Below are 72089 nucleotides of genomic sequence, written 5' to 3' on the forward strand. Positions count from 1 at the left end.
AAAACAAATATAGGACAACATGTCCCTCTTGTGTTACGTATTAGACTGATTCCAACTATAGACCCGAATGACAAGCAACTATAAAGGCACGACACCGTCCTCAGCCTCAAGCTCCTACTCAGGTACCCAATTATTTATACTCTAGAGAAGCACAGACAGAACAACACTTAAAAGGGGTGAGAATACATTTGAATAATACATGGTGCATAAACATTCAAGATAGATTCACACATATACACAATCATCCATATAAACAGGAAACACACCAACTTCAGGTATTCATATCTCACCCACATCACAAGCATTCAATCACAATCATGCAATACAATTCACAATGACTCGACGCATGCTCGTCATTGTCCCCACTCTGAACCGGACTCACAGATCAACTTTATATGCATGTGGTACCGACTCAACAATTGGTTCTTCATACAAACCAGGTCCCAATCCCTGTGAACCTCGAGCCCCCTTCTGAGCTCCAAGCCCCCACTCAAGGCTCAGGATAAGTCATTAGTCCCCACTCTGAACTAGCAAATATGCCTTTTTCACAATAACAACACATATGATGTATGACACACAAACATGCAGTATAACCTAACTCTTACTATACATAATCACTCAACAACAACAGATGTAATACAAACCTACTCTAACTGTAAAGAAATCTATATTTACTGCATCAATAGTAATCCATATCTCAATTGTACATCTCAATAACTCATGAACAAGTATGCCTAAAAATCCAAACCACATCATACTTGTAATTTCATCACATATATATATATATATATATATATATATATATATATATATATATATATATATATTATTATCCAAACCCTAATTGGATGGTGAGTCCCCTTTGAAGACATATCAAGATTCATTTGGTCACCCAAGGACCCTAACCCTAGCTCTTGGCCTTCATTGGCTTATAAAAGTCATGGTTCACCATGGATCTCGACCATGTCATTGAGGACTCCTAAAATCCAGAGTTTGTTCATGCTCCAAACCTTTGAAACATCTAAATATGTCTCTTGCATCACCAAACCATAATTTGTCTGACCATGGTTCTTGATGAAGCTTGTGGTTCAAGAAACCCTAATTTGGGCATCCTTTGATCATTGACCTTGCTTCATTTTGATCAACCTATCATACCACCACTCATTCAATATCAATTCATGACAATTACAACCATAAGTCACCATTCAATCACTCTTTTAATTCATGTTACAAGTACTTGGTTTGATCTTGGTTTTTGAACTTTCAAGACATTTTATTCATCCATGAACTTGACATGACATCACTCTACAAAGCCCAAAGCCTCATTTTACATCATGATATGATCATATGAGCTTTAAATATCCATCATTGCACCATAAAAATCAAGGAATCTCAAAATCACATTTTTAGGTCATGTTCGTTGTCACATTTTTGCAAGAATGGCCTATGGCAAGTTCCAAAGACCATAACTTTCTCATCTTACAAGATTTTTAAGTTCCACTTTGAGCGAAATGTCCTAAATAAGTTCCTCTTCAACTTTGTTTCAAATTTCAAGACCTAATTCATTGAGAAATAACCTCAATTTTTGCATTAGCCAAGCTGGTCTGACATGCCTACCATGCCCTAAAACATGACCAAGACCACTACTTTACCATATTGTCATTCTTTTTGCATCTAATCAAGGACATTGCAAGGAACATTTGGCACAAGTTTCATGCAAAATGCACGAGCCAATTTCATTTGGTCTTGGTATAAAGATTGAAGATCATCCTGATGCACAAACCAGACCAAGTCAATCAGACTTTGCACATTTATTCACCAAGTCCTCAAATGATTTTGTTTTGATCCCATTTGTCCCCCAAACACATTGCAAAACACATCAGGACAAGAATGGAAGTCAACTTGGATGGAAAAACCTCTCACATTTGAAAACCCGATGCCATGTGAAAAGTGAAAAAAAATCCCAAAATGGTCAAAGTTCAAATGCACAGCAGGTCATTTCCTTGCCTTTGTTTGTTCCTATTCGATGCTAAGAACCAAAACCAACTGGTGTGGAGTGCAAGCAATGTCAGATTGTACCATTCCATGTCTCCCCAAGTTCAACCTTGATCATGCTTTGAGCCACCACCCTTTTCTGATTAAATCACTTCATTATCCCCCAAAAACAACTCCATTACCTTCCCTATAAACAGAGGAAGGTGTTCCATTCATTTGGCAAGCTTCATAATCCAAAAACACCCTGCTGCAAACCCGAGTTGAGCCATTCAAAATAAAGTTTTGATTTTTGAGATTCAAAGCATTTCAGTTCCAAATAACCACCCAAAATCCATCCCTGGACATCATTGAAGCTTTTCCAAACACCAACTCACCTTCCCAACACCTCATCTGAGCTACATCAAGTCATTGGAGAACCAATCTAAAACCGATTATGATTAGGTAGTTCCACTCACCCCTTCACTCAAACAAGTTACCATTCAACTCGAAATTTCTCACTGATCATTAACCTCATACTTTGAGTTTTTATTAACCATTAAACACCATTTAATTTTTAATATAGGTCAAAGTTATTCTTCTGGTTCTTGACAAAATACTCCACACTCAGAGTCAATCAATGGCTCATGAGTGTGCAGCTTGATTCGTTTTCATGATTCGGCAATGATTCCATGTTTAAATCCCATGAAAAACACTTATTTTTTAGTTTTGATTATGAGGTTCCAAGGTTGAAGATGAACGTTGGCCCGCATTTTTTAAATTTGAAAACAAATGTTGTCATATCCTGATTGGTACTTCTGCGTGTGTATCCCTTTTATTTTTTGTTTTTATTATTTATTCTAATGGAGCGTCTTTGTAATCACAAGTGAGCGCTTGGCATAGTGGGAAAGGGGGTTGATCCCCCATGACCCCAAGGTCAGGGGTTCAACCCCTAGCGCATGCAATTTGTCTTATTTTATTCCTTTTCATTTCCATTTTATTTATTTTCACCATATTTATTTCCATCTTCATTTTAATTTTTAACCCACTTTTTTTTATTATTATTATTATAATATTTTCAACATGGACCCTTGATATTTTTGTCTTTACTTTTTATTTATGCTTTGTTTCATGTCACTTGAACAAGTTTTCATTGACTTATGAGGTCTTGAACCTAATGGCTAATGAAGTCTATGTTTGTCATGATATTGGATTGTCTAGGGTTGCTTGAACCTTCCTTGTTTCAAACCTACTAATGAATTATCAAGGGTTCATTCATGGTACTTTGAAGCATGGATAGGTTTCCCCTACATCAACCAACTTGGGTCATTTGACATGTAGATGAAGCCTTGTTTACACATACTAACTTGTTGATTTAATACGATTCATGTTATTACTTTTGCTTATACTAACCCACTAACTTTTATGTTAACTTGTCTATATTGTACACTAACCCTTACTATTTTGTTCATGTTGTACATTGACCTTTATAACTTATCTAACCTAATCAATTAATCAAAACATTAACTTTTAACTCTTAGTTAGTATAGTCTTCCTTTTGTCAAGATATTGATAGATGGACTTGGAGTTTCCATAACTTTCATTGTTAGAAACCTATTGTAAGTTGATCATTGATCATCTTCAATACTTTGCATCAGTGATAAGTTATCCTCTGATGCGCCATATTTTGAATCTTTTTACCTAAGGATAGATAATTCTCAAGAGTTTAACTTGAACATATTCCTACTAACCACTAACTTTACTTCATTGGTTTTGTTCATCACTAACCATTATTGTGATCTTATTACTTTTGTCTTGTGGTTTATTTTATGACATCCATATTAACTAACCTTTATTTCTATGACTTCATCATTATTACCTTGTGATTTACTTTCATGTTATGATTTGCAATTTACTTTATAACACTCATCATCATACTCATTGTATAAACTTATCATGCATGTTTATTACTGTCATTTATCTTTATTTTCATCATACAATTAAAAACAACAAAAACATGATAAAATGATAAGACCAAAAATATTCATTCCACTTAATCAACGTGGACTTAGAAGATCTCATTTAGGACCTTTGCTTTGAGGCATTTTCCATATTTTTGTGATACTCTGTAAACTTTGGATTTCATCTGTAAATTACATACCGGTTATAAGAATGGAATCATGGCACCACCCTAGGGGGACATATTTGTAAGACCATTATCCTTTGTTTAGCTTATGTCACTTTTGCACACACAAAGTTTTCTCTTGGGCTACCTTAAAATGAGACTATTTACTTTCTTGTCGGCTACTCTGCATACCTGTTGCATTACCCAATTTCATAATCAAATAAACAAACCCTTTATCCAACGTCAAGCGGCATTTTCATAATCAAATTCAAAATACAATAAAACTACGATTAGTATTGTGTACCACGAGCCTTAAGTCGTGGAGAATGTGTAAGAATGGAGAATTCCTACCCTTACTCTGATTATTTTGGACACAACTCAACCAAACTCTGTCCAAAATTTCTATGTTATCTTTTCTCATATGCTCCGAAGCACATCGTGATGCCTTGGTCAAATTTCTTAAAGTCGCTCACGTGTCGCAGGAGATTTCTGTCTTCCAATTTGAAGGAGAGGTCAATAACATAACTATCAGTCTGAGTCTGGATTTTAGTGATGAAGAGCTCCCCGCCGAAGGAAGGAACCATAACAAGGCCTTGCACATTTCCATTGAATGTGTAGACACTGTGATGTCAATGGTCTTGGTGGATACCAGCTCATCTTTCAACGTGTTGCCTGAGATTTCTCTTTCAAAATTGACTATTGAGGGACTTTTGATGAAGCCAAGCGAGCTAGTGGTAAGGGCATAGGTCAAGGTGAACAATAATTGGTGAAGTAGATCTTCCCATAAAAATTGATCCTCATACTTTCTTCATCACTTTCTTCGTGATGGACATATATCCAGCCTATAATTGTTTGCTTAGATGACCCTGGATACATTCGGTCGGAGTGGTTACTTCAACACTCCGTCAAAGGCTGAAATTTTTGGTAAGCAACAAGCTAGTAGTTGTGGAGGGCGAAGAAGATATCATGGTTAGCCACCTGGCGTTATTTTGGTATGTGGAAGGAGAGGGATAAGTTAAGGAAATCCCATTTTAATCCTTTGAGATTATCAATGTTGAAATGGTTGGCCCTATAGGGGAAGTAAAAACTGCTGAATTTTCTATGGCCTCCCTAAAAGATGCTCAGTCTATCATCAGAAGTGGACACCCTGAAGGATGGGGAAGGATCCTGGAATTAATGGTCAATAAGGATCACTTTGGATTGGGATACAACTCCCAAGATTTGAAGAAGTCAACGCCGATTGTTGTAGAGGGGCAAATGCTCCCCTTATCAGATTTCTTCTGAAGCGTCGGGCACCTTTTGGATGGCCATATTTGTACCCTGGAAGAGGATGTTGAAGTTGCAGAGGAATGATTGATCTACAGGAAAACTGAAGGTAGAGGAGAAACTAACTGGATTGTGTTCGAGTTACCCTAAGTAACGGTGTTGAAGAAGTAATTTCCATATTTTTTGTTTTCCCTTAAAAAAATATAAGAACCCATGTCGTGCCCAAGGCATGGAGGAATCATTTGTAGGCCCCCCATCAAATTCCCCTTTTTTTATCAATTAATTAAATATCATCACATTTCGCATTCAAATTTGTGATCCTTGTCTTTCATTTTATCTTTTCACTTATTCAAAAAAATGGCAATGAATTCCTTTTTCTTTAAAGTTTTTCAAATCATTTTTATTCCTTTCATACAAATAAATACATGAACCATAAATCGTGCAGATTACCCTCGATTACTACCAATAATGACTCTGTTATAGTCCCATATGACTTTGACAATCCGATTAATCACGCTGATGAAGACGGTGATGAAGATTGCGAGCTCCATAAAGAGTTAGCACGACTACTCAAGCAATAGTCGAAGGTCATACAACTGTATGAGTAATTAATAGAAGTGATCAACCTTGGAATAGGAGAGGAAGCTAAAGAGGTCGGAGTAGGCTCATCTCTACAAGATGAAGTAAAGACAAAGTTGGTCAAGCTCTTACAAGACTACATGGATGTGTTTGCATGGTCTTACCAAGACATCCCAGGCCTCGATACTGATATCACCATCCATCATCTACCCCTCAAAGAGGATTTCCCTCACGTGAATCAAAAGCTCAGAAGGACTCATCCCGACAGGGCTATGAAGATCAAGGAGGAAGTGCAAAAACAGCTCGATGCAGGTTTTCTAGCAGTTTCAAATTACCCTTAGTGGATTGCCAATATTGTGCCATTACCCAAAAAGGACGGCAAAGTGCGTATGTATGTAGACTTCAGAATTTGAATAGAGCAAGTCCTAAATAGGACTTCCCACTACCCCACTTTGACGTGCTAGTGGACAACACCGCTCAATTCTCTGTTTTCTCCTTCATGGACGGCTTTTCCAGTTACAACCAAATCAGGATGGCTCCGGAGGACATGGAGAAGACTACTTTCATAAACCCATGGGGAACCTTCTTCTATAAGGTCATGCCCTTTGGATTAAAGAATGTTGGTGCAACTTACCAATGAGTCATGGTCACACTCTTTCATGATATGATTCATAGAGAGATCGAGGTCTACATTGACGATATGATCGCAAAATCTCAAGCCGAAGAGGAGCATGTTGTCAACCTAGAGAAGTTATTTGAAGGGCTAAGGAAATTCAAGTTGAGGCTTAATCCCAACAAATGCACGTTTGGATTAAGGTCTGGCAAACTGCTAGTTTTATCGTCAAGCAATATGGCATTGAGGTAGATCCTGAAAGGGTAAAGGCCATACAAGTTATGCCTGCACCTAAAACCGAGAAGGAAGTCAGAGGATTTCTAGGTAGATTGAACTACATATCTAGATTCATATCTCATCTTATGGCCACTTGTGAACCAATCTTCAAACTGCTTCGAAAGGATCAAGTCATCATTTGGAACAACGACTGCCAAAATGCTTTCGAGAAGATAAAGGAGTATTTGCAAGAACCTCCTATTCTTATGCCTTCAGTATCTGGCAGACCTTTAATCATGTACCTTACCATTCTTGAAGGATCTATGGGATGTGTACTCAGCCAACGAGATAAGACTGGTAGGAAAGAACACATCATATACTACTTAAGGAAGAAGTTTACCGATTGTGAGAGTATATATTCAATGCTTGAGAAAACATGTTGTGCACTTGCTTGGGATGCCAAATGCCTAAGACAATATATGCTCACCCATACAACAATGTTAATCTCCAAGATGGACCCAGTAAAGTACATCTTCGAGAAGCCTACTCTAACCGATAGAGTAGCCCATTGGAAAATGGCCTTAACCGAGTACGACATCTAACATGTCACTCAAAAGGATATCAAAGGGAGTGTATTATCCGACTATATTCTATGCAAACCTCTATAAGACTATCAGTCTATGCGTTTTGAGTTCCCGAATAAGGACATCATCCTGATAAGAGATTGTAATATACTCAATGATCGGAAAAATAGCAAGTGTACTATTTTTACCGATGTAGTAATAAGGAGTTTTATTTCCAAGTATCGATCTCAGGGATTGCGTAGGAAATACTTATTTTACTTATGATTCTATTTGAACAAAAAGACAAGGGTTTGGTTGGGTTTGTGAATTTAGAATGGTAAACACAAAAAGATAGTAGAAATAATTGATTAAGATAAAATATGCTAGGGTGAGTGGTTGATTTAACCAGTTATGAATTCAGTCAAGATTTCCTTAATACACATGAAACATTCAATTACCTAACCTTAGAATGTTCTTCCTTAAGTCCTTAAGGAAGAAACTATTAAACTACCAATTCTTACTCAAATGTCCATTCAATTAATCATTGGTTTTAATCATAAACAATATCAAGGTTTATGGTGATTTACAAAAGTTCCTAGTCCTAGGTGATACAATTATAAACCCAATTGTGTGAAAACCCTAACAATCACAATCCTGTTATTGATAGTCATAAATCTAATTCTATTTGTCTAACACAAAAGCATAAGCACATCACACAATTGAATTGAAATTTGTAACATAGTAATAAGGAAATCCTTAGATAGAATTCATAACATCAGATCAAATCAGGACCACCCCCCTAGCATTGGGGGTTTAGCCTCTCATAGTATTCAACGAAATCATAGTATGAAAATTAAACATTACAAAGAACTAGGAGATTTTGATCTTCAATGGTCGATGCCCTTGAATCTCGCCGTCTTCGAATCCTCCGTAGTAGCTATCTTTTTAGTGCAGTGTTTTCTTTCATACGTCAAAAAGTGTCCTCTCCTTTCTCTCCCAAGCCTTCTAATAGTTTCAGATGGATTTTCCCCAAGCAAAAAGTCCAAACTACCCTTAATGAGTAGAATAGATTCACATGATAAAAATTGAAGTTTCTAAGCCGCGCCCATCAACACGGGCCGTGTGGATTCACACGGGTGCCCGTGTGTGCTCTCCAATATGAGTATTTTCATATCAAGCTACAGAGGCATCAACACGGACCGTGTTCCTACACACGGGTGCCCGTGTTAACTCTCTGTTTTTCCTCTCCAAGCTTTCTTTGCCTGACAAACAACACGGGCCGTGTTGTTGCACACGGGTGCCCGTGTTGACCTGCTGTATCTTCAAATTTTTGCCTTTCTGCGCATCCACAACTCCACTATTAGTTCTTTTAAACCTGTGCAACGACCTGTAACAATAACACTACCAAATCGAAGCATAAAAGAGACCTTTTTGACATAAACATGTAATAAAATGAAATGCGATAACAAACTAACAAAACATGATAAATGACTATGAAACAACTATAAAAAAACACAAATCTTACCAAAGTGATGAAAATATGTCGGATTAACGGTGGGAATTCAATGGAAATGGTGACCGATCACTCAACCCCGAGGAAGGATTCGAACCTGGATCTCGGTGGACTCTTGTATTCGATGGAGCTTCTAACGCTCATGGAAATGGCATTGGGGCAGTCATCACCTCCCCAACTGGCTTTCATTTACCCTTCACTGCAAGATTGTATTTTGAATGTACCAACAATATGGCAGAATACGAGGCCTGTATCTTCGGTATTGAAGTTGCGATTGATCTTAGGATCAAAATTCTTGAAGTTTATGGAGATTCAGCCTTGGTCATCAGCCAAGTCAAAGAAGATTGGAAAGCTCGAGATCGCAAGCTCATCCCTTACAAGGAACATGTCCTGAAGCTAATCCCATACTTTAACGAGATTACATTCAACCATATCCCCAGAGAGGAAAATCAGTTGGCCGACGCCTTAGCCACTTTGTCATCCATGTTTAAGGTCAAATGGAAAAATGAAGCACCAATTTTTCATCTTGAATACTTGGACGAGCCAACCCACTATTTGGAAGCCGAAGACGAAGCCGACGGGCATCCTTGGTTCTACGACATCATGAAGTTCTTGGAAAACTAAGAGTACCCTGAGAATGCATCCATCACCGAGAAGAAGCATCTTTGGAAGCTATCATCCAAGTCCTTCTTATGCAGAGGGGTATTATACAAGATAAATTATAATCCGGTTTTGCTTAGATGTATGAACAAGCAAGAAGCAAACCAAATTATAATGCAAATCCATGAAGGATCCTTCGGGACACGTGCCAGTGGACACACTATAGTAAAGAAAATGTTGAGAGCCGGTTATTATTGGATGACCATGGAGGTTAACTGTTACTGCCACGTCCAAACATGCCACAAGTGCCAAATCTACGCCAATAAGATCCATGTACCACCAATTCCACTCAATATCCTAAAATCACCCTGGCCTTTTGCCATGTAGGCCATTGACGTGATCGGACGTATTGAGCCAACTGCCTCAAGCAGATATCGCTTTATCTTGGTAGCCATAGATTATTCCACCAAATGGATGGAAGTGGTATCCTACTCCGACGTCACTAGACAAGTAGTGTCTCAATTCATAACAAAGGAAATCAATTATCGTTATGGGGTCCCCAACAAGATCATTACTGATAATGGATCTAACCTGAATAACAAAATGATGAAAGAGTTATGCTGAAGCTTCAAAATCGAACACCACAACTCGTCGCCTTATAGGCCCAATATGAATGGAAATGTTGAGGCATCTAACAAGAATATCAAGAAGATCATGCAGAAAATGGTAGAAACCTATAAAGATTGGCACGAAATGCTCTCGTTCGCATTATATGGCTACCGTACCTCAATACACACCTTCATGGGGAAACTCCCTTCTCTCTAGTGTATGCCATGAATGCAGTCCTGCCTGATAAAGTAGAGATCCCTTCCTTAAGGATTTTAACTGATGTCAAGCTTGACAAAGTCGAGTGGGTACAAGCCCGATTTGACCAGCTGAACCTCATTGATGAGAAGCGCTTAGCATCCATCTTCCACAGCCAGCTATACCAAAAGCGCATCAAGAAGGAACATGACAAGAAAGTATTCCCCCACAGCCTCAAGGTCGGAGACCTCGTGTTGAAGAAGATTCTACCAATTCATACTGACCCAAGGGGCAAATGGACGCCGAACTATGAAGGATCATGTGTTGTAAAAAAGGTTTTCTCTGGAGGAGCCTTAATCCTTGCAACTATGGATGACGAAGATCTTCCATCTTCTATGAATGCAGATGTAGTCAAAAAATAATACGCTTAACAAAAAAAGAGCCCGATAAGTCGAAAACCCGAAAGGTCGACTTATGCAAAAATGGGTATCCCGATAGACTGAAAACCCGAAAGGACGGTCTAGGCAAAAACTAGGGATTCATAAAAGTGATAGGTTGTATCTTGCAAAAGAATCTTTCTTCACTCCCCAACGAGTCAATCCAGTCACTCTCCTTCTGAAAGCAAGATCTAAGGACAATCAGGGACATAAGGACTATAGCCGAATTGAAACTTGGTGGAAATATGAGTTATTTCATTGCCATTATAGTTTTTTTTTATTTCTTGTTGCAATCACCTCATTCAGGAGTTGCCTTCTTTGTGCAAATCCCCCACTTTTGGGATCATTTTATCAATAAAATTAAGTCCACCATATCTGCTAAGTGTTTTTACTTTTTCTTGCTTTGTTTGTGAAATATGATTTTTCTTAAATTGACATCACATTGAAAAAATTTCGGTAAACAACTTTTACTAAAAAACTTTTAAGGGAAAACATTGAATTACTTATATTTCAAAAGTATCTAAAGGTAACCAAAATCCAACATGCTTGGTATATCTCAGCGCCATAAAGTCTTTCAGACTTGGCCTAATCAAAGTTTCTCCTCAGCAGAAATCCTCAGCCATTGCACCTGTCGTAGCTCGGACATCAAAAATTCTAGGATTTCAATGTCAGGAAGTCAGCCCACTCCCCAAATAAATTCCAAGCTCAATCATCATTGGCACTCCTAACACGTTATCCCTCGTAGAGCCTACACATGCTTGGCAGAACCTACAAACCTTGCATTTGCATATCCCCAAAAGCCCTAACATGCATCGGCATCTTGCATACATAGCATTGCATCATAAGTATCTTTTGAAATTCACACATCATTTTATACTAAAAAATGATTCATTATACTTCGTAACTTCCCAACCATTGTTAAGTTTTTTCCTCAGTAAAGTCGACATTCATTCCCAAGATTCCTCCCTAAGTAGAGTCAGGTATTTCGACCGTTGTTAGGAATCATCATTGAACTGCTTTATTTCCTTTTAAAGTTATACACAAAAGAGTAAGGTATTCTAGCAATTGCTAAGAATCATCATTGAACTTCTTTTTTCCCATGCAGAGTCATATATTCCAGTCGTTGCTGAGAATCTTTATTACATTTTCATTTTCCCCCAACCAGGGTCAGATATTCCTAGTCTTCGCTAAGAATCATCGTTGAACTTCCTCTCTCCCCAGCCGAGTCAGATACTTCATAGTCGTAGCTAAGAATCATCTTTAAACTTCTTTCCCCGATATAAGTCAGGTATTCCAGTCTAAGTAAGGAATCTTCACTGATCTGCTCTCTTCTCCAGCTAGAGTCAGGTATTCCAACTGTTGCTAGGAATCGTCACTGATATTTTCAACTCCCCTCAAGTTGAGTCAAGTATTCCAACCTTTGCAAGGAATCGTCATTCAGCTGCTTGATCTCCCAACAAATGTCAGGTATTTCATTTGTTGCTAGGAATCGTCACTGAACTTCTATATTTCCTCAAAAGAGTCAGGTACTCTAGCCGTTGCTAAGAATCGTCGTTGTACCCTCTTGAAAAGTTTATCTCTAACAGAGTCAGGTATTTCTAGTCGTTTCTAGGAATCATCACTGAACTATTTGGGTTTATATCTCCAGTCGAGTAAGGTATTCAAGCCTTCGCTAGGAATCATCGTTGAACGAATTCTTTTCCCCACATAGTCGGGTATTCTAGTCATCACTAAGAATCGTCACTGTACCATGTCAATTTCTCCAATAGAATCAGTTATTCTAGTCGTTGCTAGGAATCATCACCATATCCATATATCATCCCCACTGAGTCAGGTATTCTAGTCGTTGCTAAGAATCTTTGTTGAATTCACCTAGTTGATCCCTAGTAAATGTAAGGTATTCCAGTCGTTGCTAGGAATCCTCGTTGAATCTATATTTTCCTATCAAAGTGCAGTGTTCCATCTGTTGCTAGGAATCATCGTTATTTGCCTCCCCAACCATTACTAGAGGCAATCACCTTTCTCTTTTATCGAGATTCTCCTTCCCCAGCAGAGTTTTTTTCCTACCCTTCTTCTTGGAGTTTTTAACATCAAACTTTCCTCTTTTAAGAGATACTTATGTTGCATACATCGCATTACATGCATAATTATCATAACCATATATAATCCCCAGTAAATTTTAACGCTCTCATCCCCAACAGGGAAAAATTTTGGTTACTCTTTTAGTATTTAATCCTCTCCAACCTTGAACGCATTGGAAGTCGTTGCTATCCATACATTCAGGTCCGAGAAGATTAAATAGGGGCAACTGTCATACCCTCAAATTTACCCTACCTCCACATAACCATCTTAAACCCTAATCCATGAACATACATGTCATACATATCATCTCATTTGCATTTGTACTTAATGATTCTCAATGATCCAAAAACCCAAGGCATGGGATTCATCTGTGAAGCCTCAAGATCATCTTACCATGTTGAGGTGTGCCCAAGCCACCTTAAACCTAATCTCCATCCTCAAGCATCCAACAAATCTTGGAGGATCATTCAATATATCTCACCCACTCTCTAAAACCCTAATTGGATGGTGAGTCCCCTTTGAAGACACATCAAGATTCATTTGGTCACCCAAGAACCCTAACCTAGCTCTTGACCTTCATTGGCTTGTACAAGTCATGGTTCACCATAGATCTTGACCATTTCATTGAGGACTCCTAAAATCCAAAGTTTGTTCATGCCCCAAACCTTTGAAACATCTCAATATGTCCCTTGCATCACCAAACCCTAATTTATCTGACCATGGTTCTTGATGAAGCTTATGGTTCAAGAAACCGTAATTTGGACATCCTTTGATCATTGACCTTGCTTTATTTTGATCAACCTATAATACCACCACTCATTCAACATCAATTCATGACAATTAAAACCATAATTCACCATTCAAACACTCTTTTAATTCATGTTACAAGTACTTGGTTTGATCATGGTTTTTGAACTTTTAAGGCATTTCATTTACCCATGAACTTGACCTAACATCACTCCACAAATCCCCAAGCCTAATTTTACATCATGATATGAATCATTTCAACATAAAAATCAAGGAATCTCAAAATCACATTTTTAGGTCATGTTGGTTGGTCACATTTTAGCAAGAATAGCCTATGGCAAGTTCCAAAGAACATAACTTTCTCATCTTACAACCTTTTTAAGTTCCACTTCGAGCCAAATGTCCTAAATAAGCTCCTCTTCAACTTTGTTTCAATGTCCAAGACCCAATTTATTAAGAAAGGACCTTAATTTTTGCATTGGCCAAGCTGGTCCAACATGCCTACCATGCCCTAAAACATGACCAAGACCACTACTTTACCACATTGCCATTTTTAAAACACAACTCCTTTTGACCTGATTCTTTTTGCATCTAATTAAGTACATGGCGAGGAACTTTTGGCACAAGTTTCATGCAAAATGCACGAGCCAATTTCATTTTCCCTTGGTTCAAAGATTGAAGATCATCCTGATGCACAAACCAGACCAAGTCAGACATATTTTGCAAATTGATTCACCAAGTCCTCAAATCACTTTGTTCTGATCCCATTTGCCCCCAAACACATCAAGACAAGAATGGAAGTCAACTTGGATGGAAAAACCTCTCACATTTGAAAACCCGATGCCACGTGAAAAGTGAAAAATTTCCTAATATGGCAAAAGTTCAAATGCATAACAGGTCATTTCCTTTCATTTGTCTATTCCCAATCGATGCTAAGAACCAAAACCAACTGGTCTGGAGTGCAAGCAATGTCATATTTTACAATTCCATGTCTCCCCAAGTTCAACCTTGAGCATGCTTTGAGCAACCACCCTTTTCTAATCAAATATCTTCATTCTCCCCCAAAACCACTTCATCATCTTCCCTATAAATAGGGAAGGTGTTTCATTCATTTGACGAGCTTCATAAGCCAAAAACACCCTGTTGCAAACCCGAGCTGAACCATCTAAAACAGAGTTTTGATTTTTGAGATTCAAAGCAATTCAGTTCCAAATAACCACCCAGAATCCATCCCGGAACATCATTGAAGCTTTTCCAACCACTAACTCACCTTCCCAACACGTCACTCGAGCTACACCAATTCATCGGAGCACCACTCTGAAACCGACTTCGATAAGGTAGTTCCACTCACCCCCGTCACTCAAACAAGTTAACATTCAACTCGAAATTCCTCACTAATCATTAACCTCGTACTTTGATTTTTGGTTAACCATTATACACCATTTAATTTTTAATCTATGTCAAAGTTGTTCTTTTGGTTCTTGACAAAATACTCCACACTCAGAGCCAAGCAATGACTCATGAGTGTGCAGGTTGATTCGTTTTCATGATTGGGCAATGATTCCATGTTTAAATCCTATGAAAAACACTTATTTTTGAGTTTCGATTCTGAGGTTCCAAAGTTGAAGATGAACGTTGGCCCGTGTTTTTTAAATTTGAAAACAAATTTGGTCGTATCCTGATTAGTCCTTCTACGCGCGCATCCCTTTTATTTTTTGTTTTTATTATTTAATCTAATGGAGTGTGTTTGTAATCACAAGCGAGCGCTTGGACCAATGGGAGAGGGGGTTGATCCCCCATGACCCGGTTCAGGGGTTCAAACCCCAGCGCATGCAATCTGTCTTATTTTATTCCTTTACGCTTCCATTTTATTTATTTTCACCATATTTATTTCAAACTTTATTTTAATTTTCCCCCCATTTTTTTTTATTATTCTGAAAATATTTCCAACATGGACCCTTGATATTTTTGTATTTACTTTTTATTTATGCTTTGTTTCATGTCATTTGAACAAGTTTTCATTGACTTATGAGGTCTTGAACCTAATGACTAATGAAGTCTATGTTTGTCATGAGATTGGATTGTCTAGGGTTGCTTGAACCTTCATTGTGTCAAACCTACTAATGAATGATCAAGGGTTCATTCATGATACTTTGAAGCATGGATATGTTTCCCCTACATCAACCAACTTGGATCATTTGACATGTAGATGAAGCCTTGTTTGCACATACTAACTTGTTGATTTCATCTGATTCATGTTATTACTTTTGCTTATACTAACCCACTCACTTTTATGTTAACCTGTCTATATTGTACACTAACCCTTACAATTTTGTTCATATTGTAAATTGAACCTTATAACTTGTCTAACCTAATCACCTAATCAAAACATTAACTTTTAACCCTTGAGTTGGTATAGTCTTTCTTTTGTCAAGATATTGATAGATGGACTTGGGGTTTACATAACGTTCATTATTATAAACCTATTGTAAGTTGATCATTGATCATCTTCAATACTTTGCTTCAGTGATAATTTATCCCCTGATGCGCCATATTTTGAATCTTTTAACCTAAGGATAGATAATCCTCAAGAGTTTAACTTGAACATATTCCTACTAACCACTAAATTTACTTCATTGGTTTTGTTCATCACTAACCATTATTGTGATCTTATTACTTTTGTCTTGTTGTTTATTTTATGCCATACATATTCACTAACCATTGTTATTATGACTTCATCATTATTACCTTGTAATTCACTTTCATGTTATTTCATTGTAATTTACTTTATAGCACTCATCATCATATTCATTGTATAAACTCATCATGCATGTTTATTACTGTCATTTATCTTTATTGTCATCATACAATTAAAAACAACAAAAACATGATAAGATGATAAGACCAAAAATATTCATTTCACTTAATCAACCTTGACTTAGAGGATCTCATTTAGGACCTTTGCTTGGAGGCATTTTCCATATCTTTATGATACTCTACAAACTTTTGATTTCATCTATAACTTACATAGTAGTTGTAAGAATGGAATCATAGCACCACCCTAGGGGGACATGTTTGTAAGACCAATATCCTTTGTTTAGCTTAGGTCACTTTTGCACACACAAGATTGTCTCTTGGGCTACCTTACAGTGAGACTCTTTACTTTCTTGTTGGTTGCTTTGCATACATGTTGCATTACCCAATTTCATAATCAAATAAACAAACCCTTGATTCAACGTCAAGCGGCATTTTCATAATCAAATTCAAAATACAATAAAACTACGATTGTATTGTGCGCCACAAGCCTTGAGTGGTGTAGAATGAGTAAGAATGGAGCATTCCTATCCTTACTCTGATTATTTTGGACGCAAGACGCTTGACTTGTTGTCTAGAATTTTCATCTTCGCTCATAGACTTTAGTACAATCTAATCATAAACTCTTTTTTTCTTCCATAAAACCCTTATTCAAGGTAAAATCAATTCAACCCATCAAACCTTACTCTTGTGCCTTAGGGCACCATCCCCAAAACCCTTTTCTCAAAGGTAAAAATCAACCAACACGCAACCATTTTCTACTCCGAACTACAGAGCTCTGATTCCTCATCACCTGATGAGTGATACGTAGGCACAAGGGCCACAATCCTTGGCGAGCACAATAAACAAAAACTCTAAGAGTCCTATCATTTTTTACACTCTTTAGATAATAAAAAAAAAGATAAATACCTGCATATGTAAACAACCCAAATGGCTCCAATTGAGTACCATGGGCGTGAGGGGTGTTAATACCTTCCCCCTGCATAACGATTTCCGAATCCAAATCTCGATTGCGGGACCGATTCTTTATCTTCGCACTACCCGTGTGCACCTTTTTCTTCTTCGAGGGTTTTATCGATACTTCCCCTTGCCTCTCCGATAGAGACAATCCAAATAAAATTCGATGGCGACTCCTCTGATTTTTTTCATTTCATTCTCTTTGAGGAGGCAATTCTTTAGTTCATAGTCTCAGTTCCACGCCTCCGTCAAAAAAATTGCGGTTGTGACACCCCCCCCCCCCCCCTCCCAAATCCCCCCAATTTATGGGGACGCAAAAAGATGTGATTTTGAGGGGTTTTGCTCCCCTCCCCTCATAAATTTTAAACTAAACACATTTAATTAGAAATATTAGCTCTCTTTTCCTCTATTTTCCCCGATCCAAACACACCGTAAAAAAATGAAAAAAATGCCCAATCAACACTCCACATAGCCATTTTTACTCAATTAGATTCCTAAAGGTTTAAAACGACAGAATCGTCAAATGATAAGGTTGACTTACAAAAAAAAATCCCAAAAGCTGAAATCCCCTATATGAAGGGGGCAAAAGTGATATTAACCCTAAAAAAATCAAATTCAATTTCGTTGCAAATCAAAATTCCTCTCCTGAAAAAAATTAGAATACAAAATGAAGGAAACATAACAAAATCAAAATTCCTTTCGTTGCAAATCAGAATTCCCTTCTTTTCTGGATTTCTCTCAATAACGTCAATGAAAGAAACATAATAAAAGGAAGGAGGGAGGATTAATGACCAAAACCAAGATGCAATATTTGTCGGTGTAGTTGTTTCGATTTCCGTTAACACCATAGTGATTTACAATGCAGTGATTTCTGTTTGGTACAATGATGGTCGTAAAAGAAGGGAAGAAGATCAACGATTTCCATTTGGTACAATGGTTTCCGGTACAACGATTGGCCTAGATCTGACAGAAGGAGAGTGTGAATATGGTTGTATTTTCTCAGTTTGGTACCATGGTGGCTGGAAAAGAAAGGAAGAAGATGAGCGAAGGCTAGGGTTTAAGAGATGAAAGTTGATTATATCTCTAGAATGCTTGTGTCTGTTAGTAAGATTTAAAATCATGTGAGCGACCTAGTTTGATACCTAGTATATAAATTAATGGGGAAATATTGAAAAGCACAAGAGAAATAGTAATGTCACAATTTATTTATATATTTTATGTTTGCAATTGTTTGTTCACTCTTTTCTAGATTTATTTCTATTTTGTGACAAATTTTTGAGTTTGAGTTTAAGATCTTTATCTTCTTCAACTTTTTTTAGTTTTTCTATTAAATAATTGTTATTTTTCTCTTTTTTATATAAATATCTTTAATTATGTGGCATACAAACTGACATCCACCTTGACAAAATAACATTACACATGTCATTTCAAATACCAATCAGTGACACATAGATTATCTCGTTGACTTTCACTAACATAGTAAACAGAAAAGATTAGTGTGCTACGTTTTCAAAAATTGAGGAACTCAAATGGCCTTTTTTTTAAGTTAAGGGGCCGAAATGGACACCGAAGTATAGATCCGGGACCAAAATGGATATTTAGCCAAAATCCTAACATCCAAGATATTATTTCTGGGGAATGAAATTTCTTTCAATTCAATTTCTACCAACGGAAATCCTTGCTTTATTTTTACCTAATTAAAAATCAAAAGTAATATTTAACCAAATATAAGTAAGTAATTTAACAAACATAAATATATAACCACCTAAATCTAATAATTTTGGTTTACGAAACCAATGCAATAAATGAAACTATAAGTGAATGTGAAATTGTCGTAGGAAAGAAAGTCGGACTAAATGCCCTAAATAAAGAAGGCCATTATAACAATTTGCTATCACATAACCCATAAAAAGTTTTTTTAAAATTATGTAAAAGGATATACGTATATTTAATTTTTATTACATATTTATAAAGGGATTTCCTTATATGTGAAACATATAAAAAAAATTTAAAAAATATGCATACCAATTATTATTTATATGTAAGTTATTTGATGAACAAATATGAATTTAACCAAAAAAAATATAATAAAATTAGTATAGATTATAATATTATGATATAAGTTGTTTGGTGAAAAAATCTTCTTACTGAAATACTTGAAAGTAAGTTATGTGGTGGATGTTGATAGTCTTATTGACTTAAGATTTAATTTATTCTTTATTTTAGTGTAGTTTCAAGCACGAATTTCTTTGAAATTTGACTCATGTTAATTTTTGTGCTTGTATTTATTTATCTATTTTTATTTTTATCTCTTAGACTTTTGGGTGCAATTTTTATTATTTTTTGTGTCATTTTTATGCATATGTAGTCTGCTCATTTCATCCCTCTTTTCTTATTTTTATTATATATAGTTATTGTTTGTCTTAAAAAAAATTAGTAATTGAAAAGTACGGACTTAATCTCTTTAAAAACCGAAACTCATTAAGAAAAGTAATCAGGTATAGTATTTTAGGAGTGCATATTCACTAATTTTTAAAAAGTTAAATAAAATAGAAAAAGAAAAAGAAAATGATAAATTATTTTATATGTAAAAAGGGGAAAATAAGAATATTTTAAAAATTATATGAATAAGGAGATAAATGTAATGTCGGGGCATGGGTAAATAATTAAGTGATATTAACCCTAACAAAAATCAACTTTTTTTTTTTTTGCAAATCAGAATTTCTTCCCCCCAAAAAAATTAGAATGCAAATTGAAGGAAGGTTTCTCTCAACAACTTTAATGAAAAAATATAACAAAGAAACATAATAAAATGAATGAGGGAAGATTAATGATCAAAAACAGGATGTAAGGTTTGTTGGCACAGTGATTTCTGTTTGGTATAGTGGTGGTCGTAAAAGAAGGAAAATAGATCAGTAATTTTTATTTGGTAGAGTGATTTTCGGTGCAACGATTGGTTTAGATCTGACGGAAGGAGAGTGTGAATATGGTTGTATTTTCTCAATTTGGTACCGTGGTGGCCGGAAAAGAAGGGAAGAAGATGAGCGAATGTTGAGGTTTAAGAGATGAGAGTTGATTGTATCTCTGGAATGCTTGTGTTAGTTAGTAAAATTTAAAACCATGTGAACGACCTAGATTGATATCCAGTACATAAATTATTGAAAAAATATTGAAAAGCACAAGAGAAATCGTAATGTCAAAAATTATATGTATCTTTTATGGTTGCAACCAGTTGTTCGTTTTTTTTGGATTTATTTCTATTTTGTGACAAATTTTTAAGTTTGAGTTTAAGATCTTCATCTTCTTCCACTTATTTTAGTTTTTCTGTTAAATAATTGTTATTTTTTCCTATTTTATATAAATATCTTTAATTATGTGGCATACAAAGTGGCATCCACCTTGACAAAATAACATTACACATGTCATTTCAGATTCTAAATCAGTGTCATATAAATTATTTTGTTGACTTTGACTAACAGAGTAAATAGAAAGAACTAGTATGCTATATTTTCAAAAATTGAGAGACTCAGATAATTTTTTTTAAGTTAAAGGTCTGAAATAGACATCGGGGTATAGATACGGGACAAAAAAAGATATTTAACCAAAATTCTAACATCCAAGGTATTGTTTCTGGAGAATGAAATTTCTTTCAATTCATTGTGATTTATGCCAACGAAAATCATTGATTCATTTTTATCAAATTAAAAAAAATATAGTCAAAATTAATATGCAATCAAATGTAAGTAAGTAATTTAACAAATATAAATATTAAATAACCACCTAAAAAAATAAAAATAAATATTGTTCACCGTATAAATACGGTTAACAATGCACGGTCTAAAAATATCATTTCTCATATTTCTTAGATTTTCTAGTGCAGCTTTTGTATCTTCTTGTGTCATTCTTGTACATATGTAATTTGTTTGATTTCATCCCTCTTTTTTTACTTTTATTATATATAGTTATTGTTTGTCTTTTAAAGAAAATAGTAATTGAAAAATACGGACCTAACCTCTGTAAGAACCAAAATTCTTTAAGAAAAGCAATTCGGTAGACTAGTTTAGGAGTGCATATTCACTAATTTTTAAAAAGTTAAATAAAATAGTAAAAATAAAATGATAAATTATTTTATATGTAAAAAGGAGAAAATAAGAATATTTTACAAATTATATGAATAAGGGGATAAATGTAATGTAGAGGTATGGGTAAATAGGTAAAGTTTTTCTATATTAGGCCCCCACAATTGTTCCAATGTACGGTGGGCCCAAACTAAACTACCCACACCTAGTACAGCCCGATGTCTGTCTAGATGCTTAAGAGTGGAAACATATCTCTTTAAAAACTTTCTCTCAGCTCAACTGACAAAACCATAATAAATGACAAACACTCTCATTATCTCATTCAAATAATTTTATAAAACATATTCTATAAATTTAAATGAATAGTGAATACACATGAATTTTTTGTTCTTGGTGTATAAATTTGTTTATTTAAATTTGAAAAAAAAAACACTATCTCATCCAATTTATTTTGACAGAACCAATTTTTAAGGTGGTCCCTCCATTATTACGATAAAAACATGAGAGAAAAAAAATCCCAACCGGAAACATTGTTCTGAAAGAAGTATAGAAGCCAACAAGATGGTGTTGGAGAAACCGGATAATGTGTGGCTCAAAACATGAAGCAAGAGACAATTATTATGATGCTAATACAGCTAGCTACCCAACCCCACTGTTAGTGATAATTTGCCGTAAATATGTCTCATTCATTACCAAAGAAATAAAACGTGCCTATCTACTAAAACCAAACAGGAATGACAGGTTGCCAACCTTTTTAAACTTTAAATTGAACTCAATGTTTTTTAAGTCTAGATCATGACTTCAATTACGTGATCGAATAGCTATTAATTAGCACACAGTCTCACACGCATAATTAATTAATGAAATTTAAAAATTAAGAGAGATTTATTGTTATCTTAATATTTAAAGAACTTTTACTTCCTAGTCCACCACTAACTCTAAGTTTTATCTTTCTTTGTCTCTATTATGTTAGCATCTATTGTTCCATTTACCACTACTATTCTGCTTATTTATATTTCAGATGTTATTTGTGTGTCTTATATTTTACTGGTTAATTTTCTTTCTCTTTTATTTATTTTTTATTTTTGAAAATTAATTTAAATATTATTTTGATTGTATTTATTTATATTTTATAATAAATTTAATTTTAAAATGGTAGTATTTATAATTGATGACGAACTGTCGTCATTTTAAATATGGATTATAAATTTATTTGTATTTGATAATAAATTATAAATATTTGAAAAGTATTTTAAACCAATTTTGATTTACTTTCATTTTTTTAAAATAATTAATCAAATCAATGTAGATTTTTTTTAGTTCCAATTTTTTTATAATGAAAACGATCCAAAATCAAACCTTTACACCCATGTCGGGAGAGTTAGGTCTTTTAAATCTTATAACTTATTTAAAAATAATGAATCAAATCAATGTAGATTTTTTTTAGTTCCAATTTTTTTTGAATGAAAACGATCCAAAACCAACCTTTACACCCATATTGGGAGAGTTAGGTCTTTTAAATCTTATAACTTATTTAAAAAAGAGAGTTAGGTCTTTTAAATCTTATAACTTATTTAAAAAAAATCAAAATTTAGAAAATACAAAACAAAATTTTAAACCAATACTCATTGGTTGCAAATTTATGTCAGATTTTCATCTATTCTTGGTGGTTTTATCCCCTAGATTGTTTTGATGACACGGCTACTTATTAAAGTTAATACTTGTATTGATTTACTTATTTTAATAAATTGGGCATTAGCCATAGAAAAATATATTAAAAAGAGAAGTAGATACAAAAATGAGGGGATATAAAGTCGAAATCTCAAACCGATATGATCCTAAAGATAGACAATCTTAATCGATTTCTGATAAGATCCAATTCAATATTCGGATGTACATCATTCCACCAAATAAAATTATAAATATTTAATCCTATGTTAAGTCAGTTTATCCGCACAGTCCTTCCCTATATAAGTGAGTAGTCAAAAAGTTAAAATTTCCTATAATATTCGTAGAGTTGTCTCATCTATTCCTGATTTGCCAAAGCACAACATATGGTTTACTAAATGTAATCACAACTAATTTAGAATTTGACTCTAACCAAAGATTTGACAAACCATGGGCGTAAGCATGCTCGATCGCCAAAATCGCACCCATAAACTCAGCAAAAATAGCATTCACTATGCCTAAATTACACGCAAAGCTCCTAACATGATTTCCCAAATGTTTCCTGAAAATCCCCCCACAACCCGCCTTAACCTGATCTCCACAGGAAGCTCCATCCACATTAACCTTTCTCCACCCACCAGAAGGAGGACTTGAAAACACTTATGTACATATCTTAGGTTTTGGTTGGTTGATGGAAATAGAGAACTTCTTTAAGAACTTGAAAATCACTCATATCCAAAGAAAATGATCCATTGAAAGAAATGTCGGCTAGCTATGAATATGCATATATGAAAGAGCATGTAGTTCTCCAAAGAATACTTTTGTTTTGAAATCTCGTTTGGTTCCGAGCACGCCAAATGCCATTAACCACAACAATAATTGAGGCACGACAAACCACCTTACACTGAGTAGAAACCGGCATGTCATTGCCAACAGACAGTCATCAAGGTCATCAATTCACGTATTCACGTTTAACATGTTGTTAATCCAAGTCTAGATCTGGCTAGAGTAAGAGCATCTGAAAACATATGGGATGTTGATTCCTCACATTAAAAGCAAAGGTTACAAACCGAAGGGTATGTCATCCCATAATTCTAAAGTACGTCGTCCGTTGGCACTCTATGTTTTGTTAATCTCCAAAACAAAATAGAATGTGAAGGCGGGATGTTCGGATGCCAATTGTAACTGCCCCTAAACACTACTGGACCACGGTTATTACAATGATTATACGCATCCTTAACACAAATTTCTCCATTGTCTTCCATCAACCAAACAAGTTTGTCCTCATTCAAGCTATTGACCTATATGTTGGAAACCATCTTAGGAAGCTCGGGACACAAACTGATCAATGCAGTAAGAAAAACGAAAGAGTTACCTTGCAGAATTGCACAAAGACTCGCCTTCAACATAAATTTCTTATCAGCGGGAATCTGAATGAGAGATGTAATAGTCAGCCCGCACCAATTATCACACCACAAATTGATTTTGTCTCCCTTTCCAATTGTCCACATAGAATGCTCCATAAGATCAACAAATGTCTCCTTACAACCCTTCCAAATAGAGGAGAAAACATGAGACTTTCGAATTTGACCCTTCCTTAAAACTCTAGCTTTAACAATAGTTGCCAAAGAGTCAATCTCATCCACGATATTCCAACATTGCACCAAACAATTAGCTTCATTTGTTGCCCTGAGTAAATAAATGCCCACCCCCCCATCCTTGATATCCTTACAGGATGACTTCCACGCCACTATTGCAAGCTTCCTTTATTGAATGTCTCCGCTCCATATAAAATTACGACACCAATTCTCGATTTGCATAATTAAACTAATAGGACAAGAGTAAATTCTTAGTGAATAAAGCAACATGTTGTGAATGACTGAATTAACCAATTGGACACGACCAACTATAGACAACAAACTAGCCTTCCAATCTGCCAACTTTATCCTAATTTTATCAGCAACCGACTGAAAATAAGAAGCCTTGGGTATGCCTTTGACTAAAGGGACCCCAAGATAAATAAAAGGTAGATACCCCATCTTAAAATCTATTGTGTTATCCAAGAAACCATGCCTCACGGAAGTCATCAAACCAGTAACTAAGATGGACTTGGCTGGATTACAAACCTGCCCAGAACAAATAGTGTATCTTTGAAATAAATCAGCAATGGCTTCCAAGGATGAAGAACAACCCTTCGCAAACAGCATGACGTCATTTGTGTACAACGTGTGAGATGGGAACATCATATTCCTACCGGCTTTTTATGCATTTAAACCTATTGTTTGAAACCAAAAAGGAGAGCCCTCTCCTAAGAACACCCTCTTCCAGGAAAAATAAGCGTAGATATCAAATCTCCTTGTCTAACCCCCCTCTTGCAACTAAAGGATCCCCTAAGGTCCCCATTAATAGAGATAGAAACCTTAGCCGATTCCAACACCAAATTAAACCAAGAGAAAAACTTCTCATTGAACCCGAATTGCTTAAGGACTTTTAAAAGAAATTTCCATTCTAGAGTATCAAGTGCATTGGATATGTCAACCTTGAGCATAACATTTCCACCTAAAGACTTTTTATGAATCAAAATGGCCACCTTTGAAGTGAGACATATGCAATCCTTGATGTTACGACCATGAATGAACCCCTTTTGCTCATTGGAGATTATATGAGGAAGAACTTTAGCCAACCTATCCGCTAGGACCTTCAAAATAATTTTAAATTTGAAGTTAGCAAGAGAGTTATGCCTGTATTGATCTATGTTGTCAGCTACTTTTACTTTTGGGATCAACACCAAGGTGTTGAAGTTGTAATTGGGAGTTAACCATGCATCCTTAAAAAACTAAAGATTAACCTTGATAACATCTTCTTTGATGATGTCCCAGTAGGTCTAATAAAATATGGGAACGAAACCATCTAGTCCAATAGCACTATCACGCTTAAGATTAAACACGACACTATAAATTTCTTCATCTGAGGGCAAAGAAGTTAACAGCGAGTTAGCTTGATCGAAAACCAATCTAGGAATAACTTCTTCCACAAACGAATTATCCTGTAAAATAACAAATTTTTCAAATAAGTTCTCAAAATGAGAAACCACATGATCAGAAATTTGATCATAATTGTTGACGAAGGATCCGTCTACTTTCATTGTGTGAATGTAATTTGAGGAGTTCCTGATTTTAGTTATCCTGTGGAAGTATTTTGTATTTTTGTCCCCATGTAAATTCCAATTCACTCTAGCCTTATCCTTCCAAAATAGTTCCTCAATAGCGAGAGTCTGCTCTAAACTAGCTTGAGCTAATTTCTCATGCTGAGCCAAAGAGTCAAGATGGCCTTCAATGTCAATTTTCTCCTGAATTTTAGCAAGCTCTTGCTCAACCAATTTCACCTTGTCATGAACATTTCCAAAGCAATTCTTATTCCACACTCTAAGGTTATCCTTCAGAACTTTCAAGTTGGAGGCCAAAACATACATAGTGTTGGTGTAAGCCCTAAAGGCCAATACTTTTGGTACTTGTATCGAATTATTTATTAATAATAAAAGGATTTTTCTTTATTATGTTTGTTTAATAAAGTCCCTAGAATATCTAGTTCGTTAATCATGAGATCTCGTTAAACATAAGGACATTATTCTTAAAGTATCCATAGTCAAGCTTTGTTGTGAAGTGGGATAACATTAAAGCATTAAGACTATTATGTATATAGACTGATGCTCACATCTCATGGATCATGTATAATGAGTTATCAAGTCTTAAACATAGGTATAAATATTAGGAGTAATATTTATACTGGATTGACCCGCTATGAGAATACTATATAGAATGTTATGCAAAGTGTCATAAGTTATTCTCTTGGTGATAATGGTGTATACATCCTTCGACCTGAAACCACTATGAACCCTAGATGTAGAGTCGAGTGCCTTATTGCTGATCAAACATTATTCGTAAATGGATGACCATAAAGACAGTTGATGGGTACTCCACGAAGCATGTTGAGGGACATGAGTGACCTAGATAGAATTTGCTCATCCTGCGTAACAGGATAAATGTCTACGGGTCCAATATTGAACTGGACAAGGATGACATTGTCTATGCCTTGTGTTCAATATAGATATAAATGTAAAAGGGTAATTGTAGACATAAGTATTATCACAAAAGGATTTGTCAGATCACATGACATTTTCGTGTCTTGGGTAGCAGTGATGTGTTTCTAGATACCGCTCACTGTTTATTATGTTAAATATGTGATTTAATATAATTGCCAATGCCGTAAAAACCTACAGGATCACACACAAAAAGGACAGATTGATGAGAGATAGAGTAAATAAGGAACACCATAAGGTACATTGCACTTAAGTGATTTGTAGAACATCGTAAGGTATGGCGCACTTAAGTAGAATACGAAATATGGTAAGGTACCACACGCTTAAGTGATTTTGGTATATCATAAGATATGAGCCACATACACTTAAGTGGGCTTTTTAGCTTACATTCCACACAAGTGGTTCTATAAATAGAACCCTTGTGCAGAAGCATTTGTTTAGATGAAAATTTTGTTTCTCTCTCTCTCTCTCTCTCTCTCTCACTCAAAGCCTTCATTCTTAGAAGCTAGCATTAAGACTGAAGGAATCCGTTCGTGTGGACTGAGTAGAGGCGTTGTCACCATTCAACATTCGTGATCACTCCTTCGATCTGCATCAAGGTTTTCAATCGCCACAAGAGGTAACGATTCTATCACTGATCATGCCCATTCGTAAGGATCACTAAAGGAGAAATTTTTAATTTCCACTGCATTTTGGATCGCTATTCTCCTTCACATAGGACAACCAATAAAATTGTTCTTCCACGAAGATTCCACGACCTTAATGCAGTCTTGATGTATGTTTCACACTTGCATAAACCTAAATTGCGACTTGAACTTGGAACCATTAAAGTCAAAGTGCAACAGAATGGGAAAATGGTCTGACTGTGACTTGATTAGAATGGAGTAAGAAGATTGAGCACACGAATTGATCCAATGCTGATTGCATATGACCCTGTCCAACCTTTTCGTAGTGTGGTGCAACCCACTACGACCATTCGACCAAGTGAACTTTGCCCCAGCAGTAGGCATATGAATAAGATGATTCTTATCAGAACAGTTTGCAAACTCATCCATTGGGCTCCTGGCTGGATTAAAAGAGCCATCATACTCGTGAACACCAAGGGTTGTGTTAAAATCACCCATGAAGCACCAAGAAAATTTATACATTTGAAGGATGTTTTGAAGAGAATTCCATAAATTTCTTCTAGTAATGTAACTTGTAGAAGCATAGACAGTCGAAATACCAATAAAAGAGACATTGACCAAAACATTAAAAGAGATTTGTTGTTCATCAATATGTAACACCTCAGGATTAAGATTTATATCACAGAGACACCAAAGATTTGGAGGCAATGTATCCATACTATTAACTGCAAAAAAATTGAGATTTACTCTACTGAGCCAGGACTGGGGGGAAAAATCCTTATCCATCCAGGGTTCAACTATGAAAACTAACATAGGTTTATAACTCATCACTAACCTTTTAAGAGCCAATTTTGTAGGAGAGTTGGCTACTTCTCTCGCATTCCAAAATAAATAATTCATGGGGAATTGTTTGTGCTGTCAGGCGTCGACCTTGTCTTGTAATTCCCTCTTACTCCATATTTTTCTAAACTTTTTGCTTGGACTTTGATTTTACTTTCATAAAGCCATCAGAGTCGACTCCCAAATATTTTTGCACTATATCACTAATTCCTTGTTTTTCTAACTCTCGATGCACCATATTGTCCCAAGATGCATTAAGGAACCTCAAATCATGTTGAAGCTCAAGATTAGTTTCAGGGACTTCTTCATCAGAGTTCCTTTGTGTGTTGTCTATGAAATCAGCATTTTCAATTCTATACACTACCTCGCTTACCAAAGCCAATGTTTTTTCTATGTCTTCTCTTACATTTTCTATTTTGTCCTCTACAATATCCACGTCCATGATAGCTGTAGGGACACACAAGTCCAAAGGATTTTTGTTACCATCTACAATACTTTTTCCTTTTTCAATGTCATTCACCATTGCAGAGGGTGTGTTTGATGGATGAGCCTCCAAATTTGTTAAGTGATTCATCTCTTTGTCTTTGAAAAGGTTATCAACTGGATTGACACCTTTATTGACTTGAACAAATATTTGTTTCTTTGCTTTTTTCTGCTTACCGATTTCTCCCTCCAAGACATCATCCTCTCCTCTCTTTTTCTGAATCCCAGTTTCAAAATCATCCCCTCTACGTTTGCATTTGTCCAAAGAGTGGCCAATAATATATCAATTGTTGCAGAACTCCGAGAGGTTTTTATACTCGAGATCAACAAAGAAAGCAAATCTTGTTCTTTCCACTAAAACCTTGTACCTGATATCAACATTCAAATCCAGATCCACTAAAACCCTAACAAAGTGGCCAAACGGTCTTTCAAAGTTGCACTTATTAGATGTTGAGTTTGTGCACAGAGGAATCCCCACATTACTTGCTATCGCAAAAACGATTTTAGGACGCCAATATTCTTGTGACAAACCATGGATACGAACTGACACTTGTGCAAATGATTGCTTCAACAGAGCTGAGTTGAAATCCTTAGTCCACGGAAAAAACTTAAGAAAATGTGGACTAAGATTCCAAGAGATTATGGATCTTACTCGCCTAACATCTTGGAGAGTAGAAAACAAAAATTCAAAGTACCCCTTACCAATATATGTGGTTTCCCATTTTCCTATTGATTTCCATAGACCCAAGAGTTTTGCTTTAAAGTTTTGAACTTTCAATGGCGAGGTACCCTTTGGCCAGATAATCCTACCGTGAAGGTTGTGCTTGCAAGCTTCCACACCCAACAGATACTCCTCCTCAGAGATAACAATGGACAAACGATCTCTTTTGACACATGCCTTTGGCATCTGACTAATCAGAATAACACACACATTATTCACGGCTTTAACAAATAATCTTGGTGGTTTAGTAGAGATAAAATGCGTATCCTCTTGAGCTTTCTTCTTCTAGCTTGCTTTTTCTACCGATAGATCAAAGAACTTCCACGAAATAATTGATTCATTCATCATAAAAACACGAAATTATGGTTTAGGTTAAAAGATGCGCATCGTTTTGAACTTCATGCTTTCTCTTTGATGTCTACTAATACTGGTAACAATATTAATGAACCTTAAAATTTAGGAAATAATTATATCGTTTAGTCTTTATTATTTTTATAATTAAAACAAAATTGAGTTTACAAAAATTTGAATTTAATTCGCGCAAATTAATTTAAAGATTAGATTAGTTTTCATTTAAAATTAAATTAAATCAAATTTTATTTAAATTTATAATTAATTCAGGAAAATAAAATTGTAACCGTAAATACGATGATAGGTAAAATTTTAAAGATTTAAAAACAAAATAGATATTACCTTATACTTTAAAGTGAATTGAGATGTTAGACTTCAAGGGTCTGTTTTTCTTTTTTTTTTGATAATTTTGTTAGTGTAATATTATTTTATGTAAAAATAATTTACAAAAAACTTTAAATAAAATTTAGTCTTTTATATATTTTATTATTTTATTGAAATTTATTTTAGACGTCAAGATTTAAAAAAAAATACTTAATTTTATAACTATTCTAAATAATTTTTTGTAAAAATTATTTAAAATTTTACAGTTTTAACTATATTTTAATTTTAATTTTAATAATATATTTTTATATTTTAGTCTTCAAATAATTATGTTTTATGATATCAAAATATTTATTTTTTAAAACAGAAACAAACGGCCTTTAAATTAAAGGAAGCTATTCCTAATTCAATCCGTCAAAAGAAGCGGACATAGCAGTACAGTCCGATTTAAACAGCAATGTTCGAATCCAACTTGATATTATCCCCCAAAATACCCACAAAACCAACCATTCATCTGTGTAGTCCACATCCAACGTTATCAGCAATGAACGAACATACACTACTTTGTTATTTTTGGTTACATCAACTACAAACATAAACGACCAAAATAAACAAGAATCTAAAGTCATGACATTTTAACATAAACAAAACAATAACATAATTACTACTGTACAAGGAACACAAGCATCAACTTTAGTCACCTAAGCTTGCTTTCTCTGAATCCATCGCCCTTTCTCTTCTCCCATCAAAAAGACAGGAGTTAGGAGACTATAGATTATAATATATCTGTAATCTTTGAATCCAAGATGCTCAAGATCTGATGGGGACTATAATCATCATTATAAGCCATTTTTTAAGCAACGCTTATGATGTTATCTCCATTGTTGAAACATGGCATTGCATGTAAAGGTGAGTGTGTTGATGATGATGTCTTCCTTTGATCAGATGAGAAGGACAACCCAAGTGAAAGTGTTGGAGGTTCAATGGATGAACTTGAACTAGAGGTGATATCAGACACAGTGGAAGCTTTAGGATCTGAAACAACAAAAGGAATTGGATGGAATAGATTGGTTGGGAAATTTTGTTTCGCATTTCCTTGTCCTAGAGTGAGTTCTTCCATTGGACTCTCATCAACACCCAAATGATATACTGACATAAAAGGAAATCCATTGCTTTTTCTAGTTTCAGGTGCTGCAGCGCACATGGGCTGTACTTGTGAAACACTGTCTTGAGTCTTGACATGTTCTTCCTCCATTGGAATTGCAGAGACCTGACACATACAAAAAATTGATCAGATCATGAAAATTTTATCACCTCATTCAAATGACTGGAACAAACATAAGCCTTAGATTCTGTTATGATATTAGGTGTTGTTTATAAACTATCTTAGCTTTGATTTCTAAAAATTTGAGACTTTTCTTAGATCATTTCATTCTAGTTTTATTAAATTTCCCTACAAAACAGAAATTTGATTTCCATTTTCAGTTTTCTTTTCTCTTTCAAACCTAAGACAGTAAAAATAATAGTGTTGAGTTTGACTATTGAATCAAACTTTGAAGACTACTAGTAATAAATAACAGAGAAAATTGAAAGTCATAATTATACTCTATTGATTATGAATATAACTAATTGAACAAAAGCTTCAATATAGAGATTGCCGAAAAATCAATCCAAAAGGAATTTTCTTGTTTTATTTCATTAGAGAAAAAGCTAATGAAGCAGTTTGAATGGAATAGGATGATGATGGAATTACCGAATCGGTGGTGATATCAAAGAGACTAGATCTACGGCGACGGCGATTGAGGTTACTTCGCCGGAGAAAATACTTCTGAGCATGGCTTGCAACCTGCGTAGGCGTTCGCGTTTTCACGTAGTTCCTAGAGATTCCTCTCCAATCACCTTTCCCTACTTTCTGCAATCCAACCAAGAACAGCTTGTGCTCTTCCTCCGTCCAAGGAATTCCTGATCCAATCCAAAATTCACACACAAATCAACACTTTATCTAAATGTAAAATCTATAACAATAAGCACGGTTTAATTTCAACCAATTTAATCAACATCTACAATTATTATTGGATTAAATAAAATTATAAGAGAAAATGGTTAACCGATCGGAGAGAAATGATCGAACCTCGTTTCCGCTCGCGGTCGCGGTTCCTGCCGGAGTTATTCGGAACGGCGTCATCAGCGGAGGCATAACCGGCGGCGAGAACTTCTTTGTTGTTATCATCCTTGATACTGTTTTTGTTATTGTCGTGAGGTTGTTCATACTGTGAGAGATTGTTCATGCTAACACTCTTCCTCATGGAATCAACCACAACTCTAACTCCGAACAGCATAAATTCGCCGGAAACAGCGGCGGAGGAGGCGGAAGACATAGTCGGAACTAGCGATGATTCTAGAAGAAATCGGACTCGGTGAGAATCGGTAGAAAAACGAGTGAGTGACTCGGGGAAAGGAACAGATAGAGAAAGAGTGAGAGAAAGAAGAGATAGATAGAGAGATGAGAATGAGTGCGTGGTGCTGAATATAAGAGTTTCAGACGGCAATGAGGTGGAGACCATGTGGGGTGACAAATTTTTACAATAAAATACTTTTTTTTTTTTTAAATTTTTTTTTGACAAAAAGAAATGTAGTAGTGGATTTTGTAAAATAAATGCTGGCGTGAAAGCTTACCCTTCGTACATCTGGTATAATTTTATCATGTGTTAAATCTTGTCCTTTTACTATTATATCCAAAAATATATCCCTTACCTTTTGTCAGGATTGGCGATTTCAAGACGGGAATTTTAATTTTTGTAGACAAAGTATATTATTATTCCATATTTCAAGCATCTATAATTGATTTTAGAGGGATAAAATTTGCTATTATAATTTTTTTATTATTATTAATTTCAAAATAAATATGACAAAAGACGTCCAACTATTTAATTCATTATTTTAGATTTTGTTTGATAAAAATAATTTGATTAATAAGTTAATTGATAGCTTATAAGTTTATGATATATAGTTAATAGTTTATAATTAGATTATTGATAATTAATATATTATAAGTTAATTAAAGTATTTGATAAAATAAATTTATAAATATAAAATGATCTAAACAATACTCCATCTGTTCCACAATAAATGAATAATCTATTTCAATTTTCAATATATCTTTTTCACTTTTATACTCTAATTAATATTACTTTCATTATTTTCAATACATAATAAAGGTAATTTAGTATGATTATCATTCTCTCTTTCATTTATTTATTTTCTTAATTTTTGTGAAATCCTCAACTAAATCATTCATTATGGGGTTGTGAGAGTATTTAATACATAATTACTATTTTTAAATTAAAATAAATTATAAAAGATAAAAATGGATTTTTATTAAAATAATAAGGCTAGGTGGAAGAAAAAATGATATGCTATAAGTTATAAGTTAAAACGCTATTTAAAATAACGTCTAAAAAATAAGCTATAAGTTAATAAAATAACCTATAAGCTATAACATTATTTAAAATAACGTGTAAAAAATTAAGCTATAAGTTAGTAAAAGAAACTATAAGCTCGTGATGAAAAGACCATTATCAAACAGATCTAAATTGTCATATGAATTTATAAGTTATAAACTCAAAAACGTGTTTTGCCAAATAGAGCCTTAGTTGGATTAAATTTAAATTTTCAACTCGATAATATTAATTGATTTATTTTGTTCGAGTTGCTTGAAATTGGGTCGGGGTGTGGCTGGCCGGCTAGTAAGATAATTAAAAATAATATTTTTTTAAAAAAAATTATTGTTTTAAGATTTATTTAACGTTATTGGATTTATTTTATGTTGTAAGGATTATTTGATTTTAAAACTTGTTTAATCTTATAAGTTTGAAAGTCCAATATTTCATCTCTTTCATCACTACCGTTTAAGGATCACCCATCGTCAGATTTGATCAGACACTTCCATACATCTCATGTCGGAGAAAAAGTGATGGTTCTAACTATCTTTGATTTATAAATTCCACCACATGTTGATCACAAGTATGATATCATTATTATTCGTTGTAGTGTTGTCGCTGCTGTGAAAAAGTCATCTAACTACGTCAAAAGATATAACACAGAGTCGCCGCCGAATTTTATTTGTTCCTAATTAGGAAAGGGAAAATAGTCGATATAACTCTTCTAAGAAGAATACAAAGAAATGTATATGGACGAGGATTGATCTCGCAACCAAATATGAGTTCAGAAGTCGATTATGCAAGGGGAATGTATTATCATCCCTTACATCCATGGTACTCCATGGGAACCATTTAAGTTGTCAGCGTGCGTGGGTATTTATCTTTTTAAAACTTTATCTTCATTATTATTAGAGAAATGGGGAAAGAATGAGGTTACGGTTTTTTATTATTGTGCTCGCCAAGGATTGTGACAGTTGTGCCTACGTATCATATCGGATGATGAAGAATCAGAATTTCATAGTTCATAGTAGAAAATAGTTGTGTGTTAGTTGATTTTACCTGAAAAATTACTTTTCGGTGTGAGGCCTTGAGGCGCAAAAAATAAGGTTTTGTTGAGTTGAAGTTGTTTTTATGATTTTTGGAAAGAAATATTTTTTATTAGAATTGCACTAAAGACCATGGGCGGGGGTTAATATTTCAAACAAACAAGTCAAGCATCTTATGTCCAAAATACTCAGAGTAAGGGTAGGAGAACTTCATCCTTACTCATTCCCCACCACTTAGGACTCGTGGTGCACAATTGTAATTGTATTATTATTATTTTTTTAGTTTAATTAAGAAAATGCCACTTGACATTGGATCAAGGATTTATTGCTTATTGATTTTGAAATGGTGATACAATGGATACATACAAGATAATAAAAAAGAAATAAAGGGTCTCATTGTAAGGTAGCCCAAGAGAAAGCCTTGTGTGTGCAAAGTGACATATGCTAGCAAGTGGATAATGGTCTTAAAGTCATGTCTTCCTAGGGTAGTGTCATGAATGTCATTCTTATGATAAAAGATTGTAAGTTATAGATGAAAATCCAAGTTATGGCATATGATTAAGAGTTAGGGTAAGGTTCACATGCAAGGGTCCTAATGAAATCCTTTAAGTCCATAATTGCCACAGATGAATGCATCTCTTTGGTCTTTTAATTTTATCATGTTTTTGTTGTTTTTAAGTATGGAATGATAATAAATAAATGACAATAAGATAAAGATGCATGAGAGTATATGTACAATGATAATATGTATGATGATGGATGCTTGAAAATAAATGACAATAATAATAAGTTAACAAGAAAATAAATCACAAGATAAACAAGTTATGTCAACAATAACAATGGTTAGCAATGAATAGTTAGTGGTTAGTAAACAAAATAAACAAGATAACTACCTAAGGATTATCTATCCATAAGTCAAAGGACTCAAAATATGGCGCATCAAGGGATAATTTATCATTGATGCAAAGTATTAAAGATGATACATGATCATCTATCAATAGATTTGAACCAAAGAAAGTTATACAACTCAAAATCCATCTATCAATGATTTGAGAAATGGAACATTATATCATCCAAATAATTACAAGTTTGTAAGAGTTAATTAATGTACAATTAGAAATTCAAACATAAGTGTCAAGATTAATGGTCAATGAATATAACATGTAGCGGTAAATTCATGACCATCAAACTATGGATAAGCTTAACGTCAATAAAACCAGAGTCGTCATCGCTCTTTTATTGTTTCCAAAGGAAAAGGGAAAAGTACGAACAAACCCCAATGATAAGAGGTTTTCAAATCAAAACTAATAAAATGTAAGAGATTATAGGTAATGGGGTTGGTTACACAGAGGGAAGGTGTTAGCACCCAAAGTGTCATAGGTACTCCTAGGGAGCCCTTTTTTATGTGTGTATGTGTTTTGGTATAAAAGATGTTTGAGGAAAATAAAGTGTGGGGATGAGAAAAGAATTTATTAGTTATATTTTTGTGTTTGACAAGACCTTCGGACTTGTGCCTACGTACCAACATAAAAATGAGGGATCAAAACCTTGTAGTTCGTAGTATCAATTTCAAAATGAATTGATTGCTTTTAATCAAAATTTAAGTTAAAAGAGGCACAAGAGGGCCCAAAAGTTTGAATGGGTGTTAATTCTTTTTATCTTTTGAAATTTTAAGTCAATATGATTAGATTTATTTACAAGTTTGATTTAAGAAAAATGTTTGAAAATTCATTGGCATAAGGCCAAAGTTTCTAATCATTTAAATAGAGTCTAAGTTTGAAATCACAAGCAAAGAAAATCTTTGAAAAAGGGGGAGAGATTTTGAAATTTAAGAAGTGGGAGGAGATGAAGAGACTAATCCTAAGTATAAAATTAAAAGTTAATTGTTTAAAAGATCTGATCAATGGGATTCAATCCAACAGACAAGAATGTCATATAGAAAACCCATTTCCCTTTGGACTTTGAATCAAGCAATTATCTACAAGAAATTAGCAATATCAAGCATCATGAAGATCAAGGCATCAAATAAAGATAGCCACGTCCAAGCAAGCAACTCCATAGCTAGCAGTCTTCTTTGTCTTCCCATGTATCATATGAAATACTCCTTGATTAACTCAGAATAATGCATCAGACATAAGATCAAAATAACAGTTGTATCAAGGCCATGTAGCAGATAAGTTCAAATAGATCCCAATACTTGCATCAAATGAAGGCTCAAATCACAATAGCTTGGTCTCAAAATGTTGGCATTAGCCAAGTCCTTTTGTACATGGAATGTTTCCTAATCCTTAATCCAAAAATTTAGATCAAGCTCAACAGTCCACCAAATATTTTTTAGGGTTTTTGTTGTTTATTAGGTACTTTAAGGTCCTAAGACCACAAACACAGACAAAATACACAAACAAATATATACAAATCACAATATATGGCTCAAATGAGCAAAGTGAAAATGACATAAATATAAACAAGTTAAATGATATGTAAATGGAAATGAATGGTAAATGAATAGAAATTAAATTGCATAAAGTAAATGGTTTGAAAGTAAAGCAATATGAATAAGAGTTAGTCAAGGTTAATTGAATGTTAGTAGTGTTTTGCTTTTCAATTGATTAAGTCATTCTTTGGAGAACACTCAGCCATCTATTCACAAGCATGAATCCTTGAACCAAGATATCTTCTATAGGAAGGAAAAAAGGCCAAGTTTCCACATAATACCATGAAAGATGGGAGACTTGCAATCTCACTTACTAGAATGCTATGCCTTTAGGGTCAAATTTAGCTCTATCTTAAGCAATCGTAATTGGACTTATGTAGAAGTCACAATTATCTGAGGTCGGTCAATAAAAATTTAGGTGCTAATGCATGTTAGAGTTTTGGTATAATGAACCAAACTCCTAAAACATACCACACACTAAAAGAAAAGATAAAAAAGGATTGACCTATCTCATCCATACTTGTATTGGTTCATCTGACACAAGGTCATTGATGAACCAATTAGACTTAGGATATTGAGATTTCATAAGTCAATGAAGAGGGTGGGAAAGAATGGGGATGAAGATGAAGAGGGAGGGGAGATGAGAGAAACACAAATTGATCATGGGAGAAATTTTATCAAATTAAAATCATTCATTCATTTTGGGAGATGAAATGTACATTTCATCAATCCCCTAAATCCAATGATTTTAATCAAATAAAAGTCAAATCAACCTTGACCAAGGCCCAAGCAAATAGTCAAACATCACAAGACCATAAAAATGGATCAACACAATTTTTACACAATTAATCAATTAAAAATCAAATTAAAAATGCATTAAAATACAATTTAATTTGGTCAAAACCTAAAACCTCTTCAAAACACCAAATAAGTGGCCAAGATATTTATCCTAGGTCAAACAAGGTCAAAGGACCTTAGACCAAAAATTTCATGATTTTTGAAAAGTCAGAAGTATTTTTAAACAATTAAAAATATGTACAAAAACAACATTTAATTCATGAAAAATATCAAAATTTATCCAAAGAATAATTTCAATTTAGAAAATGGAATAGAAAAATATTTAAATATTTTTGGTGAAAGTCCCATATTTTTTGTATTAAAAATGAAATTAATATGAATTAAACAAAATAAAGGGATTAAATGAAAAATCAGAAAATAAAAAGAAATTCAAAAATACAAGGGTCATCAGATCTCCCTCATTATTTGAGGTGGCAGATCCGATGGCCACGCGCTAGAGTGCACCAAACACATGAGTCAAACGCGTGGTAACATGAGTCAACCAAAACAAAGGTCAAGATTAAAACGTTGGACAAAGATCAGATGATTCAAGTCATGCCAACACACCACCGGAGCCCTAGCTTCGGTCATCTTCTCCGGTGAGGACCACAGGACTGGTCCAACCAAAACTTCATGAAAAATAAAAAACGAGCACACTAATTTAAAGAGAAAATGTTCAGGAGCACGAATCTGACCTCAATTTCTTCCAATTTCAAGTATATTTAAAGATATAGGGATTTGAAATTTGAGGTTCATGATCTGAGTTGCTTCGATTTGACCTCAAAGTAACTCAATCTTGTTGCCTACATTGGTAGGACTTCAGCTAACCAAAAATCACAAAGAATAATGAAGAATTGAGAGAGAATCGAAGAGATGAAGTTTCTGAATTTTCACCTTTGAGTTGCTTCAAATTTACTTGATCTTGATCTGGACTTGCTTGATTCCTCTTCCTCTTCCTTATAGTGATCAATTGAGATGGAAAGGGCAATGAATTCTTGGAGTTTGAATTTCAAAATAGAAGGTGAAATTCAAACTCAATTTCAAAGAAATCTTTAAGCAATTCTATGGAGTGAGGGGTTTGAGTTGTCTTGGAAAAGCTTGGGCAAGGTATTGATGAAGTTCTGAGCTCATAGCACTTGTATTTATAGCCAATTCAAATGTTTTCCACACACTTTCTTTGGAAAATCCAAAAATAGCAATTGCATCATGCAAGCTTGCATGGGCGTATCCAAAGGCCAAAGAATGATTGGAATAGGTCCAAAATCGTGCACATGTGATGCTGAAAGCAATTCATTAAGCCATGCAATGTGGAATGGAAATTGGTCATGAGAATATTCCAAATGGTACCATGCATTACACCCATACACAAGTCCTTCAATATTGATCCAAATGAGATTATCATGGACTTTTTGGAAAGCTGACATCAAGGGGAACAACTTTTATGTTGCACACTTTTCCATTTTAAGCTTGGATCATGATGAATTTTGAGGTGGAAGTTTGAAAAATCAAACATAAATAGAATTTTTCTAAGTACTAAGTCAAATGTTCACTTCTTCCACCTTGAATAACTTTTGTTATGGACTTCAAATAGAAACAGTTCCTTCATCAAAATTGTAGCTATCTCAAACCTCTTCAATTTAGTCACAAAGTTGACCCTATTTAGATTTGGCATGAAGGAGTTATGTATTTTAGAAGTTGAGGAAAATCACTTGTTCAATGGTAATGGCCCAAAATGACCTATAATATTTCCTATTGGAACATGCATTTGCAAGTTGAATTTGAACTTCCTCAAAACATCAAAGTTGAATATGACACCTTGCATTTGATCATGGAATTTTAATGGCTTTCATCTCATAAAAATTGAGTAAGTTATGGTCTTGGGAAGTTGACCTCCTAACTAGGGTTCAAACAAAATGACCTATAATCTTTCACCATAAAAAAATGACTTTCCAAGCAAAAATAGCCCTTGACTTCAACATGGAAGTTGTTTGGAATTTCATTGTGAGTAACGTTTCTCTTGGAATCATTTTCATATGACAAAAATTGTAGGAGATAGGGTCTAGGAAACCCCAGTTTTGACTAGTTGACTTTCTCTGGTCAACCACCATGAACCAACTTGCTAGCTTGACATTCTCTTGATTTTTGGGACTCATGGAGGATCATGTAAGGGCAAACTGTCATACAACATACGATCATAGGTTTCGATGATGACAAATGACCACCATGGATGAATCGACATTGTCGATTCCACCTCTACAAAACAAATGCAACATATCACCTATCATATCCTTTTCTATGCTCATCTAAACTGTTATATTTCATACAACATATGTGGATAAAATATGGTCATGACAAAATGCATGAAAACCACAAAATATGAATTTTTGCAGATTTGCAGGGTTTGAGTCGACCACAGGGTCGGCGCATAACATAGTGCATTTCCCACGGGTCAGCGCATAACATAGTGCATTTCCCACGGGTCAGCGCACAAAAAGCTTGAGTCAACCGCAAGGGTCAGCGCATGAACCACGGGTCAGCGCACGCCGACCTATGGTCGACGCATACTATTGTGCTTTTCAGTCTGTCCAAAACTGCAGACCATGAGTCGACGCATAGACCTGCTATGGTCGACCGTTCGTGCGCAAATTCAGTTTTTAAGTATTTCCCACTCTGTTTGAAAAGCTGTTAAGTGGGTTGGTTGGTTTGTTACTATAAATAGAAGTTTAGTTATTTGTATCAACTAACATTTTAACAATTTGATTCAAGTGTTCAAAGAACAAGAAAAAGTGAAATAGGTGTCCAAGATTCTTCATCTTCATCTTCAACATCTCACAACACATCAACTACACACAACCATTTTTGATGTGCTTTGTGATTGGTTAAAGGTGATAACGTTCGAAGCCGAGATTGGGGAATCCGGTTCGGGTTAAAGCTTGTGACAGGTTTTTTCTTGAATAAAACCGTTAGGGTTTTGTCCTCCAAGACTGGTTTGTGTTTGGGGGGTTTTTGGACGAATTCTTCATCAATTTTCAGCTGAGCGAAGGTGATTGAGAAGAGGAAGTCTTCATCAATCTAGTAGCGGATTCAGTGATATTGAAGGGAAGATTTCGGGTTCGATTTGTTGTAGTTGAGATCAGTCGGGCCGAGGGTTTGAAGAATTGAGGGTTATTCAACAAAGGGGCTGGAATCGGAGGTCTATCAACAACAATCGAAGGACTTGATTCACCTTGAATCAAGGAACAAGGAGTGGAAGCAACATTCAACGTCTTGAGAGTTCTGTTGTATATTTGCTTTGCAATCCTTGTATAAACGGTTAAACTCAACAGGTGATATCTATTAAAGCAATCTCAATTCTAGGTTTAGAATTAAGGGCAGACGTACCCCGAAGCGAGGACGACGGGGGAACTGCCTCATCAAATCTTTGTCTTCTCTATTTTTCAGCATATTTGTTTTGGCTTAAAAATAAGTGATTTTTGTATAAGCACTTTATCAAACCTTGATATTAATTGAGTAGGAAGTTAAAACTCTGTTTTTGAATCCAAAGTACAATAAGAAATTGTACTAGACTAATTGGAATCACTTACTCAACATAAATATCACTTGGAGTATTTTCGCACATCAAGTGTTTGATAATTTGTCTAAACCAAAATTATCTTAGTTGTGTATCTAGTTTGGTTTGCTCTTTGAAGCATTGGAACTAGGAATCCTAGTAAGTGAAACAAATTATTGATAGTGTGACTAGTGTAGTGATTCGTATTCTACATTATCTCTAATCCATAGGCTTGACGCATATCCGGTTTTCCAATAACAGTTCGTTTTAGACTATATTTTCCTCGGCCGCTTCCGCACTTAAAACAAATTTTCAAAACCAATTTTGAAATTGGTAGCGCCGACTCAATTTTTAATTGGGATCTATTCAACCCCCCCCCCCCCCCCCCTTCTAGATCCGTGCCATAGTCTATCAGATCATATATGTGTAAGATGATGTAATATGAAGTATGTAGCAGGAAATTCATGATCATCAAACTATTGACAAGCTAGAGATCAATTAACAAGAGTCGCCACCGCGCTTTTATTATTTCCAAGGGAAAAGGGAAAAAGTATGAACAAAACCCAAATAATAAGAAGTTTTCAAATAAAAAACTAATAAAAGTCAGAGATCACAAGTAAGGGGGTTGGTTACACAGAGGGAATGTGTTAGCACCCGAAGTGTCCTAGGTACTCCTAGGGAGCCCTTTTTGTGTGCATATGTATTTTGTACAAAGTGATGTTTACAAATAAATAGAATGGGGGGATGATAAAAAGAATTCATTAATTATATTTTTGTATTTGACAAGACCTTCGGTCTTGTGCCTACGTACCAACATAAGAATGAGGGATCAAAACCTCGTAGTTCGTGCTATAAATTTCAAAATGAGTGTGTTAGTTTTAACAAAATTTAAGTTTGAAAGGCACAAAGGCCAAAAAAATGGTTTGAATGAGTTAGTTCTTTTTGGCTTTTTGAAAGCTTAAGTCAAGTATAGTTAAGTTTATTTATAAGTTTGATTTAAGAAAAGAAGTTTGAAAATGCATTGGCGTAAGGCCAAAGTTTCTATCTTTTTTGTAAAAGTGGTCAAAGTTTAGAACAAAAGTAGTTCACACAAAGAAGATTTTGAAAAAATGGAGGGAGAGATTTTGGAATTAAAGAAATGGGGAGAAGATGAAGAGACTACCCTATGCACAAAAATTAAAAGTTTAAGGGTTGAAAAGATCTGACCAAATGGGTAGCAATCCAACAGACAAGTATGTCAATAGAAACCCAGGATTCCCTTGGAATTTTAGAATCAAACAACACATAAATGCACAATTATATCAATCTTAAAGAGCAAAGACATCAAATAAAGATAGCTTCATCCAAGCTTATCCATTTCATGATCTTCTTCAAAATAGCCCATGTAGCAGATGAGTTCCACAAGTCACAGGTTTAACATAACAACTTCACAATGATCAAATTGCAGATGAACTTAGGGAGATCTTGAATGATGTATCAAATGAATTCAAATTGCAAGCACTTGGTTCTTCAACAAGTTGGCATTGGCCAAGTCTATTAATAAAGGGGGTTGCCTAGATTCTAAGTCCATTTGGTCCAAAGATCAAGCCAACAGTCCACTCAAAAGTTTTTTAGGGTTTTTGTTATTATTATGTGCATTAATGGTCAAAGACCAAACAAACAAACAAAGTATATACAAACAAAATATATCACACAATATGGTCCAAATGGACAAAGTGAAAAATTACATTAACATAAACAATTAGAATGATATGTATAATGGCAAATGATATAAAGTGCTAAAAGTAAATTGTATTAAAGTAAAAGCTTGAAAGTAAAAGTTAATGGTTAGTAGGTTAGAAGTTAGTTTTGTTTTGCTTTTGATTTCAAGACAGTCTTTGGAGAACACTCAACCCACTTGCCACAAGCACGGATCCTTGAACCAAAACATCTTCCAAAGAAAGGAAAGAAGGCCAAGTTTCCACACAATACCATGGAAGAGGGGAGACTTACAATCTCACTAACTAGAATGCTTATGCCTTTTGTGTCACAAATTTAGCGCTATGTTAAGCAATCGTAATTGGACTTATGTAGAAGTCATAATTATTTGAGGTCGGGCAATAGACTTTTGGTGTTAATGCATGTTGGAGACATAGTATTATGAACTATTCTCATGAAACATACCACACACACAAAATATGCAAAAGGTGTGGCCTAATCGCATCCATACTCATGTCAATTTTTCAATCAACTAGCATTAGGACTTTGAGATGTCATTGACCAAATGAAAATGAATGAATGAAGAATAGGAATTAGATGAAGAGGGGAGGGGATGAATGAGATCACAAATTGGTCAAAGGAGGACTTTTACCAAATTAATATCATTCATTCATTTTGGGATATGGAATGTACATTCCATCAATCCCCTAAATCCAATGATATTAACTTGACAAAGTCAAATCAACCTTGACCAAGGCCCAACAACAAACAATCAAACTCAAATAAGTCAATACAAATGGTCAACAAAATTAAAATGACATTTATTCAATTAAAAATAATAAAATAATGCATTAAATTCAAATATGTTTTGTCAAATTCCTAAAATCTCATCAAAACACCAAAGAAATGGCCATGAGATTTATCATAGGTCAAACAAGGTCAAAGGACCTTGGAGAAAAAATTTCATAATTTTTGGACATTTAAAAATATTTTTTAACAATTAAAAACAAATGCAAAATCAATTAATTCATGATAAATATTAATGATGACCCAAAAAATAATTTTAATTCAGAATATGAAAGAGAAAAATATTTGAAATTTTTTGGATCAATATTGAATTTCATATGAATTATTGAAGAAAATGCAATTAAAATAAAATTTCAGAAATTCGAAAATAAGTGGACCATCAGATCTCCCTCATTAATTGAGGTGGCAGATCTGATGATCCAAAACGCGCGATCCACATGCACATGAGTCAACTGCGTGGTACAGATGGTAAGTCAAAGCAAGGCTCAGGATTAGAACATGAGACTTGTATCATATGGTTCAGAGGTGAGACACCTCATCGCCAGAGCCAGAGCTCTGGTCATCTTCCCCGGTGAGCTTCACCGGACTGGTCAAGATGAACCATCACCAAAATGAAAAACAGGGACATGATCTTGAAGAAAAACTGGCACTGAGCTCGAATTTGACCTCCATTCATTCCAATTCCAAATATATTGAGAGATATGTGGAATTGAAAATTGAGGCACATGATCTGAGTTGCTTCGATTTAACCTCAAAGCAACTCAATCTTCTTGCCTACATTGGTAGGATTTTAGACAACCAAAGAATCAATGGAATTGAGCAAGAATTTAAGAGAATCAAAGAGTTTAAAATTTCTGCAAATTACCTTCAATGGAGGTCTGAACTTGATGGATCTTGAGCTTACTTGCACTTGGACTCACTCTACTTGCTTGCAGGAAGAGAATGGAAAGGCTTAGAAGCAATGGATTCCTGGAGAATTGAATTCCAAAACAATGGAGATTCAAGCTCAAATTCAAATGAATTTATCAGGTTTATCCTATGAGAGTGAAGGGTTTTCAATGGGGATTCAAAGTTGGCGCAATGGTGTCTGCATTTCTGAGCAAATGAAGCTCTATATATAGCCAAATCATGTGATATTTGCACACTCACTTTCACTTTCCAAAATTGGCAAATGATGATGCAAAGCTTCATGGGCGCGCATAGGCCCATGAAATGATAACTGAAGGTCCAAAATGAATGATCAGATGTGTTGAAGCTAGCTTAGATTGCAAGGCAAATGTGTATTGTTGCTTGAAGTTGGATCCATGCCAAATGATATCATCCTGTTTAAGCCATGCGCAGCTTATGCATTTCTCATCTAAAATGAATGAACTTGAGCTCTTTAGAAAGGTGAGATCAAGAGGAACAAGTTTGATGTTGAACACTTTTTCATTTGGAGCTTGGAGCTTGGAGAATTTTGAGCTGGAAGTTTGGAAAAATTTGACATATCAAAAAATTTCTAAGTGTCAAGCCATATGTCTCAATATTCCACCTTGCTTAACTTTTTATAGGAGCTTAAAATTAGAAAAGTGTCTTTATCAAAATTGTAGATATCTCAAATAACTTCAAAATAGTCACCAATTTCATGTCATTTGGATTTTAAATGATAGAGTTGTGCATTTTTGAAGTTTGGAAAAATCACTTGATCAATGGTATAGGTCAAAAGTGACCTATAATGTAGCTTCATATCAAATGCTCAAAAAAGTTGAAGTAGCTCCCACTACAAACATAAAATTTTAATTAGACACATTGAATTTGATTGTGCAACTTGTAAATCTTTCATCTCATAAAAATTGAGCAAGTTATGGCCTTGGGAAGTTGACTTTCAAATTAGGGTTTAGACAAAATGACCTATAATGTTTCAACATAGAAAATGATTTTCCAAGAAAAAATAGCTCTAGGTCTCAAAATGAAAGTTGTTTGTAGTGTCATTTAGAGTAAGTATGCTCTTGGAATAATTTTCATATGGTGAAAATTGTAGGAGATAGGGTCTAGGAAGACCCAGTTTTGATCAGATGAATTCATCTGGCCAACCACCATCAACCAACTTGCTAACCTTCAATTATCTTGACTTTCTTGGCTCATGGTAGATCATATATGCATAAGATGATGAAATTTGAAGTGTCCCTTGAGAAATTTGATCAATTGAGGAGATAGCTTGTTGGAGAAGTTATTCAAGATACCCAGTCAAACTAGGGTTTCCAAGGCAAATCACCCTCAAACTCTTGAAGAAAACTTGATCAATATAATATGTAGAGATCATTCGGACTCATATATGATGCTAATAACCATTCTTGAATCAATTTTTGGTTGTACTCTTTGTTCATGAGGGTCTCAAACCCTAGATGTGATCTTGATGAATCAATGAGATCATGCCCTACCTACAAAAGAGTTAGACAAATACAAAGGCATATTTTTGGTATTTTGGTTAGTGAAATGATAAAATGCAAGTATGATATAATCACAAAGTACTTGGCGATCTCTCCCAAAACAAACCCAATGAAAAGGGGTAAGGAGGATGCCAAGATATGATCCCAATGCCTATGCTTATGATGAAATTGCATGAGGGATCTTAGGGTCAAAATTGGGGTCTTACAAAGTATACCTTGAAATATTTGATCAATTGATGAAGAAACTTGTTGAGGAAGTCACACAAGATACCCAGATGAATTAGGGTTTCCTAGGCACACAAGCTTTAAACTTTTGATAAATTCTTGATCAAAATGATATGTGAAGACCACGGGGATCCATATATGTTGTCTAGAGTCAATGTGAACTATCTCTTGATTAGTCTCCTTGCATTGAGGGTCTTAAACCCTAGGTATGAGCTTGATGAGGCATTGGTGGATGCTCACACTACCTACAAAAGTAACAAACTATATATTGGCATATTTTTGGTATTTTGGTTAGTAAATAATGAAAAACAAAGTATGATACAATCAAATGTTCTTGGTGATCTCTCCCAATTCAAACCCAATGAGTGAGGGGTAAGGAGGATGCCAAGGTATGATCCCAAAGCCAATGCATATGATGAGATAGCATGAGGGATCTTAGGGTCAAAATTGGGGTCTTACACAACACAGTCAAATAGAATCAACAAGTAAGGATCAACAAGTGAGGTCTCATCTATACATCAAATGGTTTATACATGGTTAAATAAGGGAAATCTATCAACACCTTAAAGTTCATGAATGATCCATTGATCATTCATTGTCATGTTTGTGTTAGAACAATATTTTGGTTCTACAATTTATCTCTCTATTTTGATGATAACAAAGAGTGAAACATTTTGGTACCCTAATAAAATTCTCTAAGTGTGCAGGACTCTAACAAATGAATCTGATGAAACAACATATGACGTCACACAAAGTCTAGAACAACTGACTCAGAGTTAAAGGTATTTGTTCTGACGCTGAAGACAACGATGTCTAACAGAATCACCCACAAAATATGTCATCTGAAGACTCTGGAAACTCTGCACCTAAAGACATCTAAAGGATCCCACATATGAAAACTCTGAAGATCCTTACATCAAAAGACTGTCTAATTAGAGATCAGTCAAGAACTTCTGAAGAAGACACAATAGACAACTATCTGAAGAATACAAGATCTGAGAAAAGAATCTGAATTCCACGCACTTTGAATCACGACCAACAGATCAGAATCAAGAACTTAACAAAGAAGTATTCCAAATATCATATAAATCTCTATATTGATAATATTGAATACTCTCCAAAACTGCTATGGAAAGGATAGTAAAACTAATGTCATTAAGTCCCATAATTGGAAAGATATTAGCATCAATGCTCCATCCAACGGTATCATCTCCAAGCATTATAAAAAGGCCTAACTATCACCATACCAAGACATGAAGCTATTACACAAGTATTCTGCACATCAAAATCAAGTCATACACTAAATTCTTGTTTTACGTTATCAAACGATTTATTGCTCTAAGTGTGATCATTGATCATTGTTCTTATTGTATTCATATTGCTTATCTAGAAGCACTAAACACTTTCTTGTAATTCTAAAATAGTTGTTGTAAATTTCCTCAAGTGACTTGTGAAGTATGTAGACTTGAGAGGGCTAAGAGATTAGTGTACTCTTAGACGTTTGTTGTAATCTTTCTAGATTATTGGATTAAGTCCTTATTGAAGGCGAAATCACCTTGGTCGGGTGGACGGGAGTAACTTTGGTTTTCAACCGAACCAGGATAAAATTCTATGTTGTTTGTTATTATCTTTGTGTGTATAGCGTTTCCAAAGGTTTTTATTGTCCATGAAAATAATTCAAATCCCCCCTTTCTTGTTTTCTCTACCTTCAATTGGTATCAGAGCTTCGAATCTGTTATTAATTTTTGAATCAAACACCTAGTAGTATAGAGAGATCCGGTGTGAGAAAAACATCATGGTTAACACAAACAAAAGATATAGTTACAACTCCAAACCTCCAGTCTTTGATGAAGAAAATTTTGACTATTGGAAAGACAGAATTGAAAGTTTTTTCTTAGGCTATGATGTTGACCTATTGGACATCGTTGGAAATGGTTATGAACCACCTGTATCTGATGCTGGTATTATTATTACCAGAAGTAAAATGACAAATGATCAGAAGCGTGATTTCAAGAATCACCATAAAGCCAAAACTATTCTGCTGAATGTTATATCCTACAATGAATACGAAAAAATCACCAACAGGGAAACAACGAAAGAGATCCTTGATTCCTTAAATATGACTCATGAGGCAATAATCAAGTTAAGGAGACTAAGGCTCTAGCCTTAATCCAAAAATACGAAGCCTTCAGAATGGAAAAGGATGAAGCAATTGAGGTAATGTTTTCTAGATTCCAAACACTAGTTGCAGGTCTCAAGGTTCTGGACAAAGGATACACAACTGCAGATCATGTCAAAAATATAATCAGAAGTCTTCTAAAGAAATGGAGACCTATGGTTACTGCCCTAAAACTATCCAAGGATCTGAACAACATAAGCCTTGAAGAACTCATCAGCTCCGTTAGGAGTCATGAGATAGAGCTAGAGGAAGACAAACCTCAAAAGAAAAGAAAATCAGTGGCTCTGAAGTCTAGATCAGAAAGAGGAAAGCCAGAAAGGAACAAAGCCTTTCAAGCTGAAGAAGAAGAAGAAGAGGACTCTGAAAAGGAAGATTTTAATGATGAAAAAGAGTTATCTCTCTTATCCAGAAGAGTCAAACAACTCTGGAGAAAAGGGAATAACAACTTCAGAAGACCCAGACAGAAAGGAGATTGTTCTGAGTCAACTTCCAGAAGCAGACCAAATAAAGAGGTAACTTGCTATGAATGTAAAGAACCAGGACACTACAAAAATGAATGTCCAAAGCTCAAGAAAGATAGTTCCAGAAAAGAAGGATTTAAGAAAAACTCTTTCAAAACTAAGAAGGGGCTCATGGAAACCTGGGATGACTCTGAATATGACGCTTCAGAATCAGACTCTGAAGAGGAACAGACAAATGTTGCATTCATGGCTACCACATCCGGAAGTTCATCCAAAAAAGAATCTGACTCTGAAGAGGTATTTTCTGATTTCTCTCACTCTAATCTAGAAGTACGTTTATCAGAATCTCTAAGTTCTTATCAGAAGCTTCAACAAAAATTCAAGATCCTAAAAAGGGTCCATGAAGAAACTGTTGAAGAGTGTGATAAGCTTGAGAAAGAAGTTTATGAACTTAAAGGAAATATTTTTTCCTTGAAAAAGAAAATGAATTTTCAACCAAAAAATGTTTAAAACTTGAAGAAAATCTTCCCAAAGTTCCACCAACTTCTGACACCATCATATATAAATATGAAAAAGCTTTTCAGTATTTTTTGAAAAATGGGCTTGAAAGAAGCAAAATGGTGTTAGTAACAATAAGAAAAGAGGAATTGGATATGAATCTGATGAAGATGAGCAAATGCCTTATGCAGAAGACAAACCTAAATCTCCTTTTTCTTATCATTACACACATGCACAAACACAAAGATTTAATAATGCCAGAAAACCCAAAGTTTCCAGAAACTCTAGGAGAACTAAGCATAAATGACCCAAAAGATTCTGGGTACCAAAAGATAAAATAGTATATGTTGCAGATATTTTATGCAGTAGAGTTGAAACACCAATGATGGTACCTGGACTCTGGATGCTCGTGACACATGACGGGAAGAAAGCATATGTTCCAAAGCCTAGAACTTAAAGACGTTGACTTCATAGACTTTTAAGGAAATCAGAAAGGAAGAATTAGAGGATCTGGAATAGTTGGTAATGGATCTCTTCCCTCTATTTCTGATGTTCTTTATGTTGAAGGATTAATGTATAACTTGTTATCCATAAGTCAATTAAGTGATAACGGTTATAATATAATCTTTAATCAAAAAACGTGCAAAGCTATTAATCAGAAAAATGGAACAGTCCTTTTCACTAGTAAGAGGAAGAACAATATTTACAAAATAAAACTTTCAGATTTAAAGAATAAAAGTTTAAAATGTTTAATGTCTGTAAATGAAGAGAAATGGATGCGGCATAGATGCTTGGGTCACATTAGCTTGAGGAGGATTTCTCAGATAAATAAACTTGAGTTAGTCAGAGGTCTACCTAAGCTGAAGTTTTCTTCATATGCTCTTTGTGAGGCATGTCAGAAAGGAAAATTCTCTAAAACAACTTTCAAAAATAAAAATGTTGTATCTACCTATAAGCCTCTGGATCTTCTGCACATTGACATGTTTGGACCTATTAAGACATCATCAATCAATGATAAGAAGTATGGACTTGTTATTGTGTATGATTATAGTCGTTGGACATGGGTAAAATTCCTAAGACACAAGAATGAGTCACATTCTGTGTTCACTAGTTTATGTTCAAAAGTGAAAAATGAATTTGACTCTAAAATCATCAGAGTCAGAAGTGATCATGATGGGGAATTTAAAAATAAACTTTTTGAAGAGTTTTTTTTACTCTAATGGAATATCTCATGATTTCTCTTGTCCTAGAACTCCACAACAAAATGGAGTTGTAGAAAGGAAGAATAGGACTCTCCAAGAAATGGCCAAAACCATGACCAATGAAACAAATGTGGCTAATGATAACGTGAAAATGTATCGTATATTTGACGTGACTTGCATTGCTTTTTACTTGTTTTCCATAGTATTACGCTGTACTTTATGTTTATTTCAGATATTTATCAAATAAGAAGTGTCTATGCAAGTAAAGCGGGAAAAGAGCAAAAAGGAAAGAAAAAGGAAAGAAAAAGGGAATAAAATGAAATAGGGTGGCGTCCACCACCACATAGCTAAAGGTGGCGCCCACCACAAGAGCAAGGTGGCGTCCACTACCAAATGAAATGTGTGGCACCCACCACATGAAACAAGGTGGCGCCCACCACTACAAGTAAGTGTGGCACCCTCCACCTTAAGTGTGGCGCCCACCACCTTAAGTGTGGCACTTGCCACCTTAAGTGTGGCACTTGCCACTCTCACGTGGCACCCGCCACGAAACCTATTCCTTCTTGTTTTTATCCACGTTTTTCTCCACGTCCCATTTAACTCGTTCAACCAACCTCCCCCACTAAGAGATCTTCAAGGCTAATTTCAAGGAAGGAGTGGGGAGTATATATTAGGGCTTCGGTCTCCAAAGACGGGTGTGCACTTTTAGCCAGATTTTTGTTGTTAGCATTTTAAGCAGATATTTACTTGTAAAGTGATAGATTCTCCACATCGGGGACTATTACGACTTTAGTTTTAACAACTAAATTTGATTGTAACAGTGTACCCGATTTGTCAAGCGTGCCGACATTATTTGAATTCAAGAACCAACATTAATTCCAAGTTTTCGGTCTATATTTCAAGTTCTATTTTAATTGATGTTTTAATTGCTTATACCTTATTTTAAGTATTAATTATTATAATATCATGTTTGCTCTCGAATCCATGTCCGGCTAAACCCATCGATATCGGTATGTAAAGACCGTCGAAACGACGGGATTCATATATAATTGGTGTTGACTTTTATAAAACTATTTTTTGGTTATAGTTTCTTGTTCCAAACTTAAAACTGTTTTCGTACGAGAGTACAAAGCGAACAAAGGTTATGGTCAATAAAAACGAGAGTTTGAGGTTTTAACTGGATAGTTGAAACTAGGCATTAATTCTAAACACAACGAGAGCGCTTTAGGATTAATTAGACTTTATTTGTTTCCAAAAATTACTTTTAATTCAAATGAGACAGTGAGAGCAAAGCCTTCTGATTTAAGAGTATAGTCAGAGTCAATAAACACGAGAGTGTGAGATGAAGTCTTTTAAATAAATAGTTTCTACTGAAGAGTATTTTGACGTTTAAGAATACACCAACTATTTACCGAATCCCCGAAGTTTGATGCGTTACGTACCGATATCCCGCAATTAAATATTTTTATTAAAATTATGTTTTCATTAGTAGTTATTTCTCTTCGTCCCTCAACTCCTAGAGAAATCCTCAGCCTTAGATTTATGTAGTAACATTAGATAATGGTAAGTTCGATTATTAGTCCTTTGGGTTCGATAATCTTTAAAACTACGCGATACGACTGTGCACTTGTAGTCACGAATCCTATAGACATACTAGTCACGTGATCAAGTTTTTGGCGCCATTGTCGAGGACTAATTTAGTCGATATCGTAACTCCAGTGTTGCGCAGTATAGACTAAGGCACTCTTTTCTCTATTACTATGTATCACCCAAATTTTCTCTACGATTATCACTCCCAGTATTTTGAGGAATCGCAAGATTCCTATAAATCCGACCTGGAAATATTAATGGAGGATTTCATTGCGACACATATTCACTCTAGGATTGAATCTATGATGTAATGCTTTGTGGCTACACAAACTCTTCAGAATAAAGAATTTAGAAAACAAAGTCTCTATACCAAGGAAACCCTTAGGCAACTGAACATTGTGGTCGAGTCCCTCGGCACTCACAACGAGGCATTGGAGACTCAAATCTACCTGCTTGCACAGACACCTCTAAGACCATTCCCTGAGAAACATGCGGATGTTGTAACAATCACCAGTGAAAGATCTACCGAAAATCCTAAGGAGAGTGATAATGAGGAAGGTTCAGGTGAGAAAAGAGTATAAATTGAGAAAGATCCACTGACACCACCCGAAAGGGAGGTTGTCAAAGAGGTAGAGAATGAAGCATTATGTGTTATTCCTCCTCCCTATAAATCACCAGTTCCTTTCCCACGAAGGTCTGTGGAAGCTAAGGTAGACCCCAAATCCGAAAGGTATGAGGAGCTATTGGAAAATATCCACACCAATGCACTTTTATTTGAGATCCTGAGTAAGATGAGAAAATTAGAAGACCGTGAAACTAGGGAACTCATTAGTATTAAAAGGGGAAAGTTCGACTTTGAGGTGGTGGATGAAAAAATTGAACCCAAACCTGAAAAGGCAGCTCTCAGGATAGAGCCAGAACCACCACCACAAGTTTAGAAGGATAAACTACCTCGCAGAAGAAAAAGATGAAAAAGTGATGGATATGAGAGATGGCTTGATAAGTGGCCATGGAAATCGAGAATAATTAAAAGTTTGACCAAGGATTCATCCTCGAAAGAACCACCATGAGTACTTACACTCCTGAGCCATCGCGTTATCGACGTAAAACATAGTGAATATTTCCTATTTTATTAATGTCATTTTTTATCTATCCATTTTATATGCAAGTTTTATTTTATCGGTTCGTCGCATTTTTGATTGATTAATTATTTTTGAGGCTATGTGTTCCATTAACCAGCAATATATCACTCATAAGCCTTTAAACATAATTTATAACCGCCAATTTGCCTTCTTCCTGGGCCATAAAACATATAACATGTTTTTGAAGCTTGTGGCGTTCGCTAGAGAGCTAAAACGATTTCTTTTAAATTTTAGGCTTGTGGCGTTCGCCATAAACCTCAGAAACACAAAAACGTGATTTTTAACACACATCCCCACATTTTCCCATTTTTTTCCAACTTCTAAAACCCATTAACTCACCTTAACCACTCCCCACTAACACCCTTCATATCCAACCTTTCAAACTCCCCCTCTAATTCACTTATTTAAACTCTCATCACCTAATCCAACCACCTTGCCAAACCTCAGTTGAACCCCATTCTAAAATTATTCTTCACACACACATCATGCATCCAAGAGTCCAAGCTAGAGCAAGAAGGCCAACGACACACTTGTCAAATCTCGCCTTCAGTGAAGGTGAAGTTGGAAAATTACAAAAGGAGAGGTACTTGAAGTTCAACGAACGCTCAGTAACTTCAACAAGGTATGCCGACGAATCTTGTCTACGTAAGTTAGGACCATTCGGTAGTGTATAACGGATACTAGATATACTAGATTTAACGCATTTATGTTCGTTAAATGACGCTACCTACGAGAGGTTGACTTTGGAATTTTTAATTTCTTTCACTTATTATACACCTATGGTAGATCAATACTCTTTCGGCACAGTGAGGTTTAGAATTTTTAATAGGGATTATGAATTGAGCCAAGATAATCTTAGGGACATGCTGCATTTTCCCCATGGGGACAATATAAGTTATGCCTGCCCCTTGGAAGAAGAATGGCAGTATGAAGCATTCCATTTTGTTAGGGACCAATTATCACTACTTTTCATATATATTTATTGGTCCCTTTTACCATTTTCTTATTGAATTACACAATTTTATTCTCACAATTTAGTAAATATGCAATTAAGTTTAATTTAATTATGTTTTGAGTAGATATTTCACTTATTTGTTAGTTTTGTAGAAATTATGAACAATAGAGCATTGGATTGCATGAGCATAATTTGAAAGGAGTTTGATGGCATGTTGGAAGCATTTGAAGAACAAAGCTTGGAAGAAATGGTTTAAAGGAAGCTTGCAAGGCAAGGAAGCTGAACTTCCTTCAGTTCGCGCCGCGACCCTTGTTGGCGCCGCGAACCTTGCGAAGACAGCAAGCTTGTTATTTGGTTTGGGCCACTTGTTATGTTTTGAACCCAACTTAAGTGTGATAGTTTTAGATCATTTTTAGAGCACTTTTCTGTTTTAGACCAAAATGAGACATTTAGGGAAAGGATGAACTCTTTAAACACACAATGGGATAAAAAAAAGATTATTATCACAAGAGTTGGAGAAGAAAAACAGAGGTTATTTTTGTATTCCATTTGCTGTCAAATATGATGATGAGGAGCTAAACCCCACTTTGTCAAGATTGGAGGTAGTAGTGATCCCTTATTGATTATGTATTCCTATTGACTCTTGTACGTGACAAAAGATTATTGATGTAATGATTGATATTTTTGCCCTATTTTGAATATTCATATTTGAGTTATTGTTGAGAAAGATTATTCAAGTCTTGACTTAAAATATGCTTTCAAGTAGTGAATAAGTTGTAGAAATAGATTTATACATTACTCTTCTTTTGTATCAAACATTAAAGATTGCTATATCAATAGTTAGGTGGAGAAATCGTCTAACGATTAATATAGTGATTATCACAATCTCATTTAGAAATAAATGTTATTGAGAGGATACTTGAATATCATCAATAATTTTAAGTCCATATAGTTGTCATTAAGGAAACATAAGAAATTTGGATAGTGAACTCCAATCTTGCCAAGCCTTTTATATTTGATTTTAAAACTAATTTCATTGTCTTAGTGTTATTTTACTCAAGAGATAACTATTCAATCAAAACAACTTGGTTACATTTCAAACTTATAACAATTGGAATTATAGAACGGCGGTAATATCAACCAATCTCTGTGGATACGATATAAAAATATTTGCCGGAAATATACTTTTCAACAAATTGGCGCTGTTGTCGGGGATTGGTGTTCGATATTGCAAGCATTGCAATAATTCATTGTTCTAAGTTTTTTATTCTTACTACTATCACTCTTGTGTTTCACTTGGTTTGTTATTTTTGTAGATTCTGGTGCATGCGAGGAAAGGCTACCGAGGAGCAATTTCAATTCGATCCCAAAATTGAAAGAACACTTTGAAAGCTCAATAGCAAAACACGAAGAAGAAGGAAACTAGCCGAAGAGAGGAACCGGAGAGAAGAAGCATCTACTTCTTCACTTGTTCAAATCAAAGAAGTGGGTGTAGAAACTTGTGAAGGAAGCATGGTGGATGAAACTCCTATTGAAATGTCCGCTAATAGTCCAAGGCGGAATGCCCAATTTGCTCGTGGTGGAAGGAACACGGAGACGAAAACCGGAATCCTCCAACTCCTTTATGCAAATCCATTCACCGGAATGGACCATGAAGATCCGTATACCCATCTCATCAAATTCTATGAGATTACGGGTTCTACGGGAATAGAGGAAGCGGGTGAAGAAGCATTATTCAAGAGAATGTTCCCACGTTCCTTAGTGGGGAAAGCAAAAGAGTGGTATCTTGATCAAGCACCAAGAGTGATGACGGATTGGAATTTATTAGAAGAAAAGTTTCTAGAAAGATATTTTCCTCAATTCCAATTCATGGAAGCCAAAAAGGCTATTGCGGTATTCACTCAAGGAAGCAACGAGTCTCTAAACGAGGCTTGGGAAAGATTTAAGTCAATGTTGAGAAAATGCAAAGGCCATGGTTTTGATGAACTCACTCAAATCCATATTTTTCTAAATGGGCTCCAATCGACTAACAAGACACTTTTGGATGCTACCGCAGGTGACTCTCTTATGTCAAACAATACGGAAGAGGCGAAAGTCATTATTGACCGGATGTCACTCAATGATCGTCAAAGTCAACATGATCGTAGTCCTTCACAAAGGAAATCGGAAGTTCTTGAATTAAATACCAATGATGCTATTCTTGCCCAAAACAAGTTACTTTCTCAACAAGTGGAGTTGCTCACTCAACAAATGTCCAAACTTCCACAACAAATGAAGGAAATTCAAGGATCTCAAGCTAGACGTCAAGTACCATGTTGTGAACTATGTCAAGGAGATCATCCAACCGGTTATTGTCCTCCATTGGAAGAAGTGAGTTATGTGAACAACCAAAATCAAGGTTATCAAAGGCAACCTCCACCCCACAACAACTCATATCAAAGGAACAACCAAGGCTATCAACCATCAAGACTCAACAACCAAAATTTTCAGCAACAAAATCCATATCAAAATCCAAATTCTCAAGTCCACCAATCGCAAGGCGGAAGTTCAAAGCTAGAAGATACCCTCACACAATTCATGCAAGCCTCTATGGCAAACCAGAAGAGTAATGAGGCAACTATCAAAAATTTGGAGAATCAAGTAGGCCAACTTGCGAAGCAATTGTCGGAACAACAAACGGGTTCTTCTTTCTCTGCCAACACTCAAACTAATCCAAAGGAGCATTGTAAAACAATTGTTACTAGAAGCAGTAAAGAGTTGACAAGTGGAAGAAGTGAGGAGATTGCAGTAGAGAATGATATGAATGTTGTACTTGAAAATGAGGACGTGGAGTGTGAAAAGAAAAAAGAGGCAGAAATTGTTTAGTTCGCGCCACGATCTCCTTTGGCGCCGCGAAAAGAGTAGGGACAAAATAGTTCAGCAGAACATGAGGGTGAAGCAGGTGAGAAGAAAGAAGCAGAGCCAAGAAGGAAGAAAAAATGAGATAAAGGAGTGAGTGTTATTTCAGCTCAACATCTACCTTACCCGTACGCACCATCAAAGAAGGAGAATGCTAGACACTATGCACGATTTATGGATATATTTAAGCAACATCAAATAAATATTCCATTTGCTGACGCATTAGAGCAAATGCCAAGGTATGCAAAGTTCATGAAGGATATTCTCACAAAGAAGAAGAGATATGTGGAAGACGAGACAATCTTGCTTGATGCACGTTGTAGCGCCATAATCCAAAAAACTCTCCCAAGGAAGGAATATGATCCCGGCCGAGTCGTTTTACCGGTAACCATTGGAGGCACTTACATTGGCAATGGTTTGATCGACTTGGGATCTAGCATCAATTTAATTCCCTTATCCATTGTTAAAAGATTGGGGAATGTTGAGATTAAATCTACAAGGATGACTTTAGAACTAGCTGATAAGTCTACCATTTCACCATATGGAGTTGCCCAAGATATGCTAGTGAAGGTGGACAAATTCTTGTTTTCGGTAGATTTTGTGATAGTGGACATGGATGAGGATCGTGATGTTCCTCTAATTCTTGGAAGACCATTTATGAAAACAACCCGAATGATGATCTACATTGATTATGGACTCATGAAAGTAAGAGTGCAAGATAAAGAGGTAACTTTCAATCTCTTTGAGGCCATGAAGCACCCTAATGACAAGTATGACTCTTTCCGAATCGATGCCACCGAGGAAGAAATCGTAGAGGTTGCAAATCAAGTTCATTTTTCTAATCCGTTAGAGATATCTCTTATAGGAGCTTACAATGTTTTAACCGAAAATGAAGAAATAGAAATTGAAGCAATTTTGCATGAATTGGAGTCTTGCGGAGAGATTGCTTATCATGAGGAGAAAAATGAGGACTTGGATGTGAAAAGAAAGTGGAAGAGCCAAAGTTAGAGTTGAAGATGCTACCTCCACACTTGAAATATGTGTTCCTTGGTGATGATTGCACTAAACCGGTGATCATTAGCAATGCCTTGTCCACAAAAGAGGAGCATAAATTGATACAAGTGCTGAAAAAGAATGAAGGTGCAATAGGGTGGGTATTATCCAATTTAAAGGGTATTAGTCCGGCTTATTGCATGCATAAGATCATGATGGAAGAAAATTTCAAACCCGTTGCACAACCTCAAAGGCACTTAAATCCATCAATGAAAGAAGTGGTGAGAAAAGAAGTTGTCAAACTATTGGAGGCCGAAATGATTTATCCTATCTTCGATAGTGAATGGGTGAGTCCGGTGCAAGTAGTTCCAAAGAAGGGTGGTATGCGGTTGTCAAAAATGATAAAAATAAGTTGATTCCAACTAGAACAGTAACCGGATGGAGGATGTGCATTGACTATAGGAGGTTAAATCAAGCTACAAGGAAAGATCACTTCCCGCTACCTTTCATGGATCAAATGTTGGAAAGGTTGGCCGACAAGAATTTCTATTGTTTCTTAGATGGTTATTCGGGTTACAACCAAATTTTGGTCAATCCGGAGGATCATGAGAAAACGGCTTTTACATGTCCTTTCGGCATTTTTGCTTACCGAAGAATGCCTTTTGGATTATGTAATGCACCGGCAACATTTCAACGGTGTATGCAAGCAATATTTTCGGATTTGATCGAAGAATGCATTGAGGTGTTTATGGATGACATTTCCGTTTATGGGTCGTCCTTTGACTTGTGCTTGAAAAATCTTGATGTGGTGTTGGAAAGATATGTGGAAACAAATCTAGTGCTCAATTAGGAGAAATGCAATTTTATGGTCATCGAAGGTGTTGTTCTTGGTCACAAAATCTCTTCCGAAGGGCTAGAAGTTGATAGAGCAAAGGTGAAAGTCATTGAAAAACTACCACCTCCAACAAACATCAAAGGAATAAGAAGATTTCTTGGACATGCCGGATTTTATCGAAGATTCATCAAGGACTTCTCAAAGATAGCAAAGCCCTTGAGTAATTTGCTCAACAAAGGTACGCAATTTCTTTTCGATGAGTCATGTCTAAAAGCATTCCATGAGTTAAAAGAAAAGTTAGTCACCGCACCTATAATCGTTGCACCTAATTTGACACTTGACTTTGAACTTATGTGTGATTCAAGCGATTATGCGGTTGGTGCGGTTTTGGGTCAAAGAAGAGCAAAAAAAATTCATGCCATGCACTATGCTAGTAAAGTTTTAAATGAGGTGCAAGTCAATTATGCGACAACCGAAAAGGAGCTACTAGCTATAATGTATGCATTGGAAAAGTTTAGAGCTTATTTGATTGGGTCCAAAGTTGTAGTTTACACCGACCATTCGGCAATCAAGTATTTGCTAACCAAGCCAGATTCCAAACAAAGACTAATTCGTTGGACTTTATTATTACAAGAATTTGATTTGGAAATCCGGGATAAAAAAGGTTTCGAAAACTTGGTAGCGGATCATTTGTCCCGTTTGGTTAATGTGGAAATTACAAATAAAGAAGAAGAAGTGAGGGAAGAATTTCTAGACGAAAAGATTTATGCGATTCAAGTGAGGCCTTGGTTTGCCGATTTTGCTAATTATAAGGAAACCGGTTTGACACCGGAAGACCTCACTAGTAATCAAAGAAAGAAATTCTTAGCGGATGCAAAGTATTATGTGTGGGATGACCCGTATTTGTTCAAAGCGGGTGTCAACAGTATTTTAAGAAGGTGTGTGACACTTGAAGAGTCAAAAGACATCCTTTGGCATTGTCATTACTCTCCGTATGGAGGTCATTATAGCGGTTTGTGAACAACCACTAAAGTCCTCCAAGCGGGATTTTATTGGCCGACCGTGTTTAAAGATACACATGAACACGCAAAGAGTTGTGACACATGCCAACGAAGCGGAGGGATAGGCAAAAGAGATGAAATACCCATAACCAACATGTTGGAAGTGGAAGTTTTTGATTGTTGGGGCATTGATTTTGTTGGCCCATTCCCCTCTTCCTTCTCTAATGAGTATATTCTTGTAGCCGTTGACTATGTGTCAAAGTGGGTGGAAGCAATTGCTTCACCTAAGGCCGACTCCAAAACCGTGATAAGATTTCTAAAGAAAAACATATTTTCACATTTTGGTGTGCCTATGGTGTTGGTAAGCGATGGGGGATCACATTTTTGCAATACACACTTGGAAAAAGTTTTAGAACATTATGGTGTAAAGCATAAAGTGACTACTCCTTACCATCCACAAGCAAATGGTCAAACGGAAGTGTCGAATAGAGAAGTAAAAAGGATACTTGAAAAAACGGTTTCGAGTTCAAGGAAAGATTGGGCTTCAAAATTGGATGAAGCTTTGTGGGCGTATCGTACCGCCTACAAATCTCCTATTGGACTAACCCCATTTCAGATGGTTTATGGGAAGACTTGTCATCTCCCGGTAGATATGGAACATAGAGCACTTTGGGCTCTTAATTTCTTGAACTTTGACTCCACTCTAGCCGGTGAAAAAAGAAAAGCACAACTCCATGAATTAGAAGAATCAAGGAACAATGCTTATCACTCAAACAAACTTTACAAGGAGAAGGTGAAAGCATGCCATGATGGAAAGGTCCGTCACAAAGAGCTCAAAGTTGGACAAATGGTGCTGCTTTTTAATTCAAGACTCAAGTTGTTTCCGGGAAAGTTAAAGTCCAAGTGGTCGGGACCGTTTGTAGTAAAAGAGGTGCGAGATTATGGAGCCATTGTGGTTGAGGACCCAAAGTCAAAAGAAAGCTGGATTGTGAATGGGTAAAGACTAAAAGTCTACCATGGTGGAGAAGTAAATCGAGAGGTCTATGTCATTTCGCTCGCCGGACCATGAAGTATCATCGAACCGTCGAGCTCAAACGACGTTAAACAAAGCGCTTGTTGGGAGGCAACCCAACTTCGTAAGCATGCATTTCAATTTTTGTTATTTCAGTTGTGCAATATATTTTGTTTGGGTTTTCTAGAGAAAAATGGAGGTCTGTCCAATTTCCAGCAATTTTTTTGAAAATTCCTTCAGTTCGCCCAGCGAACAGCTTTCGCCCCGTGAACTGAATGGAAAATTAAAGTTTGCGCCGCGAACTGAGCGCGGCAAACCCTTTTAAGTTATGTTTTGTGTTATTTCTATTTCCTTATCATATTTTGTAACTTAATATTTCTCTTCACCACTTTCACTATCTCACTTCCAATTCAAATTTAACCTTCTCCATCTCAATAATCCCAATTTTTTTAGCAAGAATCAATCCAATCTCCTTCTCTTAACAAAGGTATATGTAATCTTTTTCTCTTTTCCTTCTTTATCTCTCATCAAGGTGAACTAGGGTATTTATTAGAAGATGATTTATTTGCTGAAATTCACCTTGCATGTGTAGAGACGCTTCGAATTAGGATAGGTTAAGAGTTTGTGGTATCATTATTGAAAAAAAATTGAGCAGTAGGAACCCTAGGGGCTGCTGAGTTTTCTGGTTCGCAGGAATCGCGCCGCGAACTGGAAAATTTCAGCTTCATTTTTGTTGATTATGTATGCTGACTTCAATATTGGCTATTGTGTGGTTGCTTGTGGTTTCATTGCAGATGTCGAAACGAACAAAAACAGTGAGCTCTGGTCCTTTAAGATCCGTGCGAAGATTCATTAGTGATGAGCACGAGGAAAGATTTGAAAAACTGATTAGGAGGATCATTCAACCAGAAAGATTCATTCGTTTGTCACCAGGTGGCAATTATAGGAAGCTAGTGGCAAACTTTGAAAGGAGAAAGTGGAGCAAAATCTGTGAGCCGGAACCAGAGATCAACTACGACATTGTGCATGAATTTTATGCCAATGCTCTTCAGTTGGAGGAAGGAGTAACATATCATTACCAAACCAGGGTGAGTGGGAAGATTATCACCTTCAGTAGGGATGCAATCAACGCTTATTTGGGTCATCCTCTCACTTTGGCGGATAACAGGCGGTGTGAATAACGTGCCAAAGAAATAGCCAATGATTGGGATCTTCCTACCGTTAGTGCTCACTTGTGCCTTGAGGGAAGGACATTTGATTTGAATGATCAAGGATTTCCTAAGTCTTGGAAGAGGGAGAATCTGAATTTGGAGGCAAGGGCTTACTTGGTGCTTTTATTGAACAACATTCGGCCACGGAGCCATAACACCACCATTCCACTAGATGTCGGATGCCTCTTGTACTACATCATGATTGGGAGATCAGAAGATGTGGCATCTATCATCGCAGGGGAGATGCGTAAAGTGGCGACTAGTGGAACCAATTTCGATGGGAAAGTCGGTGTTCTAACATATCCGGGGCTGATTATGGGACTTTGCCGAAAGGCAAATGTGCCCATTCTGGATGAGGTGCACCTGTCCATTACCAATGTAATTAATGATGCATATTTGAACAGGTTCTGCCAAAGCCAAATGGATAGAGCTGAAGGAGCAGACACTTCTTCCTCTAGACCCCGCGCCCGCAATACATCAGCTTTTGATCAGATGGCATTCGCCACCTACTGCTGTGAGAGTTTTGAGGTTTCTAGGAGGTCTCAATCATTCCTTTTTTATGCTATGCAACAACAGTTTCAGAATACCTTCCTAGCGCCCGAAGCACACACTTTTTCGACCCATGCGAAGTATGCTTCTTATTCTAATTGGCCTGAGGGCAGGCCAACATTTATGGGGGATGCAGGAGGTAGTGGTGCGGCCCATGATGATGACATGGAAGATGTCCTTGGATCCGTAGGTGGTGGACATGATGAGGAGGATTGAAGAATTTGTTGAGTAGTATTAGATTTTTATTTTTAGCTTTTTATTAATATTGTTTTTATGTTTTAATTATGGTTGTACTTTTGGTGGCTCTCGTTTCACCGTAAACTTTGGTTTGTTAATTGCATGGATCTTTTTGTGAGATTTAATTGTGTGTTGCAATGAACTTTGGTATGCCCCATTTGTTTGTTAAAATTTTCTTATTCTTAAGTTAAGCTTGAAGGAACCAAGTAATGCTTGCAAGGAAGGAAGCGTAGGACACTTCGAGTGGTGATGATAAGAATTAGTTGTCGGCATTTCAAGGTACACTTTATCGCTTTCTAGATTTAACATGAATAGTTTGATGGTGTGTTGCAAATTTCATATCATAAATTCCTTGAGATACATGTCAATTTTGAATCAAAGTAGAACTTAACCAATTGTGAGGTAGCTTTCCATTGTGCACTAAATACGGGAGACCGAATATTACTTCAATTCATTCTTATCATGCTAAATCATGCATTAATCTATTTTCGTGAAAATTGTGAAAATGATAGAGGCATTGTTTGTTATTGAGAAAAACCACTTGGACAGTTTTTTTTGAATCAACTAACCTTATGAGGAGTGATCCTTAGTTTAACCCCTTTGAGCTTATTTTAGGATTCATTTGATTGATAAATGCAAATTCCATTGAAAATATTGCGAATAAATGAATCCTAATTTCTTTCGTTTCAATTGAACCTTCAACCAAATTTGGTTGCAATTGTTGTCCTTTGCCTATGTCTAAGTAGGGAGCATTATTGAATTAATTTTGTCTTGTAGTCTAAAGTTGGGGAGAATATCTTAGAGGAGTTGATAAAAAAAACTTGGAAAAGTGATGTTTTAGAAAAGGTGAAAGTGTGAAAAGAAACAAGAAAAATAAGTCACCTTTGAAATTATGGAGCAAAGAAAAAGAAAAGAAAGAAAAAACAAAAAGAGAGCTCATGGTTGTATGGATGTTGAAAAATAAGAAAAGAAGAAAAATTGGGATCAAAAATGGAATTTGTTGTTGAGTTTGAATTTATGGGAATGCTCCCTTGGGAAGACATTTTTGTTTGAATTCTCTTAATCATATCCTTTCTTTGTAACCCAAACCACATTACAACCTTTGAAAGATCTCTTGATTCTCATTTTTCACATGATTTAGTGTTTGCTTTGATGACCGCATGATTCGAGTTGATGTTGATTTAATTGTTTGGATGAGTGAAAGAAAACCCTCATGTTTATTCATCATTACTATGATGTGTGTGTAAGTTTGATTCAATTTTGACATGTATTGCTTTGAATTCCTTGGTATGTCATTTGCACCCAACCATTGTTCTTATTCATGTTTTGTCTAGCATTGAGGTAAGTGGATTGAGAAAGGGTCGTACACTTTTGAACCATTTGAATGTCTTTGGTTAATCCTTGTTTCAATCTATTGTTTCATTGCTTTGGTTGCTTTGGTGAAAACTTTTGTTTAGGGACAAACAAAATGATAAGTTGGGGAGAGTTGTTAGGGATCAATTATCACTATTTTTCATATATTTTTATTGGTCCCTTTTACCATTTTCTTATTGAATTACACACTTTTATTCTCACAATTTAGTAAATATGCAATTAAGTTTAATTTAATTATGTTTTGAGTAGATATTTCACTTATTTGTTAGTTTTGTAGAAATTATGAACAAGAGAGTATTGGATTGCACGAGCATAATTTGAAAGGATTTTGATGGCATGTTGGAAGCATTTGAAGAACAAAGCTTGGAAGAAATGGTTTAAAGGAAGCTTGCAAGGCAAAGAAGCTGAACTTCCTTCAGTTCGCGCCACGACCCTTGTTGGCGCCGCGAACCTTGCGAAGACAGCAAGCTTGTTATTTGGTTTAGGCCACTTGTTATGTTTTGAACCCAACTTAAGTGTGATAGTTTTAGATCATTTTTAGAGCACTTTTCTGTTTTAGACCAAAATGAGACATTTAGGGAAAGGATGAACTCTTTAAACACACAATGGGAGAAAAAAAAAGATTATTATCACAAGAGTTGGAGAAGAAAAACAGAGGTTATTTTTGTATTCCATTTGCTGTCAAATATGATGATGAGGAGCTAAACCCCACTTTGTCAAGATTGGAGGTAGTAGTTATCCCTTATTGATTATGTATTCCTATTGACTCTTGTATGTGACAAAAGATTATTGATATAATGATTGATATTTTTGCCCTATTTTGAATATTCATATTTGAGTTATTGTTGAGAAAGATTATTCAAGTCTTGACTTAAAATATGCTTTCAAGTAGTGAATAAGTTGTAGAAATAGATTTATACAATACTCTTCTTTTGTATCAAACATTAAAGATTGCTATATCAATAGTTAGGTGGAGAAATCGTCTAACGATTAATATAGTGATTATCACAATCTCATTTAGAAATAAATGTTATTGAGAGGATACTTGAATATCATCAATAATTTTAAGTCCATATAGTTGTCATTACGGAAACATAAGAAATTTGGATAGTGAACTCCAATCTTGCCAAGCTTTTTATATTTGATTTTAAAACTAATTTCATTGTCTTAGTGTTATTTTACTCAAGAGATAACTATTCAATCAAAACAACTTGGTTACATTTCAAACTTATAACAATTGGAATTATAGAACGGAGGTAATATCAACCAATCTCTGTGGATACGATATAAAAATATTTGCCGAAAATATACTTTTCAACACATTTTTGGGAACAATTGACTGGTGAGAGGACTTCCGATTAGGAAGGGCTAAAATCCTCACATACCCATAACCCATCCATACACTATGTGCATCGCATATTAGCCAACACGATTTTTGGCCGAATAAACAACGGTATGGTGAATTCCAAAGAGCTTTTCTTTTTGCACATTGCATTTGCACCGACAAGAGTCAATGCACCGCCCTGCCTGGATATTGATTCCTGCCAAGCCCAACGCTTAATTAAGGTCAGGCAGGACGACATATACTCTCTCATGGTTGGAAACCGCGAGATTAGGAGTATCATCCTACCCTGCCACACATACACAAATGTGCATAACATGAACAATTGGCTTTATGATCTGACTGCCCCTATACCTGGTCATCCTACCCCTAATGACATACCTATGCAGGATAACCAAAGCAGTCAAACAGATAATGAATAAGATGAGATGGAGCAAGATGCTCCCACTTCTACTGACACACACCCACACACACCACACACATTTCTTCTGAAAATATTGCAGGTACATCATCCAGGCATAGTCCTAGAAGAAGAAATGTGGCACTTGTCACTCTTGATGACATCTATGCTGAACTGCTGCGACGTAGCGAATTACACGCTCATCACGACCAACAAATTAAACACATGGAAGCTCAACACACCGAAATGATGCAAATCCTTCGCCAGATGCAACATGACCAACATGATTATGCTTTCAGGAATGAACATAACATGTCAGGTTAGAATGATGAAATGGCAGCATTGACAGTGCAAGTGGAAGATCTATAAGACTATACCTCTTATATGGGTACACCACCTCACCAGCCTCGAAATGGTAGACATGGACGAACACGTGGCAGAGGCCACCAGTAGCAGATTTTCCAGGTTTTACCTTCCTTTCCTATCTTATATCGTTGCATTGGAGACAATGCTCGATTTAAGTATGGGGGAGGAAGCTTTACCGCTTTTATTTGTCGCTTTCTAGGTAGATTTAATTATTGTTATTTCCTTTGTTAAATTGTTAAGTGTTAGTTGAGTTAAATATCAATGCACTGTCGAGTCTTTATGCGTGGTTTCCGTTATTTACTGATTCTCCCATTTTCTTAAGCCATACCAAACTTTTACGAAAACCTTGACTTAGAAATACAGTACATCTTTTGAAAATTCTAAACTATAAATAAAACTTAGGTTGGAATTGTAGAGATTTGGAAAAACTTTACAAGATCGGTATCGTTTTAACACCTTAAATCTCCCAAGTATAAGATCGATTTGAGTAATTGTCATGCCGTAACCTTAAATTCTATTCTTTAATATTCCTTAAGTAGTTTATCTAGTAGTCAGCACCATCCTAAGCACACACTATGCAAAAAGTCGATGCAAATACGTGTATGATCTCAGGCTGAAAAGAGAAAAAGATTTACAACATTTATGAAAAATGTTGTTCCTTCTAAGTTAGGTGACCCTCACCCGATCATTTAACCCAACAGTACAACCATCTTTAGCTGTTATTTGAGTCAAAGTGCGAGAAAAAGAAAAAAAATGAGATCATAGTCACTAACAGATTATCTTGCTATAAATATGAAAGGATAACGGGCTTAATGTGATTGCACTAGAATGAAAAAAACGATAAAAAAGAAGGATTAGTAAGACAGGCTTAGGCATGATGCCCTGATTCGGATGAGTTTGTATAAGAGGGAGACTTATGACTGCATGATTGCGACTATGTGTTCCAACGATACCCTTAGTGTGGAAGTTAGTACCTGTTGATGCAATTTTTGATCGAAGTAGAGTTTGTAGGCTAGAAAGAGTATCCGAATGCAACTGCTATTTTCACGAGTCTTGACACAATAAGCTGCAAAATTTTACAAAACTCTTTTATTCATGTGTGCAGCATTTGCTTGAGGACAAACAAAGGTTTAAGTATGGGGGAGTTTGATAACGCGAAAATGTATCGTATATTTGACTTAACTTGCATTGCTTTTTACTTTTTTCCATAGTATTACGCTGTACTTTGTGTTTATTTTAGGCATTTATCGAATAAGAAGTGTCTATGCAAGCAAAGCAGGAAAAGAGAAAAAAGGAAAGAAAAAGGAAAGAAAAAGGGAAGAAAATGAAAGAGGGTGGTGTAACACCCCGATAAAATAAGATAATTATTTAATTTAAGTTAATAATATATTTATTAATTTAATTAAATAATTGGAATATTATTATTGGAATTATTATTATTGGAATAATAAGTTGGTATATATATAAAGAGTTCCATTTGGTAAAGAAAGTTTTTTTTCACGTGAAAAGGGAAAAGAGACAGAAAAGTGGAGAAAGAGCCAGAGAACAAGGGTTGAAGAGAGGAAAAGCTTGAAGCCGAAGGATTTGCCGGATTAACTCAGGTAAGGGGGGTTTATCGTCGTTTGATGGGTATTATGGGTTAACATGTAATGGGTAGTGATAAACCATTGATTTGACCCTGATTAGAATGATGAATGTTGAAATTTATGAACTTATGGATGAATGTGATTTGAGTTATAATTGAAGAAAATTCGTAAGAATTAGATGGAATAATGTTAGAATTTGTGAGAGTGAATGGGTATGATCTGTGTTAGATGAGGTAAACGATAACTGTGTAAGAATTGGACTGTAGGAGGTTGGAATTGAGAAATCCCGTAGCAAAGAAAACCCATAGCAGATCTGGAAATTTTGGTTCTGGTCATACGCGTATGGTACTAGGCAATACGCGTATGAGATGGCTTGGAAGGGAGAGGATTGACGCTGATACGCGCCATACGCGTGTAATTACGCGTAGCTGTGAGTGGTACGCGTATGGGTTGAGGCCATACGCGTATGGATGAGGAAGATGATGTTTTGAACGTGGTTTTGTCTCTGTTGGTACGCGTATGGGGAAGTGGTACGCGTAGCATACGCGTATGAGACAGGTGATACGCGTATGGGTTTGGCTGAGAAATGGGCCATACGCGTATGGGCAGAATTGTGATTTTTCTGAGCTGTTGTTGTGCAGTTTTTGGTTGTTCAAGCTGAGTAATGTAAATTAGCTGATGTATGATAGAGTAGGGATCATTTCCCGTTGTTTTGAGCAGTATAGGTATTAGTAGAGTGTGTTAATACTGTGATTGATTATGTGGCATGACATGATATGATTATGTGATAAATATGTTGATGATGTATGAGGGTATGCATAATGGTGTGAATGTATCTATTATGTATGCAATTGTGAATGGACTGTTTATGGCTTAGAGTGTGAGCATATGTCCATTGTGGATTGTTGATGATGTTTGCATGCTAGGTGATTAGCGTGCATATCATAGCCCTTGGGGTGGTAGCTAATTCCCATGGTGAGGAATTAGTGAGTGAGTCACTAGGTCTCAAATGAGTGGGACTAGTGAGCTTGGTAGCCGTATCTGGATTTGATCGGTGAGGTTGAACTCTATGTTCACGAATAGTCGGTACCGCATGCATGGAGTCTCATTGCATAATGTATGTATGGCGTATAATATGAATGGATGTATTCCAATATTATACGTGTGTTTTGTGTTTGTGTTGAATATGATTTGAGTTGACGTTGCCATTGCTGTATGTATGATCTGATTAGGGTGATGAATGTGTTAAATTACTTAGCATTACATGATATTTTATAATGCTTATTATATCGATTGAGGAACTCACCCTTACAACTATGTTTCAGGTAACGAGCAGTGATTGAGTAGAAGCTAGTGCTTGGAGTCTAGTATAGTTCCTTAGTGGGTCATGCTCTGGTAGATGTAACATCGGGACGGGATGTTTTACTATGTTCTCATTTTGGTTGTTGAACAACTTTACATGTAATGTGTTACATGTTTTGCATGTTGTCAGATTTTATCCGCTGCGAATTATGCAATGTTTTATTTTGATTAAATAAATGAGCATGACCAGATATTTTGGTGAATGGTGTGAAGTGTCAAGTGTGACACCCTTAATTGCATATCTACTCTGACTATATTTTACTATTTTAATTAAATATTTGGGGTATTTTAGAAGGGTGTTACATAAGTGGTATCAGAGCATAGTCGGTCGAGTCGAGTCGTAATTATTCTGTTTCCCTGTATGTGATAGGTGTTGTGTAACCCTATCCGTACTTATTGTTTTAGCTTGTTGGGTTCTCAGAATAGAGATGGCTGGAAGAGGTAGAGACGATGCTGCGATTGCTGAGGCTCTGGGTATGCTAGCTGGAGTACTTGGAGGGAATCTGAATGTTGTGGGATTGGGAGCTGCTCGTCAACTGAGTGAGTTCCAGAAGAACAATCCTCCAATGTTCAAGGGAGCATACGATCCAGATGGTGCTCAGAAGTGGTTGAAGGAGATCGAGAGGATCTTCCGAGTGACTGAGTGTGCCGATAACCAGAAGGTCAGGTTCGGTACGCATATGCTGTCTGAGGAAGCAGATGATTGGTGGGTTGCTACCCGCACTGAGTTAGAAGCTGCTGGGAGTGCTGAGATCACTTGGGCGGTGTTCAGAGAGAGATTCCTGAGGAAGTACTTTCCAGAGGATGTCAGAGGAAAGAAAGAGATAGAGTTCTTAGAATTGAAGCAGGGCAACCGGTCTGTTACTGAGTATGCTGCTAAGTTCACAGAGCTGTCGAAGTATTACACTCCCTATGATGAGGCCACTGGGGAATTTTCGAAATGTGTGAAGTTTGAGAACGGGTTACGTCCCGAGATCAAGCAGGCTATTGGGTATCAGCGGATTAGAGTGTTTTCCGATTTGGTTGACTGTTGCAGGATTTTTGAACAGGATACCAAGGCTAGAGCAGAGAGCTATCAGCAAAGGGTTGATAGGAAAGGCAAGAATTAGAATGATCGTGGGAAACCGTATGCAGTTGGCAAAGGTTTCCAGAGACAGAGTGGGATGAAGAGGCCTAGTGGGGGAGACTCCAGTGCCCCTGCTAAGTGTTACAGATGTGGTCAGGCTGGACATCGTATCCATGAGTGTACCAGTAATGAGAAGAAGTGTTTCAAGTGTGGAAAAGGTGGTCACTTGGCTGCAGAGTGCCGGTTGAGGACTGTAACTTGTTTCAACTGTGGAGAAATGGGTCATATTAGCCCACAGTGTCCTAAGCCGAAGAAAGAGAACCAGTCGGGAGGCAAGGTCTTTGCTTTATCGGGTTCTGAGACTTCTGCAGATAATCGTTTGATCCGAGGTACGTGTTATATTAATGGCTTTCCTCTTGTAGCTATTATTGACACAGGTGCGACTCATTCCTTTATATCTTTGGATTGTGCTGTGAAACTTAAATTAGAGATATCTGAGATGCATGGAAGTATGGTGATTGATACTCTTGCGAAGGGTTCAGTGACTACTACTTCCGTTTGTTTAAATTGTCCTTTGAGTATTTTTGGTAGAGACTTTGGGATGGACCTCGTGTGTCTTCCACTAGTGCAGATTGATGTTATCCTGGGTATGAACTGGTTGGTGTTTAACCGAGTTTATATCAACTGTTTTGATAAGACTGTGATCTTTCCTGAGATTGAGGAAGGAAGGAGTTTGTTTCTATCAGCAAGGCAGGTGAATGAGGCAGTAGCAGATGGGGCAGAGTTGTTTATGCTGTTAGCGACTTTGGAGGCTAAAGATAAACTGGTGATTTGCGATCTAGCCGTGGTGTGTGATTTTCCTGATGTGTTTCCTGAAGAAGTGAAT

At 35.8% G+C, this 72089-nt stretch overlaps 2 protein-coding genes across 2 annotated transcripts; both read right to left on the reverse strand.

Moving 5' to 3' along the window:
- Positions 1-28723: 28723 nt before the first annotated feature.
- On the reverse strand, positions 28724-29989 carry LOC127136277 (uncharacterized). The gene is made up of 2 exons (XM_051062860.1): positions 29451-29989; positions 28724-29327 (listed from the first exon to the last, which is right to left on the reverse strand). Exons 1-2 carry the CDS (start codon positions 29987-29989, stop codon positions 28724-28726), a joined length of 1143 nt encoding a protein of 380 aa, XP_050918817.1.
- Positions 29990-31013: 1024 nt separating this feature from the next.
- On the reverse strand, positions 31014-33057 carry LOC127073868 (transcription factor MYB1R1). The gene is made up of 3 exons (XM_051015113.1): positions 32610-33057; positions 32232-32440; positions 31014-31748 (listed from the first exon to the last, which is right to left on the reverse strand). The coding sequence occupies exons 1-3, from the start codon at positions 33040-33042 to the stop codon at positions 31332-31334; spliced, it is 1059 nt and encodes a 352-aa protein (XP_050871070.1). The 5' UTR covers positions 33043-33057; the 3' UTR covers positions 31014-31331.
- Between the last annotated feature and the right edge of the window lie 39032 nt (positions 33058-72089).

Source organism: Lathyrus oleraceus, chromosome 4 (genome assembly GCF_024323335.1).
Source record: "Lathyrus oleraceus cultivar Zhongwan6 chromosome 4, CAAS_Psat_ZW6_1.0, whole genome shotgun sequence".
Taxonomy (NCBI): Eukaryota; Viridiplantae; Streptophyta; class Magnoliopsida; order Fabales; family Fabaceae; genus Lathyrus; species Lathyrus oleraceus.

Excerpts from the sequence above, each read along its gene's own strand:
- LOC127136277 (XM_051062860.1), bottom strand. The coding sequence starts at position 29,989 with ATGCCAAAGGCATGTGTCAAAAGAGATCGTTTGTCCATTGTTATCTCT. Across the intron at positions 29,328-29,450 it reads GATTTGAATGTTGATATCAG|AGGGGATGATTTTGAAACTG; the intron begins GTACAAGGTTTT and ends ATGCAAACGTAG.
- LOC127073868 (XM_051015113.1), bottom strand. The coding sequence starts at position 33,042 with ATGGTCTCCACCTCATTGCCGTCTGAAACTCTTATATTCAGCACCACG. Across the intron at positions 32,441-32,609 it reads CGACCGCGAGCGGAAACGAG|GAATTCCTTGGACGGAGGAA; the intron begins GTTCGATCATTT and ends GGATTGGATCAG. Across the intron at positions 31,749-32,231 it reads TTGATATCACCACCGATTCG|GTCTCTGCAATTCCAATGGA; the intron begins GTAATTCCATCA and ends TGTATGTGTCAG.